Source organism: Coturnix japonica, chromosome 4 (assembly GCF_054131305.1).
Source record: "Coturnix japonica strain WE chromosome 4, WE-NBRP24, whole genome shotgun sequence".
Classification (NCBI taxonomy): domain Eukaryota; kingdom Metazoa; phylum Chordata; class Aves; order Galliformes; family Phasianidae; genus Coturnix; species Coturnix japonica.
Window position 1 is genome coordinate 60,348,172 of NC_140666.1, and position 71,372 is coordinate 60,419,543.

The 71,372-nt window shown below is 45.4% G+C and overlaps 2 protein-coding genes and 2 long non-coding RNA genes across 7 annotated transcripts; 1 reads left to right on the plus strand and 3 right to left on the minus strand.

Moving 5' to 3' along the window:
• Positions 1-34,674: 34,674 nt before the first annotated feature.
• LOC146761093 (uncharacterized) lies at positions 34,675-35,082 on the minus strand. The gene is made up of 2 exons (XR_014945940.1): positions 34,991-35,082; positions 34,675-34,761 (listed from the first exon to the last, which is right to left on the minus strand). It is a non-coding gene; the product is annotated as an uncharacterized LOC146761093 (long non-coding RNA).
• A 2,377-nt stretch (positions 35,083-37,459) lies between these two features.
• Positions 37,460-40,441, minus strand: LOC146761094 (uncharacterized). Its single transcript, XR_014945939.1, has 2 exons — positions 40,303-40,441; positions 37,460-37,847 (listed from the first exon to the last, which is right to left on the minus strand). It is a non-coding gene; the product is annotated as an uncharacterized LOC146761094 (long non-coding RNA).
• PITX2 (paired like homeodomain 2) lies at positions 37,499-51,558 on the plus strand. 4 transcript variants are annotated; one of them, XM_085547057.1, is made up of 4 exons: positions 37,499-37,742; positions 42,634-42,689; positions 48,718-48,923; positions 50,283-51,558. In XM_085547057.1, the coding sequence occupies exons 2-4, from the start codon at positions 42,644-42,646 to the stop codon at positions 50,844-50,846; spliced, it is 816 nt and encodes a 271-aa protein (XP_085403183.1). In that variant the 5' UTR covers positions 37,499-37,742; positions 42,634-42,643; the 3' UTR covers positions 50,847-51,558. The 4 variants fall into 4 exon arrangements, with proteins under 4 accessions (XP_085403183.1, XP_085403182.1, XP_085403184.1 ...); XM_085547056.1 differs by lacking the exon at positions 37,499-37,742 and adding an exon at positions 40,512-40,596; XM_085547058.1 differs by lacking the exon at positions 37,499-37,742 and adding an exon at positions 42,245-42,381.
• LOC146761095 (uncharacterized) lies at positions 51,089-52,897 on the minus strand. The gene is made up of 2 exons (XM_085547059.1): positions 51,970-52,897; positions 51,089-51,862 (listed from the first exon to the last, which is right to left on the minus strand). Exons 1-2 carry the CDS (start codon positions 52,172-52,174, stop codon positions 51,501-51,503), a joined length of 567 nt encoding a protein of 188 aa, XP_085403185.1. The 5' UTR covers positions 52,175-52,897; the 3' UTR covers positions 51,089-51,500.
• Between the last annotated feature and the right edge of the window lie 18,475 nt (positions 52,898-71,372).

The window sequence follows — 71,372 nt, forward strand, 5'->3', positions numbered from 1 at the left end:
TAGACAATCTTTCATCACAAGAAGATAGAGACTGTAATTGTTCCCTGCCTTGGATTTTTTTGTTTGTTTTGTTTTAAACTGTGAAGCCATCTTACTTATAATACTCTTGAAGGACTTGAGCAAGAGGAAAGCAGGCATACAATAAAATTAGAGAAAGAATTTGCGCCAAATCTATCACACTTCATGCAATGGTTTCCAAAATTCATTGGCATAAGAAAATCACTAGTATCCAAAGGCAGATAAAATCTAGACTCAATATTTAATAGTCACCAACCTAGGAGGTCTGCTGAAAAGGATAAAACCTCCTGCTTCAGTTTTAGCTCAATTTCTCATTAGAAGGGATTAGAATGAAATTTTCATAGAAGCCTCTAATTCCTGTGGGGTCTACCATCCTCATCTCAAGCATCTGGTGTGGTCATCAGAGAACTGGGAGTACATTTGAAAGACCACAAGCACAATCCAATATGGCAATTACTACATAGGATTTTTCTGCTTGATAAAAAGTTAAACAGCCCATCTGATGCTGCGGTCAAGATGCAATTCAGGAACAAAGCACCAAATAAACATTTGTGCATGGACAAGAGAAAAAACGGACATGCTCAATAACAGCAAAAATTAGTATTCAATTCAGAAAGAGATGCAAGATTACATATCCAGGCCACAGTCTACCCAACCAACACCCCTCCCCCCCCCCCCCCTCCCCCACTGGGAATTGTCTTTGGAGGATTTCCTTTTTCTTTTTCCCCTCCTCCCTTAGTAAAGACTGCAGTGAATACAAGTATCTTCAATGGGCTACAAAGTCAGGTTAGGGAAAGGCAGAGTTCACTTATTTTTTTAGCTCAGTGTGAACATTCTGCTGCTCAGTAACTGAGGGCAAAGGAACAACAATACGTTTTTCTTCTGAACACCATTTCTTTGCAAATGTCTTAAAACCAAATGAAAGGGAGAACAAGGAATATTTAAAGTAACAAGAAGTATAGTTGAAACTCTCATAAGAGAGAAAGCAGGAGAATACTGTTATTGTTCACTGTTTTCTCAAAAAAAAAAAAAAAAAAAAAAAGCAATACACAGTAAAAAAGTAACACAGCAATAGCCCCATGATTTCTAACAATTTCTTTCTCTTTCTGGCAACACAACTATCATATTTATATAACCCCTACAAAGAGCAAACTAAAACATTCAGCAAAATATAATTGCTCCAAACTAAAAGTGGGGAGATTTAGACTGGATATAGGAAGAAGATCTTCAAACTAAGGGTGGTGAGGCACTGGAACTGGTTGCCTAGAGATGTGGTGGATGCCCTGTTCCTTGAGATATCCAACGTCAGTCAGGACAGGGCTCTGGGCACATGATGGAGCTGTAGATGTTCCTATTCACTGCAGGAATAGGTTGGACTAGATGGCCTTTCAAGGTTTCTTCCAACTCAAACAAATCTGTGACTTTATGTTCAGCTTTCTTAAAATCTGAGTACTAAGTACCCCAGTCATGGTAGACCCACAGTGTCAGTGACGGAACTAGTCTCAAGTATTTCTATAGGCGAAATTCATGCCATCTGCTAATCAGTATTTAGTAAAGCAGGAGTGATTAACTAATTTTACAAAACCTAACTAAAAGCACAGCCTCTAAACTTATCCATGTTAAGTCATTCCTGCCCCTGTATTTAGTGGAAATTAAAAGGAAAGCACTCAAGGAAGTGGTGTAAAATCTTGAGGTGCCTTGGACAAAAAAAAATTAAGAAAGTTTTCTAGCTCCTTTTTGTCCTGAATGTGTTAGGTTATGAAAACTAGTGGTAGAAGGAACAAGGGGAAGGCACTACTTTTCAAGAGGAAAAAAAACTTTATGTACTTGCTCAACTGTACAGCTCAACACCCAAAACAAAGCCTCACTCGCTTTTGATGCCTGTGGAACACAGGAAGCCATGCAAGAAAACACATTTGTAAAGATGCTTAGTAATTCAATCAGTAAGAAGCAAACAAAATAGAAAAAAAAACATTTCATAGATCTTCTATATCCTATAATCAGACACAAGAGTATAAGACTCTGTAATAAGAGCTCTGGAAAGGTCACTTCCTTTATAACTTCATAGCCTAGGCAGGAAAATGATACTTAACCCTCTTAGAATGCACCTTACAATCTACTGTTGAGAAGTGACTTTGAAATACCTTTATACAAATATCATCTTAACTGCTATGAAGCAAGGATTACTGAAACACACTGTTTTCTCTCACTTGATTGCATTAAGGGCTGATTCTTTTTATTTTTTCTTTCTACACATTCGGTGACCAACAATATTTTACACTGTTTTGCCTGCATATCTTATTTTCTGATGGCTGCCAAGACAAAAGCCTTGCCTCTACTCATGGCTCTTACCCTTTGATCCTTTCCAGGATAATATTCAGAGTTCAGTCCCCACTTGTCTTAGAGACTGCAGCAACATGAATAACTCACCACAAACTAAAGCCAGAATATTTCCCCAAGTCTGGAGAGACTGAGAAAGCAGAACATGCTATGTTAACTACATTCATTTCAGTAGACATTAACTCTAATGCTAATGAAGACATTTAAACTCAGCAATAACATTTAGAGTTTTATTACTAAGCAAAATAAACACAAACTTGAAGATAATTTAAGGTTATGGATAACTGCTTCACTTCTTACAGCCTCAGGAACCTCTCTTCTCTTTCCTATGTTTACTGGCTAAATGTTGTGTTCTTAGCCACTACAAGGAACTAGGGAAAACTTACAAGCAGGAGGGCAACCAATTTTTTACACAGTCTGATAACCATAAGACAAAGTGGAATGACTTTGAACTTAAATAAAGTAAATTTAAGTTCAATGCTAGGAAGACATTTTTTACTCAGAGGATGGTGAGGCACTGGCTGCCCAGAAGGATGTGAATGCCCCAACCCTGGAGGTGCTCAAGTCCAGGCTGGATGGAGCCCTGAGCAGCCTGACCTGGTGGATGGCAACTTTGCCTAAAGCAGGGATTGAAACCAGATGATCTTTAGGGTTCCTTCCAAACTAAGCCGTTCTGTGATTTCCTATGAAAACTTATGCCATATTTAGCTTTATATAAAACTAAATATCCACTGTTTCTGTACATGTTTTAATTTATTCTTCCCCACAACACATTCATCACATTCAATTATGCAGCTGTCTTCAGCACACTTGAAAAAAAAAAAAAGGAAAACTCTGGACAAGTTAAAAAGAAATTCCTGCACTTCAGTAAGTGTTCAGCTCTGGGAAGGAGAGAAGAGAAGCCAGGAGAAACTAAAGATAGATAGGCTTTAGGAAGATACAGTGAAGCTGGAAGGGATATGATTAATTCCATTTCTTGAAGAAAACATTCAGCTTTCTGGCATATGAGGAGAACTAGCTTATGTGGCAGGGAGGGGAAGGAATAGAAATCAAGATTTTGCCAGTCAATAAGCTGACTCTTACTTTAAGGCTACCTTTTATGTGCGTATTCTGTGGTAATCACCTAAAACTTTCATATAACGTTGTCTTTACAAACCTAAAATATAATTTAGATCTTTTGATCTAGGATCATCCTATAGGAAAGAAAATGATGGCTAAAACTGTTACTTTTGATTCCCATTAAATACTTCAACTAAAGAAAGTAAAAAGAGATTTTGTACCCACTAAGCTGACTGAGCTCTCACTGAGAAATGTGAAATTATGCAGATGTAGAATTTGAGACCAACTTTCTTCTATTATGCACACACAAGTAGGAACAGAAGGTCACACAGTGGTTAGCTAAGCTTCACTGCAAATACAGCTTATTTGGGAACCACACAAAGGTATATAAAGACTTGACATCAGTGAGCAGCAACTATAGCAATGATGTAAATTTGTGACCTCTGAAATGACTGCTAGTCCTTAGCTGATTTAAAGAGAAATAAGCTGCTGTTTTCCTGACTTATATGAGATAGGAAATAATAGGGCACCTTGGGCAAATAGTGCTCTAAAAATGATAGTGACTATTTCCTCAGGTCAAAAACAAGCATAAATTTGGAACACCTCAATACTTAGTAGTATCCAAAGCTTTTTAGCTACATTTAAATAAAGTCACGGGTCTTTCTGTGATGAGCAGCACATTCGGGTTCAGACTCATACACATGGAAATGTTTTGTTAAGAATTTGTACACAAGACACATTAAAAGACAGTGAAGTTCTTCTAGGTCTAGTTACTGAATCTGACAAACTGGAACAAAGAAAATCCAGTTGGCATCACTCCAAAATTTGGACCTGTAGTTTAAAGCTCATGAAAAAGTAGGATTGCCATATCTTCACTTTCAGATTTCAGAAAAAAAAGATTTACAATCATATTAATATTTATTTATAAAATGTGTGACAAAAATGATTCTCCATTGATACCACTCATAAGGCAGCTAGAAAAATATCAATAGACATTAATTTCTTGAGGAATTCCCTGATAAATTCTAAGTTATTTTTAACATGGCATGTCAATTTGACATCAGCACTACAAGTATTTTGCAAGTGGTGAGTTGATTCTCCCATTTTGCAAAGCAAAACTTTTCACAATGTGTTTTACCGTGTTGTTCATTACAAGTCTTTACTCCCCATACAGTAGATATCTACAATTATGCAATTTTTTTTTTAAAAGGTTTCACAAAATTTTATATTCTTATAATTACAGATTTCATGTGCATATAAGGATACAAACAGTACCACATTAGATGTTCCAAGATCACTTTTTTATATTACCTTCAAGCACAGACACAGGTACTGGTAGCATGTCATAATGCTATAATGTGAGAGGAAAATACAGCAGTAATAGCAGGGTAGCAGAGTCCTAGGCTGCAGCAGGTGAGAATATGCTCAAATGCAGCAGCCACAGAAACAAAGGAAAAAATTCTGCTTACCCTTAGAAGGCCAAAGGTAGGTAGGGATCTTTACAGAGATGCCCTTCCCTCCACCGCCAACACTTAAATGAATACTTTGAAGGGGTGGATCCTAGCTCCATACCTTCTGGTCACTCAGGCACACTGCATGCACATAAGCTTCCCTGGGTTGGCCCTGCCTTCTCACTAAGTGTTTAATCACTGGTTCAAGCCATGACTTACATTTCTATTATATATGTTGACCTTCACAAGTACCTTGAGTCACATAGTTGTAATTAAAATACAGTAAAACTAAGATGCATTTTATTTACAAGAAATCCTGTAACTCACACTGAAGAGTAAATGTAGCATTATATTTAATAGTGAGAGTCTGGCCTTAAAACTACAATATTCCTCACATTGAAGTATTTTGGGTTATTTATTCATTCAAATAACCAGGCATGAGCATGAATATTAGACCCACATGTGCAAAAGAAGAAACTAATGAACTCCAATGGTTAGATTTTCAAATGCTCTGAGTTCTAGATCCATTAAAAAGATAAAATCATCTCCACTAAACAGAGAACTTTGGTAACAAATAAGCAACTGTTTTGTCTTCAGATGTTCTCACTTTAACCATGAGTTTTAAACTATTCTTTCAATAAACAAAGAAAAATCAAATCATATGATACAGTAGCTTTCCACATTTTTACAAAAGATACTCTTGCTAGTAAGTCATGATGTTTCTTTTACTTTCACCACAGCAATAACAAACAGAAATTAGTATGAAATATTAACATACACAGGTTGGATAGAAGGACCAAGAAGGAGATCATTGGCACAACTGGGTCAATGATCTTGTCTTACACAACAGTTTAGCTATCTTTGGGCAAAAAAATCTTTCTAAATCCACAACCAAACTTTGAGAGAACTCCAACATTATGGAGAGTGGACTACAGCTTAAGTATAGCCATAAGGCACATTAAGAGATCATCTACCGTGCCCAGTTTCCAGGACAGGAACACACTTAGATCATTCTTGACACTTAGACACTTAGATCATTCTTGACAAGTACATGCTTCACATATTCTTTATGTTCTCCAAGGAAAGAGACTATACAGTCTCCTAAAAAAGATATTCCAGCATTTCATATTTTTTCCTACAGATCAAGTCACAAAAAAACCTACTTCTAATCCATCTTCCTACCACTGAAGTCCATTGTTCTGCTCTCCACAGGAGACCATTATTTTATTTCTAGAGTAGATTTGTAAATTATTGTGTCACCCTCTAGCGTTCTTTTCCTCACCTTAAAGAATCCAGACCAATCAGTCTTTCTTCATGGATCATCTCCCTAAGTATCTAATGACTCAGTGCTTTCCTTTGTCCTCCCAGCAACTAGTCTAATTCTTTCTTGAAATATAATGCTGGAACTACAGCATTCTGGATCAAGCCTTACAGTGAGAGGAGGAAAAGCTGAGGTCAGTCTCTCTACAGTCCTATTCAAATTTTAGAAAAGCCACTACACAGTTAAATCTCTTTCAACTCACTGTAAGCACTGAATCTTTCTCTGCATAACTTAACCCTATTGCTTTCTTGTCCATTTTTGTGCAAGCAATTATCATCACCACAAAATCACTCAAAACCGTTGAATTTACCTGATACTTTTTAGATCATTTCTAATTTACCAAAACATTCTGAATTCCAATCCCACACTCAAAATTGTGGCTCACCCCATCTTTGGTTCATACCACCCTTTAAAACAAAACAGAAAAACAGACATGTCATCAAGGAAATTTTCAAACAGAAGCAGGCTCCAATCAGACTCCTGAGAAAGTTTGTGTGATAGAGCCTTCCACTGCGGCCACAAATCACTAGTAACCATTCTACGGTACAATTGCCCAACTGATTTTGTACCTACCTTACAATAGCTTCACCTACCTCACGTCTTGAATTCATTATGAAAGTGTTTTATAAGACTTTTAAAAGCCTTTCTGAAGCCAGAATACAGAAGGATTTATTGCTTTGCCTCTATCCACAGATACATTGCCCTGCTGTGGAAGGCAGTTACATTAGTTAAACATGATTTTCTCTTGAAACATTTTTGGCCCCTCTTCATCCATTATTTCCTAGATACTTCCAAAATGTATATTAATTTGTTCCAAAATCTTGCAAGAAAGTAAAATCAGTTTGATTAGTCTACAATGTCCCCTGCTCCTTTTCTTTTGCCAGACCTCTTTAAATAAGCATTGCCCCTTTACTGAGCTTTTTAGTACCTCAACCACTCTCAACAAATTTAGAGAGTAAATAACAGAATAAATCACTTCATTTTGAAGACAAGGCCAGATGATGTGAAAAGAAATCCAAGTCTTACTTTTCTACTCATGCAGAAACATCAACCGTTTTTGAGATTTCTTTTTTTGTTTTTCATCTGCATTTAACAGAGTGATTAACTGCTTTATAAAACATTAACTTCACTGCCTACAGCATGTAATTGACCTATTCAGTGTTGATGGATACGAAACAGTTAAAACATCAGCGTTCTCAGCATCCATCCTCAGAGACACAGACAAACTTTGCATATTACATCCATAATTTTACCCTCCTGAACCACAGACATAACAGTGTCTCTCAACCAGAAAAAAAATAAAGGAAGAAATCCTTCAAGTTTTCAGACTGGACTGATCACTCAAGAGACACCGTTAACTCAGATAAATGTCCAAATTCAAGGTTGCTTTTTGAATTGATGCTCCTGAGGTTTACTCATACCAATCATTAGTCACTACCATTTATTAGCTTGCAGATAAACTGAAATAGATCCTGGGAAAGAGAGAAAAACATTCTCCCAGGACCTTGGTTATTAATTTTATTTATTAAAAAAAATAAAAAATAAAAAATTGAGCTAAGGCAAAATTAATAGCTTTCTACAGATCTAGCAGAAAGTTGGAGGAGAGAAGGAAAGCTCTAAAACACTGTGAAAGCAGGTCTCTCCCATATGTACACCTCCGAAGAGGTCACCTTCTATCACAAGCCTCACAAAATCAGGACCATAAACATCAGTGAGCATTAAACACCACTACATGGGAACGAGGCACGCACGGGGTTATTTGGGAGGCATGCCGGAGGACTGCACCAGCACAGCCCTTCGAAATGACCCCTGCCACACTGATTCTTGGACCCTAAACAGGCAGGCATGCACAAACAGACACTGAATTTCTCATGTCTGACAGATGGGAAACTTGGAGCTGACTAAACACATGCCCTACCCTATGTTCTTAACACAGATAGCACTTTATTGACCCCTGGCTGATGGAAACGCCAGAAGAGTACCATCTGAATGTGACCCCTTAATGTAGTCCATGTGTGAAAACCTTAAGAAATCGTTCTTCTTCCAGTGGAGGCCAGGAAATGAATGAAAAACGCCCACAGAAGTCAAAGGATTTACATTGGCATAAATCTGACACACAGAAAAGATTAGGGATCCAAAATCTGTCCTCCAAACAGAGGCCAACGATATCCCGGGCAAAGAGTTTCTCTGTTAGTTTCCAAATACGTAGACACATCGTTCCATTTGGAAATAAAAAATAGCTAGTGCCATGAGCTGTAACACTAACAAATATAAAATACTGTTATTTCAAACAATAAAAGAAAAATCCTCTAAACACCACCAAGGTGGTATTTTTTTCCCTCCTATGTACCTAAGCACCTTTTCATGTTAACTAAATTTTCCAAAAGAGACCAGAGCATATAGGTACTGAAGCTGTATTGAAATTCAATGGAAGACTAGCCACTAAGTCTTATTTCAAGAATCCAGTTATTTGTAAACTACTAATTATTTTTAAAAAATAGATATTTGGCTGCATGTAATTCACTAAGTAGATATTCCCAATACATATGATCTTCACCAAAACAAATCTGTATTTGCTTCAACACAAATATATCTACACACCACCATTTACAGACTACAGCACTGTGATTAGTTACCAAATAAAGTCCATTTTCTATAAACTCATTTGAGTTAAAGGACATTAAAATGAATTCCAACTAACTCATTATCAAATAGCATCCTCTTATTGACATCTTTAATAAATACTCTTGGAGAAATGTTTGGCAAATAATACCGCTCTTACAGATCTTGCTATTTCAGAAATATTACTTCTCTGAGGAAACACTAGATCTAGTAACAGAAATATCTTTAAATCTTTTAGATAGCCAGTCCACAGGGAAAGGTTTAAGAAAGGATCAAAGCTTGTCCTTTCAGCTTGAATTATTCCATTACAGCTGAATGTGACATAATTACAAAAGATGTTGGATGTGGAATCTCATCAGGATTATCTGACACTCATCTTTGTTGAAAAAGTCCCCCCAGCTGTTGCTCTGATAGCACAAATGCGACAGGAGCACAGAGCTCAAAGTAGCTGCAAGTGACCGCTGCTTTGGGGCTGGTTCAGGTTCTCTGGGCCACACTGCAACTTTTCAACCACGACAAATACTAAGCTGTTTAGGATTGACTTGCAGGCAAGAGGGAACACCAAATATGTTACTTCATTTCTAAATAAGAACTAAATTTACAGCAACCAGAGTAAACTTCTAGCTATGCTGATAAGCTGATACATACATAAAATTCATCCTTTAGTATCTGAAAGTTAACAAAATTTAATGCCTACGTTATTATCCACCAAAAAAGAGTAAAATTACTGCTATATTGGGCACATTTGTTTTCATTAAGACATGAATAAACTACTGCTTATGACATTTAAAATAAAGCATTTTTTCTTTAAAATCTAAATTTCTCTTTACAAACTACATTTCTCTTTATACTTGGTGCCTTCTTAATCAGTGCATACAAGCATAAATAGCAAAGAACAGAATATTTCCCCTTTATAGTGTCACTATTTTCAGTGTGTGTGCATTTTTTCCCCCCTAATTCTGTGAAGGGAGCTCAATTGTAAACTATAACATCAAACATCAAATCTTGAATAATTACCCATTCCAGAGGATTTGGTAGCTGTAAAAATACTTTTCTCTCCTTCCTTGTCATGGATTACATTTCCTTCATACATTATTAATGAAGTTAAACTACTAGTAACATGCCAAATGTGCTGCATAGGAGATTTGTGCCTAATCCAGCACAAAACAGGCCCAGTCACATAATGATAGAAAAAAAGAACAAATGTCAACAGTTTCACACTGGGACTAGATTAAGCAGACCATACTTACTGATTTCTTACACAGGGATTACCTCACTTTAGTGCTATGAGAAGACAGGCCACACTTCTGTGTTATTAACACAAAACTGCACCTAAAAAAGGTCCCAGAATCTGCTTCCAGACAGGCACACACACAAGCTGCTGTTTATTAAACATGGAAGTCAAACTCTCCTCGAGGTGACAGATGACAAAAGGACACCAATAGTAACATACCAGAAATGCTCTTACTGCTTTAGATCCCAGTCCAACTTACAATGAAATTTGTGGATAGTCCTTAAGGGGTTACTTACAATCAGACTCCAACTGTATCCCAGTTAAACTAAACTAACTGGTGTCTATAAGGTTTACCCTACTACCACAGAAAACTTTCTTTGGCTTCAGACCCGAATCACACCAGCAGCCAACAAGTGTCAGCCTGATAACTTAAGTGCTCACTGAAGCCAGAACTGAGCTCACTCTTAAGCACTCAAAGGATCGGGTATTTGGCACAGAACCACCTGTCAACTAAGCAGTAAAAATTTCCACAACTAGAATTTGCCTTCTGTTTTTTAATCTCCTCCCTACGAGGCATATTCTCTGACCCCCGCCATGACAGAAGCAGGTGTTTGTTGAGACAGCATACTTCGAGGCACAGCTTTGTGATGTGGATAATGTTGCCCTAAGATGCTTACTGCTACATCAGGAATGCCGAGGCCATGACGCAGGCTACAGAACAGTGAAAACTCACTTTGTCATTTCAGATCTGTTCAAAGTGTTCAAGGAGTAGCTGTCCCAGCAGAGCAGGCGAGATCAGGTGTCATCTGTCTGCACCACCCTGAACTTGATGCCGGATTTGGTATCAGCCCCACTCCCACAGCTGGCACGAGCTGCTGGCGGCAGCACACTATGTGCCATGTTGGGTTCACAGCAGCACAGCCAGGCGCCTGCGCTGATCCCAGACTCATTAGTACGAGCCCTGGCCTGGCAGAGAGGACTGTTGAATCACAGACTACGTTTGCAGCTCCCAGTTGCTCCTTCTCACAGCAGAGCAGGCTGCAAGCAGCTTTGCCTCTCAGCTTTTGTACTAAGCAGTCATAGCTACCCGGCCTCTGAAAGTTCCTATCCCCTTCCTGGCACTGATTCATCCTCATGTGAGGTTTTTACTTCACACCAAACCTTTGAAGAGATGCCGGTTTTATAAACCAGAACAGTAAATGCATGCACAGGACTGTGATCACCAGCCCCTTCAGAGGTTAGGGTAACTTTCCTCAGAGATCTAGGTAGGAACCTACAAATAGCTCAACAATAACACAAGGACAAGTCATTTCTAAAAGAGAAATGCCTTAAGCTGTGTCCTCCTCCAACCAAGAGGAGAGCCACCCCATAATTGATCTACTGCCTTCTGAAGGGAAATCCTGTCCCTCACCACAGAGCAAACAAAACCAAATGAATATCACTCTGTATACTCATTCTGAGCTCAGAGGAAAAACATGAAAAAGAAGCAGTTGGAAGATTACTTTGTGCAAGGCTCTAAGTGTTGATAAATTAAAATAACAATATAGTTACATAAAAATTAATTTATTAAAAGTCTGTGCTTGCAGTGCATAAGACATTGTAGTGGGACCAGCTTTTTAGTTTCTTAGGGTTTTCTGCAAAAACCTACTCAACCTTGACTTCATTTCTTCTTGCACATTCAGCCCATGGCAGCAACAGAATGGGGAACAGCCTAAGGCAGAAGAGAAAGTAAATAACCTAAGCACACGTTTAGGAGAGATGACCAAATTGCATCAGTCTTTTCTTTAGGAAAAAAAAAAAAAACATCGACTGCTGGAAGGTGCCTCTCTGCTCCACATGGAGCATAAAGCTTCTTGCTCATTTAGGAGGTCTAGAGCATGCAGACTCCACAGAGTTGCTCTGCTGGAGCTTTCTGCAAGTACTCTGTGAAATGCAGCTGCTTCTCACTGCAGAAGGGAGCCTATGAGGAAAGCATTAGTCAGCATCAAATTCTTTCCACAGCTCATGGACTTTTTTTTTAATCTGGCCTATTTCCTCTCTCGTTCAGGGCCTTGGATTTTTCTAAGCAACATTTGGACCTCACAGGTTGCAAGAAATTGTGTTTCTGAAGAGGTTAAATAGGAATGTTAGGGAACATCCTCACACAAGTTTTTTCTGCTTTTGCAAACCTCATTGGACTGCATGACTCCATTGAACTAATGATGACACTGAAAAATAAATTTTAAGTTCAAGTTCGTGCAACTTTTCTGGCACACTTGCAGTAAGTTAAATACTGATTTTTGATCTCATAAAATGCATTAAGTATGAAGTGTCTGGCTTCAAAGAAATATAACACCATGAAGTGTATGCTCAGCTTCAGTAAATTCTAATTTATAATTGCAGCCTATGCTTTATCCAGTTTCAAAGTAGTTACCAAGTCAGAGAAGTCATTACGTTTCATTTAGTAAAAAGAGCACATCCCAAATGAGGTGTCTTTAGAGAAAAGAAACAGGACAACTTGTGCTGACATTTACCCTTTGAGCCATGCAAAGCTCTCCTGATTCATCACCTGTTCATCTGCTGCTGACACATCACTGGCCAACATCTGTTTGCATCTTAAATCACTGCCTTGCTATGAACTCTCCCTAGTTATGTTTCCCTGGTAAAAGTACAAGCCCTGTTCCTACATGGCCTACTGGGAGGAATGCTAGGGTCTGCTGGAGAGCTATGGTATGCAAACGTAACAATATTTATTATTATTATTATTATTATTATTATTATTATTGCTATTTTGCTGGTTATTGCTAATTTTTAACAAATAAAGACAGTTGTTGATTTTTTTTTAAGCACTTAAAGGCCTGAGAGCAGAGGAGAATTTAACATGGAAAAAGAAAAAAACACACACACAAAAAAAAAATAACCAGTGTTCAGTATTCACTCCAGAGGGATCTAGCAGAAGTTCAGAAGAGTGGCCCTTTTCACAACTTGTGTTCTTGAACCCCAGCTTTTATAGCCCCCTCAGCATACCTAGATCTGCTCCAGGCATCATACAGTCATCTTGTAAACAGACATACATCAGCCGTCCATGTTGTGTCAGCTACCAGGCATAACAAAGTTGGAAAATTTTAAGTGAAAGAACCTTTAGCAGCTGATGGGGAAAACAAAGAAACTGGCCAGTGACTGGAGAACATTGGCCAGCGGACCTAATAGATGTAGTGACCAATGATAGGCATGAATCACATCACATAATCCTAAATGGACCATCATGCAGGATTTGAGCCTCCAATCAGTAATTTTGGCGTGTGCAAATCACACATGAGGTATCTGACAACTTGCATGCTTTTTAAATATATAGAGTGATGTGCAAAGAGATTTTCCTGAGAAGTATAATAGGGGGCAACCTGTCTGGGATTCCTGAGGATACAGCTTATCCCAGTCCCCACCCTTTTCGCAACACAGCAAACAAGACAGCATATGCTCATTTATGCAGGTAGACCCAGAACAGGGGAAGAGCTCTTTCACTGGAGAAAGGCTTGGGATCTGTTAAGTGATGGGCAAGGAAAACCTCACAAGTCTTACAGGAAAATACAACTTATGCTTGTGCTCCAGGAAACATTTCCATACTGCAAAAGCCAATACACTAGAGGCTTGCCCCAGAATAATGTCGATTTGTAGAGTGATGTTTTATGTTATATGTTGTTCGATAAATTAAGCCAGTGAAAATTTTACAAGTGAGATGTTAGTATTCTGTAAGAGATATTTCTCCATTAGAAAATCCTGATACTTAGAATGGATTCAGAGGGACTAATAAATTGGTCCAGTAGGTGTTAATCAATAATATAAATGAATAGCCAATGAAAAGCTATCACTAGTATGCCAAAGGGGAAATCATCCAAGAATGAAATCAGTGCAATAATACAAGAGCGTTGTATCCATTAACAGATGCATGTAAAGCATACTGGATTGACATCAATTCCCAGTACAAACGCACATACTCTTTACACTGCTCAAAATAATTAATTTCATAGAGTGGTTTTCATAGTGAAATTTGGGGGTTTTTTTCCTAATTGCAAACATCAATAAACTGAGTTCAAAGATGCCCATGTATTTGTGTGCACACTGAATATTTTGCTTAAATTTTGTAGATTTTTCTTCTTAATTGTTCCCACAAACAACCTTTTGCTAGAGCTCTGCATCTTCAAGGAAAAATCCCAGGAGATTTACAAGAAAAAAAAAAACAGCATCCCCCTCTTATTTGCCTATTGAAAACACACTCAATGACTAATTATCAGGATGGGCACAGCTTGTCCTGTTTCAGCATCTGAAACATCCATCCAACATCCTCATACAGCTTCCACACATTTACAAAGCTCTGGCTTTGGTCCGGTTAACAACGTTCATTTTAACTCTCTGCAGCTTGCAGTGCAGCCCACAGCTTCTGCAAGAGCTGCCTGCTGGTTTTTTGTCGTTCAGAATTTCTATTCAGGTATGAACTACTGGTCTTCTGAGTTCATGACCCTCTGTCTGTCTATATTAGGGCTCCTGTTAAAAACACACAGAACACCCGGGACAAATCTCTTTCATCTCTGAAATTAAATCAGGTCCCAAATCTGTATATGCAGTGCATGAAGCTAGTGAGATTATTCCCTTTGATGACAGAGGAAAGATGGGCTGTATCCTTTATTCTTTAAGAGGGAGGGAACAAATTAACTACCACCTTGCATAACTGTTTCCTTTTCATTAATGCTACTTTCCTCCTTCATCAAAAACCCACCGGCTAATTTGTCCATCCACATCTCTGCATCCTTCTACTTGACAGTGCAAAAGGAGTGACTACAACAGCACCAGGTGAGGGAGATTTTCTCTCGAGATTTGAAGGTAATGTCTCATCATCAGTACTGCCAAAGACACATGAGCATGACTTAAGATAACCACAAAATGTTTTGCACCTTACAGTCCATATCCTTTGAAGGTTTTCATTTCCATTAAGTTTCCCTGGCATTCTGCTAATAATTGGGCAGCAAAATCTACATTCGGTAAACATGATCCCCTGAAGTTTCACACAGCAGCGTTGTAGCCACAGTTATCAAAACCCACATGTCAGAAGAAGCAGCTTGTCAGAAAAGGGACTGCTAGCATGTAAAGTATGAGGCAGCCTCAAATCTAAAGCCAGTGTTACTGTGAGGCACAAATAGTCCTCAGAACAGCACAGAGGTCTTCCAGGTACTGATACACAGTGCTGATCTCAGCACATCTGTAATCAGGAAGTAAAAAATAAAATGGAGAATTACAGAAGGCAGCTTCTACTTTGTGCAGATGAAGTACACAAGATAGTTAATGTAAATTCCCCCCATCCTACACCCTCCTTTTACTCTGTCACTCTTATATTACTCCCACTCACCTCCATCACATCTCGTATTATACAGAGAGGTCTCTGCTGTAGAGAGCTCACCCTTAAGTCTAAACTGCATATTTATAGTGCTTCCTCACAGGAGTTTTCTATTGTATTCACATTTACTTTCCTTTATCTGTAGGCTGATCTCAGGCTTAGTAGTTCACACTCACCTTCATATGGACCCTGAGAGCCGTTCTGGCAGCCAGGAGTTCCCAGCACATTGAGAGCTTACAGCCTAACCACTTTTGCTTAGGAAAGAATGCTTACACTGAACAGGAAAGTAGAAGCCTTTTCAGGCAGTAGTGCTATTCTGGTGACCTTCTGTCGACAGAAGAGTCTTCCAGCCATGGGTTAAGCCAACATTACATCTACTTCACACAGGGTAACTAAGCTGCAGGCCTGCCAGCCCATCTTTTCTGCAGTCTTTCAGAAGGCTCTATGAAAAAAAGTAAATAGGAGCCTGTGATGAGCAACACAAACAGAGTATGTTTTGTCAGTAACACCATGTAAATCTAGTAACTGACGTGTTTTTTCTGATATAATAATGTGCAGAAAGAACACAAGTATGTCTAGCCCTCCCATAGGTATCCAGTGAGCTTCCACTGTCAGATCTGCAGCCACTGGACACATATGGCAGGTGAAAGAGGTTTTGAGATTGTTCCTGTATCCCTGCTGCTACACAGAGATTTACTGGCTTTATTTCAGGCATTTGGCAGATTCTGCAAGCCTTTTAGGCCTGGAATTGATAACAGTTGGGTTGCAAGGAAGAAGACTTCTGTTAGAGTTAGTACTGAGAGAACTATTGGCACTTCTTGTCTTTTAAATTCATTCTTCCCTCTCTCTGAATTTAGGAAGAGGATATAAAGACATTTCTACAAGCTGCTACTACTGTACCTTCTAAACAAAGCTTACTGTAGCACATGGATGTCAAACTTTTGGATTGCGTGGGCCACAATGAACGAAAAGAAATTGTTTTGGGCCTTGAGTTCAAGGTGTTCTGATTTTTGATGAAATTTTACTCTTTCTGTATTTCATCATCCTTCAGGAATGGTTCACAAAATTACCTATCATCAAAAAGCAATAGAGTTGTTGATGGCTAATTTTAAACAAACTGGGCTACCATTGAGAATAAATATTTAGTTTTCTTAACTAGGAACTTCCCAGAGCCAGAAAGCCAGGAAGAAAAAACTGGGATATTTTGGAAACATTGCCAACTTGACAGGAAAATCCAAGGTCCATGAATCTTATGATTGTATGAAAACTGCTGACAATCATAGTGAGGAGAGCAGACTGGAAAATTACTAGTTGTGTGACAGTTGTGTTGAAAGTTGCATGGATAATTTTACAACACTGTGCTTGATCTGTGGGTAACCACCAATTACCAATGGTGTGCAATCCTGAAATAAGTTAGCTGAGTTTCTCCCAGGTGTGCAGTGACTGACTTCTTGCTCACCCAGTAATGAATCCACTTATTGGACAACATGACTAAGACTGTCTTTTTCTCTGGTAAGAGAGATCTTCTAAGAAATTGAGTAGGGAAATGTGATCAAATGTTTGTGTTGAGTACCTGACTGCAAGTCTATATCTTCCATTTGAAATTTGGCATGTACGGTATTTATATCAACTGAAAATCAAGTTACAGGTATCCAAAAAGTTGATCTGGGTTTTCTTTTTTGGGCACACTTGAAACCTATTCTCAGATTTCTTTATCACAATGGAAACACAGCTTCATGTTTTTCACTGTTCACAGGACTGCATTTAGCCAGTGTATTACAATGCATAAGTTTATTTGCCATCACTTCAGTCAGCACTCTCTCTGCTTTCCCCATGCCCCAATTTCAGCCCAGGCAGTGTCGATGGCACACACTGAGGTTCAGCTGATGCTCAGTGATAGGTTCATACTGAGGGCATGATGGCATGAGGCACACCCAGTAGGAACTGTACTGGGCCACATGTGGCCCATAGGTTGTATATATCTGCTATAACACTGACAAAATAATCACAGGACATTTCAAATAGTGGATAAAACCCTTCAGGCCAGTAAGTGATGTTCAGGTATTGTAAAATACAACTTTCCACCTATATATTCCTCTCCAGTGCGACTCTACTTAAGCTATTTGCAATTCACAGTGAATTCCCACTACTCCTATTCAAATGGAACTGACACTGTTCCCATACCGATATCTACTTTTAAAAATTTGAAGTGGCTCAATGCGATGAAGAACAAGACTCTCAGTGGATTAAAGAGGGAAGATCTAGAATATCTTTATCTACGTGTTTCTGTTGGACTAATACCTATCAACCTAAGACTAAAATAAATTGGTAAATACTTACGTACACATGAAATATTTACTGGAAGGTCCTTAATTTTTAAATAAAAATTCCTAAACATTCAATACCTTTTAAAATAACATCAAGTCACTCATAAAGATACAAAATACATCTACTGATCATCTTCAGATATCAGATTCCCATTTTTAGTTCATGTTAACGTGGGGTACAAATTCATATTCAAGTTACAATATTAACTACTTACCCATCATAAAAAAATAAAAATAAATATATAAATAAAAATTATAGTTTTTAAGCATCAATTAGACGAGTTCCCATTAAAATCCCCATTCCCACTGGGAAAACCATTCACTTCAGTCTTACTTCAACTCTGTTTTGCAGACCTTTCTCTCTAACCCCCCCACTCCACATCATCAACCCAAGTTATTTTCCTCAACCATATATAGAACATTGAAAAACCTGCAGTAGTAAATTTGATTAGCGTCAATTCCAGCATTCCTCAAAACCTCTAAGACTTCAGAGACCTGTGCTTACTCAAAAGTTTTCAGCTGTTGATAGAAAGCATATCATAGCATTATAGCTTGCAGAATGATTTCCTGCACTTATTTAGACATGTGTAAAAAAGTGACAAGAAATCATCAGTTTGTATCATTCAGGAAATGAAACAATTCGCAGTTAGAATAAAGCAGTCTCCTGAGCACCTCCAGGACAGCTGTTCTCTAGCACTGCTATTACTCATTGAGACTACAGTAGATAAATAACAGACAACGAACTGAGAAGTCTGCACAGTTCAACCCAAATCTTGTTTTGAACCACTTTATAAGTAGAATTCACACTGATTTTTTTAAGAACATTAACTTAGAGTTGCCACCTCACCGTTTAAATTTTCAGGCAATTTAACTTGCCTCCATAACATTTATGTAAAATGCAGCACGTACCTTTGCTATTCATGATCTGCTTCCACACTCTGATTTATACACATCTCTGAACAGATTATTTGACTGAAGTAACTGCTTGCATATAGGTTCTCCAAGAAGAATATCTAACTGCATCTCAATCTCACCTCTGTCACATTCATTCTTTTTTGACACTTCCACAGATTTCAGCTTCACCTGATCTTTCTACCTTTAAAAAAAAAAAAAAAAAAAAAAAAGATTTGAAAAGGGAAGCAGTTGTGAAACAACTCATACAGTCAACCTAACGTATCTTCATCCAAAGCCTAGGGGGTTGGGAAGTCACTGTGAAGGAGGATGAAGAACATCAAGGATTTGAATGCTGTAACTGCATAATTCTGCCTTAGACACTTTGAGCACAGCCTTGAACAAAAGTAGGTTGTCACCCCAATTAGGCATAAAAATGCAATAATAAAGCCTCTCCTACATCTCATCTTCTAGGAAACTTGACAGATACCAGGGAATTCAGGTTCTGCCTACAAAAAGCAATGCAACACTGAATTCAGCTGACTCTGGAGCCAGCTCCGACAGAGCAGCAAAACTCAGTATGCATTGCTGTTCACATCCCCAGAAACCTCAACATGATGCTGGGCTCAGAATTAATGAAGTGGCACACTGCTGATATGCAGAAGCATTCCTGAGGCTCAGCTAAGCTGATTCATGATCAAGGAGACCATGCTCCTTGACACAGCACAGTTACACAGTGAAACAGCAGCCTTCCAGCCATAAGAGAACACTGCCTGGCCACACAAACAACATAAATGATCTCATATCTCAGATTAACTTGAGTGTACTGCCTTGTAAAAATCAGAGAACTGCTTGGGTTGGAAGGGACCCTGAAAGGCCACCTAGTCTAAACCCCCCGCAATGAACAGAGACACCCACAGCTCCATTGGATGCTCAGAGCCCCTCTAGGCTGACCTTGGGCGCCTCCAAGGATGGGACATCCACTGCCACTCTGGGCAGCCTGTGCCTGACCACCTTCATTATGGAAAAAGCTTCCTTATATCCAGCCTAAATCTCCCCATTCTAGTTTGAAACCATTTCCCCTTGTTTTGTCATAGCAGAGTCCTCTGAATATTCTGTCCCCTTCCTTCTTACAGCCCCCCCCCTTTAGATCCTGAAAGGATGTTCTCAGGTCTCCCCAGAGCCTTCTCCTCTCCAGGCTACACAGCTCTTTCAGCCTGCCCTCATATGGAGGTGCTACATCCCTTGGAACAGTTCTGTGGTTCTCCTCCGTACTCACTCTAGCAGGTCCAATATGAGAAGGTGGTGGAATTCGTTCATTTAAAGCACATCCCATGGGACAGGTTGGAATTATTCTTTGCCAGGACAATTCTGGCATCAAAAGAACCAAGATTCCAGCTGAAGTCTTTGTAAAAGGCATTTTTATTATTAGGATGAGAACAGAGACCTCAGTGTTGTTTGACAAAAAAGATAGAAGGGAAGAACTTCAAGAAAGCAGACATAATCATGCCTAGCCCAAGCAAATGACTTTGAATTGAGATGGTAACCATTTCTTGGAAAGCTGGAAAGTTTCCTTATTTTCTAGAACTGAGCAAACAAAATTTCAAAATGTGCAAGTAAAAATATAAATAAAATATGCAGCACTCAGCCTTTAAGTAAGGGGATTTTGTTTTCTGAGCAAACAATTTGATCCGCCAGGTCTCACAAGAACTGTAACATTATTATTGATTAAAAAAGAGAGAGAAAAGGCAGAGTACTGTGGGAGTCCTCAGAAGCTATTTTGTTTATAACCCATGTAAAGAAACAGCTACACAACTTAATCAGGGTCACCAGTTTCCTCCCTTCCTCCTGCTCCCAAGCTTACCTCCCACGGATAGGTAGGTAACTCCTTCAGCCACTGCACACTTGTTTTGCTGGTTAAAAGCCAAGATCTGAGCGCTCTGGATATATTTGCTCTCTAATTTGGTAAATGATTAATCACCAACAAGAATGATGGCAATGCCTGCCTCTTCAGTGGATTATGTTATCGCTACAATACTTTACATTGGTAAATTCATGTGTGGTTCAGCTCACGCTTCACTTAAATATTTGACTAATGAGAGCTTTCCTTCAGATATTTCCTTTCTGTAGCAGAAGCCTCTCTGAGTGACAGGAAATATGAAACCTATATTAAAACACCACAATCATCTTAATAACTAATTCTTGTAGTTGTTTTTTGTTTTTGTTTTGTAATAAAAAAAAAAACAAACCTCTTGTAAGACTACACATATAACAACTAATAGCAGTTCCAAAGCAGCAGCTGAATCAAAACAATGAAAGAAGTGAAAACAAGGCAAAACAGAGCAAAAGATGAACTAGCACAGAGATCCTTGTGAGATTGTCCATATTGCTTCTCCTCCGCAGTATGTGCACACACTGTTGAAATGAACTTTTCAAAGTAAGGTGAGGCGCACATAATGGCACCAGTTGATTAAGCCCGTAGTAATCTGTAAATTAATTCCAAATGTCCCAGCACAGCCAGCAGTACTCAGTGGGTATTCTTTGTCACCCACACTGCTGGGGATGCAGTCCCATGAGATGTTACTCAGCTGATTCAATCACGGTACTCAACCTGTGCTTAGAGTCCTGTGGCAGATGATCTGTTCTCTATTCTACATCACTTACAGAATAGTAAAGAGGACATTTCAATCTCTCCCCTTCCAAATGTGTTGTATTACCAAGGAACCAGATTATTACTCAAGATCAGCAGGAATAGCACAGTTCGGAGACAAGTTATGGGATTTAAATTTATTTATTTATTTTAAACTGTCCTACATAAGAGAACTTTAGCCACTACAAGACATTCAAGCAGTATAAACTAACACCCAAAAGCCAGCATGACATTCTGACAGTGATGCATTGCTGTTCCTTATGTCAAGGGAGTGCACACCAACAGCTGGCTGTTGCAGGAATTGGACACGCGTCCTGTCACTACAGCACAACCTCCTTACAGACCTTGCCTTCATTCCAGCCAGCCAGGAGAATTTCTTCCACTGCACCCAAGCACACTGCACGTATTTTCTCCTGTGTGGTACAAGAAGGTCTCTCCATTCGATTCTTCTCCACATGCAAGAGGTAGCCCCAGCAAGTTTTCCTCACATACATAAAGCACTCCAGATAAAAAAGTATTTTAAAGCATTTGATCAAATAATAAGCAAAATTATGAGTCTGTTAACAGAGGTTATTTAAACAAACATCGTCAATGGGAAACTTTCCACCTTAAATACGTAGAATCAAGATTCCACGCTTTTTTCCCCTCTGTGAATTTAGCTCGAAAGTTGGAAATATATTGACCATGAGAACTGAATGCAAGTGAAAAAACTTTTTAGCAATAACAGTGTTGAATATTGCAATGTAAATCTCTGAGCTCCTTATCTTATGAAATAAAGTCTTTGTGTGCATAAAATGCAGTTCAGTGTTAAGTATTTACTAGAAAATGGGGGACAAATCCCAGTGTAATCTTCTGACAAAGTTATTTCAGATGCTTAATGCCTGTAAAATTATAGCTGTGCCTGGTCCTAAACTTGAGGGTCTTTTGACATTCCCCCTATAAAACCATTTTTTCAGGGGCTTACAGTTTCACCATGAAAATTTGATTCTTGATGAATCTTGGTGTATAAACCCTCAGCTTGGGTTGTACTTCTGAGTAGTGCTCACAGATGAAGGGGAGTTTATTTTCACCCAGGCACAGGAGCAGCCTCTCTTTAAATAATGCTCTTTGCATTCAAAGTTACACATTTGTATCATTCAAATATAATTGGACAAACTTGAAGAAAACAGCAGACAAGCTGCATTTCTAGCTAATGCTCTATAAGAATGCACTGGGTAAGTGAAGAACAAAAGCCCTTGCTCTGTACAGTGATGGGTACACAAAGTAAATATTACATTTTTAAACATAGTACTAAAAATGAGCACTGACAGAAGAAAAAAAAAAAAACCTGAAACCTCTTCCCAAAAGAGATTTTCCTAACCTACGTTATTTTAAGGTTATGAAAAATACAGTGTCAAAATGATTCTGTATTCTCAGAACTATTTTTTAAACTCAATACTGAAAAGAATAAGAGGGCTGGCCAACCTGGTGAAGCCTTCCTGCTGCTTTGGGTCAGAGGAATAAGGTAAATTGAGAAGCCAGATCTGATCCTAAAACTCTCTTCAACAACATGAGACGCCGGCAATAGCAAAGGGACAGACTGGCTGGTTATTTTAGCCACGTGCACGTGTGCTCCTGTCTGCCTGCAGCCCACAGCTGCTGAACTAGGCAGTGGGAGCAAACAGGCACATGGGCAGGCATTTTTAAGTAGAAAAGAATATAAGCAGCAACGTTTGGGTTCAGATTTCAAACACACCACAGTCCAGCAGCACTCATATCCAGCGTCACAGTGCTCACTGCAGCTCTACTTTCAGGGCACTCAGCTTTGTCCATGAGTTAAAACAAGCAGCAGAGGAAGGGTTCACCTATTCTGCAGTATGACACCTTAAGAGCTTGACAGCGAGACCAGGATTAAAGCCACCGTTTGCTCAGAGAGAAGAAGGGATGCTGTGGTTGGGGGGTATATAAGTGCCTGTAGACAGCTGCCCTCATTTCTGCTTACTGCTTGGATGTTTTCAGCACAACCATGAGCTCCTTCCCAGGCATCAGCCCCAAGACACCATGAGGAGGCTAATAATCTAATCCTCTTTTCACTAGCCCCTATACAGAGCTCACAATTTAACAACAAATGAAAGTGTGGGGAGGGAAAAAAAAAGTCATAATAGCAGGGATAATTATGAATACCCACGTGTAATCTGACTATAGGAACAACTCAACTAACTGAACTATATTAAAATCAGCAGGAGACAAGAAAAAATGAGGGTTCAGCTCAATGGTTTGATGCTGCCACTTCTGCTAGTTACTAGTACTGTTCACAAACACCCATCCCTCCATTCCTAGTAACAGCCTGTTTCCGTTATTTTTGTGGGTTCTGCTGAAGAGTAAAAAGAGTCTGCCAAGAAGACTCCTGGTCTCTGCTACGCACTGAGTAAGTCAGAAGCCAAGTTATCTTCTTTCACTGTTTCTAGGGTTGTCTTCTGAACTGCAGTTTTCCCCAGCTATGCCCACACACATCCACACCCCTCACAACATATAATGGTCATCTTTCTCCCCTGTCTCTACCAGGAGGCTTCTGTGCCCTGGGAGTACCTGGGCCACAGCCAGGTTGCTTTGGTCCAACCCTTTAGTTGTGCCTAAGCAAAGGTATTTTAATAAAGCATATGGGCTCTTTGCAGCACTTAGATCTCTACCTTGCTGAACTGCATATCACTGGGCAGACGCCCACCAGCTGAGGAACTCCTGGCCTTTCCCAGGAATTGGAGTGTTTTCACAGCAGGAAAAAATAAGAATCGCTATTTTAAACCTCAGATCTAAACACTGCAGTTTAGGGCAAGATGCAAATCCAAGTATAAACAGCTGCTGAACTGCCTAAGGCCAAACCATAGAAATCAGATATTTCTTATTTTTAAGGATATAATCAAAGTGCTTCTCCTAGACTTGAGAACCACTTTAAACCCAACGAGTAGACAGGACTCTACTCCTTCTCATAAGCAGCAATGTAAGCTCTGCTTTCCCTCTACATTTCCTAGGTACCTTTCAGCAAACTATTACATTTAATATGAGTATAATTTAAGACAAATAATGACACACTGGCTCTAGAAACATGTGTCCTCACTAATAAGAAAATTATGATAATTGGCAAGAATTTTACTAATTACACATTGAAGATAACATCTCTGATATTTAATACACTTGAATTCATTAATCGACATGAAAAAGCCTACTTCACTACAGAATAAAAGCATCTCGTAGCAGGCATGTGTGTCCAAAGGATCTGTTGCAGCTGTATATTGTATATGGGTCAAGCATGAAGAAAGGCTTACACGCCTACTGGCTTGCCTGTTTTCTACTCCTCCCTAAGTCAGCTTTCTAGATGGCAGAAAAGCCCTGCTTCCTTAGTATAGATGACATATCACTTCTTTTGTATTTTGAAAGCAACAGCAAGTTCACATCCATTACAGGTCAATTAAAAACTGATAATGAAAGGATTTGATGAACATTCTGATCTAATCAGTTTACGCACAAATATAAAATGCTTAGTATGAAATATATTCAGTTCAACCCAGCCATTACTTGGAGCGTGGACTCATGCAGAGCATGGCACAATGCCTGTTAGTAACCTTCAAGAAGTTAGGGAAGGATCCTGACCCTCATCTGTCATAAAAAGAGGACAGAGTTACATTCTATAGATTTGCGTTAAGAGCATGACTGGAGAAGCACACTAACACAAGGCAATGGGGGATTGCCTTCCAAGTAGGGCTGTGCTCCCTTCATACCATGACAAGAAGTCCCCTCGGTGCACACACGCAATGAAATCTGCTTAGTATGAGCTTTCCTGAGTCAGAACTACCTGCTTCTGCTATTGACATTCCAGCCAAACATCAGCAATTAACTTAAGGGCATGGTCATCTGGAGAACTGGTTGATTTTGTACAGCTTTTTGCTACTTGATCCCCAGGAACTTCACTCACAGGATCTGGGTGTGCACCCTAGGTGTGCTATTGTGCACCTCATAGGTAGGGTTGTGATGAGCCATGCTTGGAGAGCACAGAATGTGGCCAGAAACATCACACACGATACAGGTACAAATACAGATATACTTATAGGAAGCACCACAGGATAAAAGAGAATGAGATCAGAGAAAAAAGGGAGAATTGAAAGGGACTAATAAGATGCAGACTGAAGAGCACAGGGTCCTGAAAGAATTACACCAGCAAACTAACCAGAGAAGTCTAATACCCTTGGACAACTCAAAGGAATCGCGGCATTATCTTTTTGTTGAAGTCCAAGCTTAAGTTACACATACCAGGGTCAGCCTATGAAGGGCCTGCTAATTACCAAAAACAGCATAGGAAATACAAAAATAAATAATAAAATGCACACACACAAAAAAGTCCAGTACTCAGGGCTCATTCTACTTTGAGTGATACGTGACTGTTCCAAGCTGCTTTGATACAGTTACAGACTATTAAAAACACATAAGACATCCATCTGTGGTATGCAGCTCTGAGTCACTTCACAGAACGACAGAATGTCAGGGACTGGACGGGATCTCAAAAGAACTCCAGAGGAAGATATAGCTTTATAATAAATAAATCACCATAAACAGAGATACTTTGACACAGAGCATATCTGCTGGTCCCAATAACTGATTGAGGAGGACCTCAAGATGTTCCAAGACACAAAGCAGTACAAGTTGAGATTACCTGAAACACTCAATTTGGTATTTTGCAAACTGCAAAGCAGAAAGCATGTAAGGTGTTTATAATAAATAGTTGATCATGTTTGCCAATGTGAACTAATTTTTACCTTCAAAATTTAGGTGGGTTTTATATTCCACACTTCCCCTCCTGCATCCCCCTCCCCACCCAAAGGAGGTCAGACATTTTCAAGTCAAAACTACTCTCTCCAAACAGTTCAGAAAACTAACAACCCATTCGTTTCTGTACATGCTCAGCATGTGTGCATACTCCTGTTCTATATCTGTGACCCAATCAGAATTCTTCTTCCACCACAGCCCACCCTATGCAAAGGAGGAAAGCCGGATTTTAGGAAACATTTATGTAGTATATAATAAAGCCAAGTTCTCAATTTCTGATACAAGTACACAAGATTTTATGATCAACCATTTGGTTTTAAGGTGCCTTTTATACTCTCAAGAAACCCTAAATTATGTTTGCTTAACCCTTACTGCAGTCATATCAGAGTATTCCAAGAAATGTTCATCTTTATCTAAGAGCAGCAGTTTGGTAGAAGAGGTTATTAATACAGTCATTACAGTACACGCTCCCCTGAAATTTTAAGATGCATATGCAAAGCTCTATAAAACAGTGTCCAAAAACCTCCAGGAGGAAACGCACAGGTAACAAGAGGTTAAGCTTTGCTCTTTGGCCAAGGTCCATTTATAATCACAGTAAATTCTGATGATGAGAACAAATCAAAATTCAAAACCAAAAATATTTTTCAAGGAAAGCCACAGTATTATTATTATTATGTTTTAACATCCTCCTAGTATTCTTGGCCACAGAAAAAATCTTCTTGGCCAAATGACAGCCTGAAAGCAAACTATAAATGTGTTCACGTTGATACCAGATTAAAGGACTCGCACTCTTTTGGTGTGAATTACCCCTGGATAGCACGCATCCTCATCTTATGTACACCCTCAACACCTCCAGTAGTTCACATTACAATGGCTTGTTTCTTATAGAGATCTTAGCACGTTTTCAACAGATGTATCACTGAATGTTTTACATGCCAATCTGTTTATCATTAAAATGAAAAATCAATATGTCTGATTCAAGCATAAACAGAAGTTGAATGTTCAAGCTGTCATTGAAGATGACATATAATTATAGAATATGATTTGCACTTGGCAAATCGCTATTTCCTGAGAAGGGCAACAGACAGTAGCAACAAACTTCTCACAGCAACTCAGTGCAGTGCCACTTATAGCCAAAGAATTCATTTCGTGAATGCAAAAAAAACATCTATGTAGCCAGAAAGAGCAATAAGCAAACAATCACTGTTAAATTTAATCGTTATGTATGTTTAGTTGATGAGAGAACATGTCACTTCATGTTACTGGGCTGAGTCCAGATTTTTATTTAAAACAGAAGTACTGAAAATAATAACTTTAAAAAAAAAAAAATACTGCAGGGTTTCTGTTCCAGACCATTAATTTTTCAGTCAAATCAAACTATCATTTAATTGAACCCTGATGCAGGGACTTGGATTCTACATCTTAAAAAACTGGAAACTAAAGCACATAATGATAATTTGTTACGTTGAGCCATTCATCCCAATATGTAAAGAAAAAAAAACACCTCAAAATAACATTAGCCTACTTTCTATGATGACACTAAACTAATAACAAAAGGAAACAAACCTCTGTCAAAGCCAAGTAACAATGCGATTAACTATTATTCTCCAAGATGATACTTAAAAGTACATACAAAATGAAAGAGAAAGCAGCAAGAGGGGAGATTTGGATTGAACATGCGGAAAAACTTTTTACAGTACATGTGGTGAGGCAGTGGCACAGGCTGTCAAGAGAGGCAGCGGGTGCCCTGTCCTTGGAAACATCCAACATCAGTCTGAAGGGTCTCTGAGCACCAGATGGAGTTCTATTATATGGGAGCTGAACTAGATGGCCTTTCAGTGTCTCTTCCAACTAAAACAATTCTATGATCTATATATACTCATAACATTTGCATGAAAAGCCAAGTAAAACCAATTTTTAGGTACCCTCTGAGCCAATACAAATACACAGGTTTTCATAAGCAGCAGAGAATGATTTCAGAACAAAGAAAACTACCTTCAGAGTTGCATCACATCAAGTATGTAAGCACAAGTGGGAGGGAGCAAGTTATTGTTTCTCTTCAAGCCATACTTACAACTTGACATCAATAAGAATGACACTTCAGAAAAGAGGAGTCCTCCTTTTCTGATTTTAATCACTATTTACAGAAGCCCTCCTACCCCCATCCCCCCATTCCCCCCCCCCCCCTTCTTGGGGGCTTTAATTAATATTTGGTCTTTGTGTCAGAATTCTATTTTCCCCTACTTCTGTATCACTAGAGACATCATCATCCACAGAATGAGGTAAGCCCCTTGATTTTTACTTGAGGCAATCATACAGCTAACCAGCTGCGAATGTATTCAGGCAGACAAGAACACATTGAAGTATATAGCAACTTTCAGCTAAGGAGCTGTGAGTGCTCTGGTTCTGCTGCACAGCTGACAGCACATGAACCAAAAGAGCTCAGTCCTGGTGCATCAGGAGCAATCGGACTTCAAACAACAGCAATGGGAACACACTGGTTTCTCCAGGTCTTTAATATCAACAGAAACCTAGAACTCTGCACTGAGTCCTAATCATCTTGGTTAGATAGACCAGGACAAAGAGAAAGTGAGTGCATAAGGACAGTGGAAGGAGAACAGCACTCTAATTGTTATCTTGCCTCCAAGCCACTTCCTATTAAAAAAGAAGTAACTGAACTCTGTAATCAGAAAGAAAATCACTTCTACTTTGCAGACAGAAAAAAGCATTAACTTCTTCCACATGTAAAATCACCTGGGATTGCGAAGTAAAAGAAGCTGATTTGGAAGAGTAAACTTTTTAACTGCACCCTCTGCCACATCTTTATTTTATTGCCACCAATAGGAGCGTTAAAGCACTTAACAAATCTACAGATTGTACCAGCAATCTCACTGCTGTAAGTTAAGCGCCTTACTGCTTATTTGGTCTTTTCTAGAGGTGCTCCTGTTACTGCATTTCAGTTCTTCCCAGCTGCTCAATCAGGATACAGAACCAAAGGGTACACTCTGTATTACCAGGTGCTTTTAATGAAACACTCAGAGATGCAGTAGCTTTCAAATGCACAGTTAGTAGACATGCCTGCACATAGAACAGCATGTTAAATTAGCACAACCAGATTTTTGCTTTTTGGTTTGCTTTTGTTTTTGCTCAGGAAGAACATGCAAATATATTTTAGTCTCCAAAAGATACTTCTAAAGTTCTTTAAATAGAATGTATTGCATGATATCCCTACTAAATACCACAGATTAATGATTCATAACAGCAAGCTTTGCTAAAAATCATTAAAAGTTAGCCTGATAAATAAGCTTATTTTTTTTAAATACATTACAATTCAGACTTACTTCGCCTCCCATCCCAAAAAATCTACAATAAACAACATCTCCCACACCACTGCTAAAACTAAGACTGCCTAACCATTAGGTAGAGAGCAGCAAACTTGACAAGCAGAAGATAAGGGTATAAAATATAAGAATAAAGCAGATCAGTTATGTCCAGTTACTTGTTTTGTTATAAGTATAGTATACAATTCCCTTACATAGTCATTTACCATCTGTTTGAAGTATTAATAACTGCTGGATTAGAAATGCAGCAATCTGCAGGAACTCATTACAGTTTCAGAGATCCTAATAGAAAGGCAGAAGCATAGGTGTACACAGGACGTATACTTGCTTTTCTTCTCACACAAAAAAAAAAAAAAAAATCAGGAAGAACAAAGGGCTGTTATACTAAAGAGGAGTAGCAAGAGTGTCCTAAAAACACCACACATTGCTTCCCCCTAAAAGTTTATGCTAGTAAGAGAACAACAAACAATAGCCTAACAAACCAGGAAACTAGGTGTCTGAGCTGCACACAGAAATCACCAAACCCAGGAGTAAGCAAGGCCCCTTAAATTAGTGAGAAGCAGAAGTTGTAAGTACAGTAGAAATATGATTAGCTAAGAACAGCCTATAGTTTTTACCTACCTCATCATCCACAGATAAAATCTTCTGTACAGATTAACGCAGTCCATTCCATTAGCACACAGGTTGTTCTTCCTAACCGTGTGCCTGTTGCATTAGCTACTTAGAAGACACAACTGGAATCCCATAAGTAAAGATGCTTTAGTCTCCTCTAACTTATACAGTGCAGCTATTAAAAGACTTAAACTAATATGCCCATCCACACAGCAAAGTTTTTAATTAGTAAAAACAAAGCTTTCTCCAAAATGCATTTAAGCAAAATCTGCTTAAATCCTTAGCTCCCCCATGGTACTCAGACCCAAAAATAGCCCTCTTAGAGCTGGTATTTAAAGTGCCAACACCTGACTCTGATCAGCAGGTGTTAGTAGTTACAGAAACTGCGCTGTTAATTGTCTCTGGGTGTGTATTTCTCCACTACTCTGGTTTTCCTTGAACTGCTGTTGTAAGATCATTGCTTTTGGTTGTCCATAATAATGCTAAATGTTAACTGGGGGAGGAACAAAAAGCAAACACTGAGCAAGTGCATAGGTAAGTTTTGACAGAACAAGGAGAAATGGTTTCAAGCAAGAAGAGATTTAGATTGGATGTAAGGAATATTTTTTTCCTCAGTAAGCATGGTGAGGCATTGACACAGGTTGCCCAGACAGGAGGGATACCCTTCTCTCTAGGTATCCAAGGGGGGGGGCTTTAAGCATTTGCAGGAGCTGTAGGTGTCTCTGTTCACTGCAGGGAGTTGGACAAGATGGACTTGAAAATGTCCCTTTCAACTCAATTGTATGATTATCAGAAGAAGAGAAAGGCAAAATATCTTTCCTGTATTAGTAAATTATGCATAGAAAAAAAAAAAATTCTCAAATCTTAAGAACTTCTGGCATACTTATGCTTTCCAAGTAAGACCTGCCATTAAAGGCAGGTGGTGTTCTGTTTTGGGTATGTTTTCCATAGGAAAATACATCAGGCTAAATTGTAATCCTCATAGAATGTGTGTATAAACATCCCCCAAAAGGGAAGCTAGAGTGGATGTGTGAGATCTGGGCTCTGGAGTGGGAGAGCTCCAGAAGTGAGCCCTCTGGCAGGGCTGTGGGACAGGAAGATTGGAATCAGTTCTGTAGCTCATCCTTCTAAGTCAAGTACAAAAAAACACTTAAGGAATGCCTGAATGACCTAAATATGCCTTCCCTTTTATATATTCCTATCATCTGCAAATAAAGGATTACTTGCTTGTTTGTACCATAGCTCAGCAGGAGTGACAAGCAGCCCCCAAATGGAACACTTTGCATTTCATTCAGCAGATTGGGAAAACCCACAGACAGGTTTGCAAAGAAACAGGCTGTCATTTGATATGGACTGGGCAGGCACTACCTCCACAACACACAGCTGACGTTGCAAGGCCTTTTTGGGTACCAGGAAGAGCTGGGGTTTGGCATGCAGTGATGCTGCTGCCTATCAGGCTCCTTTCCCTGCCCACTCCTGTTTGCTCAGCCTGCCCAGCTGCATACCTGCCTATTTCCTGAAAAACTTCTGCTGTGCCTGCAGCTGTGGCTCCTGCTTTAGTGTCTGAAAATTCTTTCACTCACTCCCTCCCTCCTCTGTGAAGTGCCAAGAAGGAGCTCAGCTGTTCAGTGTTTCATTGCTGAGCTCTTTGGGAAGGCATGGAGAAGCCACAAGTGGGCTGCCTTCCTTTTCCAAGGGAGGAGTCTTAAGCTGAAAGAGGGAAAGAGAGAAAGGCAACTTGAGGCTGGTTTTGATTGGTTGGTTGGTTTTGTTTGTTTTTTTTTGTGTCGTCACCCTCTGTGAACTGAAGAATCTCAGTGTTTTCACCCTCACAACATTTTGAGCTTCTCCCTGCCCTCTCACATGTCTCAGAGTAGCAGAGGGAGTGCCTCCACCTATTATTCATCACCCAGCTACACTTGGGGGGGATGCCTATATTTCAGCCTTTCTGGTCTCTTTGCAGAGACAGTAGAGTCTGCTACTGAGAGTAGCCAGAGAAGATCTTATCAAGCCTTTTAAAAGGATTTTTCTCCCCAACTAAACAAAGTAGGAGTGGCCAATGTCATCTATATTCATGCCATGTTTTATAGCTCAAACATCAGATTGCTCCTGCTGTAATCCAGTTTGTAAAGCGTGTTTGGAGGGAATGAAAACAAAGCAAAAAGTTATTTTTTTTTCACTGAGTGTAGATCAAAAGGCTCATATGCTGTACTTTTACCACAAAGCAAATGTTTGTGCTATGTAAACTCCCAACAATTGAGATTATAATGAAAGCACTAACAGACATTTTTATTGACCTACAGCTCACTTATAATCACAGGTATGTTCAGTAGCTTTTAAAATCCAAGAGGACAGAAATAACTTCCTGGCTGTTCTCATTACCCAGTGTTTTCTGAGCCTCCCTGCTTTGACATGGGCCATCACTTCACTGTGAGGTTGTTGTCACAAAGCATTCACAGCCCCGGCATTCCCAGCGCTCCAAGGCAAAAAAGAAGAAAATAAATTGAAGTCAAATGGTCTGTGTGAAAATGTTTGGGGCTCAGAAATCAGGAGGGGAAACAATAACCAGAATTGGCAATAGCTGCCCAGCACCAGGCAGAAATGGGGAACTGAACTGCAGAAGGATCTCCTTACAACCCCAGTAACTTTTGCCTACCAAACTTAAAGGGCCTTTTGATTTTCTCTCTCAAGGATGCATGGGGATTTTGTTCATTTAAGGAGCACAGGAAGACGGCATGGCTCTCATCCCCAGGAATGGTGGTGTGAATAAGCCCAGCCCAGAATAAACCTGCAAAATAAGGCCAGTAGACACAGACAGAAAAAGCACAATATGCTCCCATGGAAAGAGCTCAGTTGCGAGATCGATGACTGTAGTTACTGCAAGCAAATCCATAAACATGCATTCCTCAATAATCCACAGAGCAGGGTTAGCTACAGCTGACAGATAGGGAATGGCCTCTCTGGGCAGAGCGATGCTGATCCTCATGAGGCAGTACAACCACTGCCAGGGAAGGCTGTGGACAGGAACAGGCTCCATGTTGTGTAAGACCCACTCTGTAGGCCCTACTCACATTCAGCTGGGCAGCACCTGTGGGCATCTTGCAGCTGGGAAGCCAGGCTCCTGAAAGGAGAGAAACCTGCCCACGGATCTCTTCTCCTTCCTTGTCTGTTGGAGTGGTTTGGACACAACAAACACATTTGGATTCCTTTTTTTCACTATTGCCAAAAAGAAGCACTAAGAACCTTTTACCTGTCCTCTCCAAGCCCAACTTCAAAGTCAGTGTCTTTCCGCCTGGGGGAAGCACAGACACTCCTATAGGCTGTATATAAACTTGTCTTATAGTTTAAGGCTTTGGTGTGTGTATTTTTTTTTTACCCAGAGATCTTTCCAACTCTTTGCATTTTATTATACCTATGCTCTGTTTCCAAACACTTTTTGATAAGCTGTCCAAACATGCCTAGGTATGGCTTTATGTGATTGCTGCGATGTCATCAGGAGCCATTTCATCTAGCCTACCATGTTAAGCTAACTATAAATTTGAATAACAGATCACATCATAAATTCCATCAGAACAAATATTTTTTCTAAAAGCATGTAACGTTTTCTCTGACGGGGGATGCCAGAAAAGCTTCATATAAAAGTACAAGAAAAAAAGAAAGAAAGAAAATGAAGCAAAGCTGAGCTGGTGAAGAAAATTTGCCATTACGTTTCCAAGTGAAACACTTTTTAAAAGAACTGTCTAATAAGGAGCCAGCTTTTTGACACGGTGCATTACAGCAAGTAAGCAGCTTGGCTGTGCTCCCAGGCAGAGAGCAGCTCACTGGGTGCCACCACATTGCTCCCACACGAGTGGTTTCCCCAGTTGCTGATTAATATGCTAACCTCTTCTGGGTGCTGTGAGGAGGGCAGGTTCCATCATGACCAGTGTGCAGCCTGGGGTCAGACAGTGGTATGTCTCTACCCATTTCCCTGTGGAGAGGCCCAGCAATGACAATGGCAGCAGGGTTGTGGTGGCCATGGTCCCATGGTGGTGGCAGAGCTGCCTGAGGCATCCTTGAGCCAGCCTGCTTCAAGTTGGCTCTGAAGTCCACAGAGGGGAACAGCCTCCCTGCACCACAAAACCTGACTCTTATGCCTCACAGTCTTCTGCCTTGAAATTTCATAATTGCACAAATGCACACCATACACTTTCCCAAACAATTTTACCAAGAAAAACGTGGCAGACATAGGATGAGAGACAATACTCCAGGGCCTCCATGGAGAATGGGAGCAGCCACCCTGAAGGACCACTGCCACAATGGACTGCTAAGGGCCAATGTTAACCACATCAGGGTAGGAATGCTCTGAGGGCTCATGGATGGCACACATCACCCAGAGACATACCAGGGGCCTGTGGTGATCCACATCAGGGTGGGGACACCCTCAACAGACAGCCTGAAATGTACACTTCTTCTCTTCACGGCTGGCAGAAAGTGAAACAAGGGAAGGGAACACCACCACAAACAGAGAAAAGCTCAAGTATTTTACAGCACAGGGTTTAAGCTGCAGTTGGAGCACAACTGCAATGATCTCAATGACCACTGTGCAGTCCCAGCTTTGTAGAGTGAATTATAATTCTCTTAGGAAGAAGGAAAAAATCAAATGATTTTTTTGTGATAATTTTATTTTGATGTCATTTGCTTGGGTTTGTCTGCTCCCTCAGTGAGAAGCTGTAACAGGGGAAAGAGACCTGTGCAGGGAGATGGAAGATTTCTGACATATTCTTCAGGTTTAAGATGGTTTACATACACACATGTACACAAAGAAGAAAAAAATAAATAGTTTAATAAAGGGGAAAAAAAAAAAAAAGAAAAAAAAAAAAAGGAGGTAAACCAATGACAACTTGAAGACTTCGGAAAGCAGAAAGAAGAGAAAGAGATTTCTTGTGAGGAATGACATGATATGTGTTGGATACTTACTGAATACCCTGGATACTCCACCTAGACCACCATGAACAAGCTGGAAACAAATCATCACATCAGATGTCCCAAAAACTGTGCAAGAGAAAAAAGCCTAAGTGATTGTCACTCTCTTATTTTCCTTGATTTATTAGACTCAATTTCAATTAGATTGTATTATACTGTGTTATCTTGCATTCCGATATCATAGTTAGTAAAATAAGTTTTCCTCCTTAGATCATTGCCGCTGCTCTGTTTGCTTCCTCGAGCCCAGCTCCCATCTCCTTACCCCTTTCCCTTCCCCCTTCCCATTTTTAGAGGCCAGGGGGCCCACGGGCCTACTGCCCCCCTGTCACAGACATAGATTGATCTAGATAACTCCGTAACAATGATACACATTTACCTCATCTTAAGTAAGCTTCTTCACAATTAGTTCATAACCAACAAATAAAAGAAAAGGAATAAGAGATGGCAGTCTTTTGTAGCAAAACCATGATATTCAGACATTTTGGGAGTCATTCTGGCTCTTCCCATTCAGAAGCATTCAGACCAGAGCCAAGCACCACACACAAATGCTTCAGGCTGTACATTTTACAGCTTGAGGGATGGCGTAGCACCAAAGAAAAACACAAAGTCCAGCAGAAGCAGCTATGTGACAAGCACAGCAAGGAGAGTGAGTGAGCACAAATAGAGCAAACACTCACAGCATGAGCAATGAGATCTGGCACACCACAACCGTCAGAAAGGTGTGACACCTGTGCGGTTTCCGGATGAGAGCAATAGGAAGGCGGTGAGCTGGGACACCCCAACAGTAGCAGTACTGTTGGGCTATACCTGTTTTCTGAAAAATGTGACATCCCCTTCAGCCTACACCTGCAGCGCTTAGCAGAAGGTCTAATTTCACCAAGCATGGATGAAAATGAATTAAGCAACTACATAGAGATCTTGGATTTCCATAAGCTCTGGACAAGATGCACAAAGCAATGTAGAAAGCTATGTAAAAAAAACACCACCAAGTGGCACCCCTTCTAGGGTTTCTCTGTTAAGCTCTCAAATCCCCCAAATTTGAATCCAGCTCCTGTAAGAAAACAAGGGGTGGTTTCATTCAATTGCTGAACTACAACATGACACTATTGAGAAAGAAGTCCAGTGACAGTACTGCAGAGTCAGACACATAGGGAGAAGAAAGACATGTTAAGTACACTGAGCTGGACATGGGATATGAGCAAGCTATGGGCTGAAAAGTCCTGTCACAAACGACTGAAGCCATACAATGAGGCTTGAAAACCAGTGCTAGGCTGTCTAATCCTTATTGATAAGTGTTGCCACTGCACAAACCAGACCGTGAGGAGATGAGGCTCAACAGGGAGTGTAAGGCTTAGGTCTAACCAGACAATCCTGGTTGCTGCAGCTCAGCAGCTGGCTCATGAGTGATGGGTGGCACACACTGACGACAGGGACATCATCAGCCCTGCTCGGAGGTGAGACATGAGCTGGTCGGACCGGCATGTGCTGAGAAAAGGCAGCAATCCTGCAAAACCCATAAGAGCAACCACACACTGAGCAGGAGCCCTCTGAGCATTCACAGCCTGGGTCGGGATACTGCTATGGGGTGGACAGAATCGGAGAGGCCAATATAGGTACTAACCCCATCCCTCAGCTTTCTGACTCCGAAATAAGGAGCTAACACATACAAATCGGGGGGGGGGGGGGGGGGGGAGGGGGGAAGGAGAAAGAAAAAAGAGGGAGGGGAAGATGCCTGTAAGCGACTGCTTGCTTTGTCCTGGAGAAACAGCAGCCAGAGCAGGAAGAAGAAGGAATGTGCCTGTGTGTGTGCACCATGTGGGACAAAGGCATCTCCTTTCCCTTCAGCCCTACTGAAAAGCCCCGCTGTCATCTCTCAACCTCATATGCCTGCATACGAGCAACACCATGCACAACGCACTTCTTGGTGTCTTTGATAACAGGTTTCTGGTGTTCATCTCATATGAATTTTCCTTTTGGAAAGATGTACGCATCCACTTTTGATGATATTCCGTCATCTGGCTGCAGACAAGTTGCAGACTTGCATGCCTGGTGGAGTGCAACACACACACACATATACATACACACATTCACCCCCCTCCCCCCTCGTGCTGACCTCTCTCCACTTCTCCACGCCAACCCGCTGCATCTGCCCCGTCCTCACTGCTTCCCCAGCCCTAGGGCAGCTCCTCGCCCTGCCATGGTGCTGCCGGGGGACGGGGCTGCGGAGCCGGCCTGGGGACGGGGGGGCTACGCTCTGCCTCGGCCCCGGGACCCCCGGCTCGGGTAGTGGTGTGGGGGCGAGGATAAGGCTGAGGCCACGGAGGTGGGAAGGAGAGTTTCGGAATGGTTAAAAAAGTTCTCGATAAGCAAACTCAGCTACTGTCAGAGATTCCCCCCCACACCACCACTCCCTTCTTTTTTCTTTTTTTTTTTTTTTTCCCCCTCTCCCTCCTACTCTCTCCCTTTTTATTTTTAAGGCAGTTGATGTGGTAATTAAGAATTTGGTGAGAGCCCGGTCAGGTCATCTCGTTTCTCAGATCAGAGCCCCATCAGAAATTCTTTCAAGTGTCCTTCTGCGTCGCCAAAGATGACAACAGCAAATCAATAAGAGCTTGAAATGAAAGGGGCTGCCGGCTAACCCCCGAGGCTACAGATTTGCGCACCGCCGCTCTCTTTTTCTGAACTTCTCGCGCTGGGCGCTGCCTCTCGCAGCGGAGCCGCCTTTATGCCAGTGCTCATGACGAAGGTAAGCTCTCGGCTCTCAACACTATCGCGACACGGGCTGCTGCCGCCCTCTGCTCCGCGACATCACAGAGTTGGAGGGCCAGGGCAGTGCCTCCTCTTCCCTCTCCTTCAGGAAAAAAAGAAAATAATAATAATAATAATATTAATAATAATAAAGAATTAATAGGAGAGGTCAAAGGGATCAAAGGAAAGAAAAACAAATACGGGACTTGAGGTTACTTTGTGCTAACGGAGACCGCTGCGCCCCATTCGCACTGCCGTCCTCACCCCGGCGTGCCCCGATGTACCTAACGAGCGGGCTCCGCGGGGCGCCTTAATTGGGCAATTCATTAGGCATTCTTTTAGCTCGAGTGGATAAGCACTTATTTCGAACCGATGATAAAACGGCCGGAAAACGCGAGACAGGGTGCCTGTAATTTATATGCAAATCGCTGCGTCCGTTCGAAACGCTTAATTTTGGAACAATCATTGCGTTGTAGCGCCGGGATCAGCCGTCCGAATGAGCAATTTGGGAAACCAGCTCTGAACGGGAAGAAAATATTCGAGCAGCCCAACAGATCGATAGCGTCTGAGCGTGTTAACAGAGCGGCCCTAGGTACCTCCATACGCGTCCGCTGCCAGATAAGGAGAGCGGAGAGGCGGGGGGGTGAGGGGGGACTAAGGGCAGAGGGACGGAGCGCTGCGAGCACAGTCCAACAGCGAAGGAAATCAGCGCTCGGCGCTGCGCAGCACAACTCCGCTCTCCTCCGGCCCCTCCGCGGAGGCCGATGGAAGACACCGAGGGACGCTCCGTGCCCGCACGGTGCCGCCTGGGGGGTGAGGGGGGGGTCTTAAATTTCATTTCTTCGGAGGAGAACCCTCGGCCAAACCCTTCCCGTCCGCCGCCCTCGGACTGTAACAGCGGTGGGGGCTCTTTGAGCGGCCTTTGCCGCCCCGGTTTGTGTCTTTCCGTTTCTCGCTTTGACAGAAGGGGAGAGAGAAATTGGAATCCGGGCATTCAGGCTGCTCCGCGGTTTCCAGCCACCCTGGAACCCCTCTTCCACAGCAGCATGTCTAATGTATTCCCCGGTGACTCCGGGCATTAATTAGTTGTTTAATAGGAGTATGACTAAAAATGTAAAAGAAGGATTAGGAGCGTGAAACGTATGTCCAGCTCCTTCCACACACTCGAGGAGGGAATGAAAATCACCCGCTCTCCTCTGTTCTTCCAGGAGCCATTTGCATTTCCCACCAGCTGCTCACTTGGGCTGCAGAGGGGTAATGCGGGTGAGAGCGGGGCCGGGCTGCACCCCGTGGGGCTGCGCACCCGCGCAACTCCCCTTTATACCCTGGGAAACGCCGGCTGGGAGCCGGGAGCGCTCCCTCTCCTTCCTCGGATGCGCCGGGAAAAGTGGGTTTCACCCGGCTCAGCGGTCCCGAGGGCAGAGCGGATATCCGAGGGCTCGCTCCGTCCGTGTGTTTCTCCATAGAACCCCACTTTCCTGCGAGGGGCACACGGCAACCGCAGCCACCACCCCTCTGCGCTGCGCTGCGCGGGGCCGGGAAGCAGAGAGCTCCAAAGCACCGCGGCTTAAATCTTTGCAAAACAGTCACCGGGTGCTGCCCTCGAATTGAGAAAATGTGTTAAAAATAATAATAATAAAATAAAAAAGTGTCATTTCTATTTTTGTTCTTTTCTTCTTCTTTTTTTTTTTTTTTTTTTTTTTTTGTTTGTTTGTTTGATTGATTGATTGATTGTTTTTCACGTGGTCCCTCCAGAAATAAAACTGTGGAAACGCTGAGATAAAAAGAATAATAAAAGCGTTCGGTTTGGTTTGCTCTCAGGAAATACATCCCACTTCGGTTGTTTCTCAAACGCCCGAAAACGGCTTCAAATCGAAAACCTCTCCCCTCCGCCGCCGAGTCGGGGGACGTTCGGGGCAAACGGGGCCAGGAGTTGATCCCGGCCCGAACGAGCAGCACGGGGCAGAGGGGAGTTTTGGCTGCCTCGGTTCTGCTCTTGTGGTCGGATGGGAACAATAGCAACGCGGAATTTGGAGAAAACAATGGAAAAGAAAGGAAAAATGAAAAGGAAAATAAAATTAAGGGGGGAGAGGGATGAAAGAAAGAGGGAAGAAGGAAAGGGGAGGAAAGGGGGGGGGGGGAAGGAAAAGAAAGCAAAAAGAGGGAAAGAAAAATAGAAAGAAAAGATGAGAAAAAGAAAGGCAAAAAGATGGGGAAAAAAAGAGAAAAGAGAAAAAGGAAAAAGGAAAAAAAAAAAGAAAGAGAAAAAGGTGAAAAAGAAAGAAAAAGAAAGAAAACAAAGGAGGAAAAGAAGGGGAAACAAAAAGAAAGAAAAAAAAAGAAAAAAAAGAAAGAAGGAATAAAGAAAGAAAGAAAGGACACGGGGAGGCGGGTGGAAGCAGAGACCTCTCGCCACAAGCCCGGCGCTGCGTCTCTCTGCACCTGAGCAGGGCCGGCCCGGCCTGGGAAACTTCTCCCACACCAACTCTCGCCTCCCGGGCAGGCGGGGCGAGCTCTACGCGGGCGCGGAGGTGCCTCTGCCGCCCTCTCTCTCTCACCTCGGCTCTTCTGCGGCCGCCCAGCCCTCCTGCCGCCGCCGCCGCTCCGCCGCCTGCCCCTTGCGCCCGCGCCCGGCCCCGCGCAGAGAGGCGCAGCGCCGCGGAGCCGCCGCCCGGCCCGGCCCCGGGGCGCTCGGAGGAGGCTCCGTGACGTCAGGCCCGGGGGCGGGGGCCGGGGCCGGAGGGAGGCGGTGGCGGCTCCCGCAGCCAGCGCAGGAGCCCTCCGCGGCGCCGCCGCCCCCGGCAGCAGCAGCGGCAGCAGCAGAGCGGCGGGGCGAACGACGGCCGGCCCCGGTGAGTGGTGCACGGAGAGAGCGGGGTACGGCGGGGAGGGACGGGGCTGAGGCTGGAGCTGCCCGTCCCCGGAGGCTGCCCGGGCTCGGGGGGTAGCCATCAGCCGACTACGGGGTGGCCGAGCGCTCCTTCTTTGCAGGAGCAGGCCGGCGGTTACCTGCGGACCGGGCCCCGCTCCTGCGAGAGACAATTAGGCGCGGTCGGCCCTCTCGATCCTAATTTCTAAACGGCTTCTCTCGGCCCGTCGGGCGCCGGAGTTCGTCGGGAGCGGCTGCTGCCGCTGCGTCCCGGATTCTCCCGTTGGGGCGGGCACAGCGGAGCCGGTCGCGCCTTGGCGCGGGGAGGCTGAGGCCGAGGAGCTCGAGGAACCCGAGCCGTGCGGTCGGGGTATCCCCGGGGCGGCGGTCCCGGCCATCCCCGGCCGGTGGACGGCCCCGCTCCGAGCCGCTTTCGTTGTGGAGGCGGCGGCCGTGGGCCGAAATCCCGGGCGTAAAGCCGCTCTCACAGCCCTCCGAGCTTCGGGAGTTGTTGAGATGCGTGCCGGGGGACTCGGTTTATTTCTTTTCCTGTCCCTTAAAGAATAGCAATAGGTACCAAAAATAAATAAATAAATTAAATTAAATTAAAAGTGGAGGGAGGGAGGGTGGGGTAGGGGGAAGGAGAGATAAAAATACATAAATACAATGTGTGACACTGCTTCGTTGTTCGCGTCCTTCAGGTTTCATAGTGGTAATGCTGCTAGCAGGTTGTTCCCTAGTGGAGCCGGCCCGGGAAGGGCAGGGAGAGTAAGGGGAAGGAAAGGATGGGGATGGAATGGAAGGCAGCTCTCTGGGCCTCGAGTGGGAGCCTGCAGAAATGTTTAATTGCGAATGAGGAGCGCGCAGAGAGATACGGCAACGGCACTACAGGCGAAGGGCAGAGCCGCCTGCAATTGAGGCACCGCGCTACAGACAATGGGGAAATGCTTCTCGCTTCTCTTGGACCTGCTCTGCGATGTGGTTTATCGAAAAATACGATTTAAAAAAAGAGAGAGAGAAAGAAAGAAAATATAGAGGGTGAGAAAGGGAAGAAGCAATACGGGCGAAGAGCAGAAATCCGCCCTGCAAAAGCACTTTTCTCCATCGAGACGGGTGAATACGGAAAACAAACTTCCCCTCGGTGCGGCCGCTGTCCCGTCCGTGGGTCAGTCGAGGACCCGAGGCGGTCAGGCGGCCTCTGGCTGTGCAGGACTCATCCCGGCAGTGCCGTCCCGCTTTCGGGCCGCCAGCGGACAACGAGTGCTGCGGGCCGCGTCCCGAATAGGCCGTGCCCGGCTCTAGGCCCAGCGTCCGTTCCGAGCCGCCTCGGCCTCGGGCAGAAGCGCTGTGTCACGGCGGCCCGGGATGGCCAGGCTCACACCGTGCCTCTCGATACTTTGCTTTGGGTTTTCCCGTTCCCCTTCTCGTAGCAGCCGGGGAGGACTGAGCGCTGCCCGCCGGTTCCGTTCCCATCTGCGGCATTGCCGAGACCCGGAACGGCTCGGGCGTTACAAAAGGGGCAGCGGCGAAGAGCACCGAAACGGCGGTGACATGCAAATTGCCCCCGAAATTATCATAAGTAAACACGGAAAGCCTGGACTAATAAAATCCCATCTGTGTTACTTCATATCGAGTTAGTAGAGAGCTGTGATAATGAATTTTGTAATATCTCCCGAACAGACATCTCAATCAGGCACTAATCCCAAGATTTTACTGCCCAGCCACTCGGGCTGGGGGGGCTGGGGACCTTCCTCCGCGTCCCCAAAAGGTGGTGGCAGGAGGGGGCCTGGCTGGGAGCCGCATCTGGGGCTGCGCTCTATTTTCCCCGGGTGCGACCCCACTCCGGGGAAAGGGGGGGGAAGGGGGTAGGTCACGTCAGCATCACTGCGACGGGGCTCCTTGGCTCCTGTTGTTATTGTAATCGCTATGATAAATGCTATGATTATTATACTTATTATATATGTATCTGTAGTCCTGGATTCGCCGATTTAACAACCCAACACTCTTCGTCCTTTTGCAGATAACGTGTAATGGAGTCCAACTGCCGTAAACTTGTCTCAGCCTGCGTGCAGCTAGGTAAGAGAACCCACCGCCCCGCGGCCTCCGCTGGGGGGAACCGGGAGGCGCCGGGGGGACGTAGGGACCCGCCGCCCGCTGCTCCTCCGCGGGCCTCGCCGCTCCGCGCCCGGCCGCCCGCCTGCGCGGCATTGTGGCTCCCCCTGCCGTCCATCCGCCGTCCGCGCAGCGCCTTCAGGTGCGCACTCCCCCGCGGCCGCCCGCCTCCAGCAGCGCTCGCATCGCACCTCTACGCTGCGAACGAGGTCTCTCTCTGCTGGTTTGGAGATTTTTTTATTCTTAATTGTTTTTAGCCCCTCACAAGCATCCACCCCCGCGAGAGCTGAAGGCTTTCACACAGCCTCCTGCAAGGAGCCCGAGGGGTGATAAAGAAAAACACCCAGGCAAACATATTACAAAGTAGAAAACAAGAGCTCTGTATTCCGAGAGACTGTTTAATCCAAGATAAACGCCATTTTGTTTAAATAAAATATATTAAGCTGAATTAATAATACGAGAAACTAGACGGAATTAATAATGCACGCCTTGCCGGTGTCGTAGTTAAACACTCCCCTGTAGGAACGCCGCGTTAACCCCCGCGGCTCAGTGCTGCTCCTGGAGCAGCCTCGGGCTCGGAGCACCGGGAGGCCACCGGACATCGCACCCCACCGGGCACTACGGTGAGGATCGGGGGCGGCAGCGAGCGAAATGCGGAGCGATCCCGGCCTCGCAGGCTTTAAGAACCATTAAGTTTTAATCCCGGAAACATACGCCATGTTGAATTGCGCCCAAATCGGTTTTGCCGGGTGCTGGCGCTTTTTCTTTCGGCCGGTAATAAGTGTTAAATAACGTGGAAAGGAAGGGTGACATCGCTTTATGTATGGTTGGGAAATAAGGAGGGCCTTCCTCCCTCCCTACCAACAGGTGGTCTTAATCAGCTAATGGGGAAGTGGGGACCTTTCCGATGCGAGAAATTTACGAGCCCTTCCCTGCCAGATTTATTCGGCAAAATACTTATAAAAGTAATGCCACCGTGCGCTCCCTGACGTGCTCGTTTTTACTTCTCCCGCCGAGAAACGAATGGGTATTTTCTTAACCATCAATTAGGAACGCGGGTTATTGTCGTGCATGCACAATGCTCTGCCTCGTTCCCCTGTCATCTGCTCTGCGTCCTCCCTGTCGGGTTGAGAGGGGAATCTCTACCTAAACACCTTGAATGCCATTAATTGAATAAGAACCCTGGAGCAGCGCTGGGCTGCGCTACCGCTTTGTTGTTACAGGGCAGGTGTGCGCGGGCGGCAGCTCTCGGAGCGCCCCGACGTGCGGGGCAGAGCCCGAATCGTTGCGATTCGCCTTCTAATTCCGTAGAGGTTTGAGCAGAGGTTTTATTGAGGTTTTTTCTTGCCCCCCTTCGTTTCGTTGCTCTTTGAATCCTCGGTGTCGGTCGATTGCGGGCTGTGCCTGAGCACCAGAACTTCAGATTTACGTGGTTTACGTCGAGAAAAATTTCTCGTCCTGTGCGTCAGACGTAGGGCAGCGAAATAGTGCGAGGGGTCGTACGGGACCGCTTCTGCAGGAACGCTTGTTTGGGAACGGGCAGCGCGACGCAGTGACTGGGAGCATTGAGAACTATAGGTGGGCGCACGGCGAGGAACCGCTGCCTCTAACAGCAGCGCGAATGCGAGCGTCGGGTCAGTGCAGTGCACGAAATTCGGGAGGAGATATCTCAAGCGATGCGGGCGCCGGGGCTCTGGTTTGGGAGCGGGTCCGTTGCGCTGAGGGAAATGGAAATAGCCAAGTGCGAAAATAGCGCTGCAGCCGAAAGTGGCAAAAGCGGGCGCCGTGTTTACCAGGAGAGGAGGAATAATCGCTTCTGGGCGCATGTGGTTGGAAAAGCATCCAGCAGGCGGGCTGGTTTCTGGGGGACTTATTCGACTAATTTTGATGAAGGGCGGAGGGATGCTTAAATTCTACCTGCGTGTTTTTAATTGAACGAATATAACGTATAGAATTCGTTAGCAGCCCGAATTGTGCTGTTGGAATCGCTAACTTGGGTGTCGCTGAAGCAGCAGCCGCCACCCAATATAAAGCACTGGGATTACAGTCCGCCCCGTATCAGCGGCACCAGCGCGAATCGATTGTTTCAACCCCTCGAAAGAGGAAGGGGGGGGGGGGGGGGGGGATGGAGGGTGAATAAAAAAGAACAGAAGTAGAAAACGTTCTTTAGGCTGAACACTCATTAACTTCATATCGCTCAATAATAATAATAATAATAAATAATAATAATAAATAAAGGGAAAAATAGAGCAGTGATCCCGCCTTACGCCCAGCCCTGCGGAAGGTGCCCGGTGTGTGCCGTAGCTCCGCCTCCCCCCTCTGCCGGACTGGGACAGACCCCGCACCGAAAGTTTGCTACCGCTCTTGGGCTGCCGCATCAATTGTGTTTTATTTTCTTTCCCCTCCGGTGTGTGAGAATAATATATGCAGCAGTTGTTAGCCTCACTCCAGGGAAAACGAAATGTATAAGGAAAGCTTATTCGTGAGGAGGAATATACTAATGGAACAATCTGATGTCTTCTTAATCCTATGTAAAAAGCTCTGTAGTCTTCCTAATATTGACTGAATGGGTAATTAATGGCTCTTCATCGAGGAGAATATGCGGTAATCCGAGATAGGCGGGAGACAACAAGGGAGGGGAGCAGCCGGCAAAGCGAGCGGGTCTGAGCAGCCCCGAGGTGTCCGTCGGGGAGAGGGTTACACAACGATCCTATAGGTAGATAAAGGAAAAGTGGGAAAATAAAGACCTGCGGGAGGTGAGCGGGTGGGCAGGGGCGGGGAGGGGGCAAAATAACACTCGGAATAAGATAAAAATAAACCGAATAAAATCAAGGAATTGCAAAAGGGGAAGGGAGAGTCCCCCACCCACCCCGGTCCCTATATTTAGGGGCTGTGTCCGGCGCCCCGGGCTGGGCTTTGGGGCGAGCAGTGCGGGCCCGAGAGGGGATGGGAGCTGCCAAAGGGATAGGAAAAGTTTAAAGAAAAAGACTTTTTGACGTTTTAATTGGAACCTTTAACGCTAATATATGGCTTGGGTGCCTACAATGAGCTTGTTTTTCGGTTGGCTGACAGCTTCTAAAATATTATTTCGCTTGGGAAATAAAAGCTTCATCTCAGCTTCTAGGTGGGTATTTTTGGATTTAGGTGATTTATGGTCGCCATGACAACTAACGCCTCTTGCCCGCTCCCCTCCCGGCCGGGTGCGGGGCTGGAGGTGGGGGGAAGAGCCTGTACCACCTCGCTTATAAGGATCGGCCCCCCCCGGGGTGGGAGCGAGGGACGCGGGGCCGGGACCGCACCGGGGGGGGTCCGACTGTGAGAGGCGAGGGGTGGGGAGGGAGCGAGGAGAGGGTCGGTAAACAAATTGTGCGGAGTGGAGCCGGCTTCGTATTGACTCAGTTATAGGTCATCGGCTGCCGGTGCGGAGGGAGGAAATATTTACTTTACACATATACTTTATGATCTTGGGGGAATTAGAGGAAATTCAATAAGAAAACGGCTAGAATCATTTTAAACCCCCTATTTAAGAGACTTAAGCAAATTAGAGTCTTATCAGATTAAAATCCACTACAAATGTAAGAGCGTTGTCTCCGCCGAAACGCTGTGGGGTCTGAGGAAAGAGATTCGCTGCCAAATCTCGGGGATAAAAACGCGTCATTTAAACGGCAGATAATGAGCAGAATGTAAATTAATTTAACCTTCTTTACTACCGGCCCGCGAAAGGAATATGTGCCGCTCGACAATAAGCGCCATTGCGAGGGACGGTGCAAATATCAGCGGGCGGAGGGTCCCCGGCGGGGGGAAGAGGAGAGTTGCGGGGGGGCGAGTGGGGTGAGGCCGTCCCACGGGCCAGCAGCACCTGAGCAGCGGGGCGGGGGGACGGAGCGGGCGGTGCTGCGGGGGGGGCGCGAGGCCGTAGCGGGAGGTTCCTCCAGCGGGTCCGAGCGGAGGGTGCGGAGGTTACGCGTGCTTGGGGCCGGGATTCGCGCAGCCCTCCCCGCGTCGGTGGCTGCCAAGTGTGGGCTTCCCGACCCGCACCGCACAGAGCTGCTCGCGGCCGTCGCCGCTCCGTTGCCTCCGCGCTCGTTGCGGCCGTTGGCGGCCGTCGACTCCGCTGTCAGACGCCCCGAGCCCGTCCCGCCCGCCGCACTGCCCTCGCTCTTATTGCCCACCCGGGGCCGGAGCCCGGCCTCTCCTCCCGGGGCCGCCCCGCTCCGCTCCGGCCGCCCGGTGCCGCCGTGCGGGAGGCCCGGGGGAGGCCCGGGCGGGCGGGGCGGGGCGCGGCGGGGGCGGGAGCGGCGGGCGGCGGGAGGCGGCGCGGGGGCGGAGCGGGGCGGGCGCGGGTGACGTGCCGGCGCGGGGAAGGCCGCCGCCGGTTTAAGATGTCAGGCCAAGAGGGAAGCTGCTGAGCTGATGCGGTGCGGGGCTGGCCGCGGAGCGGCGCGGGTCCATGCGCGGGCGGCGGAGCGGAGCGCCCCGCGGAGCGCCGCCGAGCCCCGCGGCGGGCCGGGGGCCGCCGGACGGGGAGCTGCGGGGTGGCCGTGACGGTTTTTGCGGGACCGGAGCCGCTCGCTCGCCTGCCGCCACCGCGCCCCCCCCGGCGGCGGGGGCTCCGGGGAGCGCCCGCCCGCCAAGCCGCTAACCGAGCCCCGGGAGGCCGTCCAGGGAGGGGGCGCCGCGACGGTCCGGGCCGCCTCCCCGGGCACACGCGCCCCTTCTCCCGTCAGCCCCCCCGGGCGCACCCGTCGGCTTCGGCGTCCTCTCGCCGATGAGTTGCATGAAGGACCCGTTAAGCCTGGAGCGCCTGGGAGCCGGGAATAATAAGCTGTGCTCCTCCTCACCTTCCTCCTCCTCCTCCTCGTCCTCTTGCCATCACCAGCAGCCCTCGCTGGCCATGGCTACGGCGCTGGCGCCGGGGCAGGCTCGCTCCTCCCTGGAGGCCGCCAAACACCGACTGGAGGTGCACACTATCTCCGACACCTCCAGCCCCGAGGCCGCAGGTAAGAGGCGACGAGCGGCGTGGAGCCCCCGGCCCGCAGCGCCTCGGTCCTGGTTCGGGGCGGGTGGTGACGGCTGTGAGAGGAGCGGGAGAGCGGATCTGGTGTAGAGGGCGAGCGATGGGGGAGTGGATGGGCTAATAACGCTGAGGGTGATGTGAGTACAGAAGGGTGAGTGTTGGGAAGCGGAGGGTAGATTATATTGATAGGGAAGGGGGAGTAATGTGGATACAGACGGGCGAATATATGGCTTTTGAAGTGGATACGGATGGCAGAATGGTACGGGTACAGAGGGCAGGTAAAATGGATACAGACGTACAAATACATGTCAAATAATGTGGGTACAGTTGGGTGAATTAAACGGATTCAGAAGACAAATGACATAGATACAGTGGGCAGGTAATGTGGGTACAGAAAGGAGATAATGTGGATACAAATAGGTGATCGTGTGACGAGCAGTGTGGATGCAGATAGGCGAGTAACGTGGATGTGTACAGGCAAAGAATACGGGCAGACGGGCGAACGGTACGGATAAAAGGATATAGGATACATAAATAATATGGATGCAGAGTGGCGGATAACACAAATACGAAACGCAAATCATATGGAGGCAGGAGGGCGAATGACACGGGTAGAAACAGAGGAGTGACATGGACCGGGCGTGAGCGGTAACGGACAGCAACGGGCGAGCGCTGCGGATAGAGACGGGTAGTCAGCGCTGGTGGGGACGGGCCGCACTTGGGCCGTTCCCCGGCCGGTAACGCTTAACGCTCGAGAGAGCGGAGTACCGTCGGCGTCGGGAGCGCATACGGACGGGAGAACGCAAACTCCCTCGGCGGGCGGCGGAAAACCCTCGGAGGAGCGCGGAGCCGGCGGGGGCCGGGCGCGGGTTAATGATTAGCGGCGCGGGGGCAGTCCGCGGGGAGCGGGGCGAGGCTTGGGAGGCTGAGGTGCCCCTGTTTTCCGCCCCGCTGTTTTCTCTTCCCCCCTCGCAGAGAAAGAGAAGAGCCAGCAAGGCAAGAGCGAGGATGCGGGGCCCGAGGACCCCTCCAAGAAGAAGCGGCAGCGGCGGCAGCGGACGCACTTCACCAGCCAGCAGCTGCAGGAACTCGAGGCCACTTTCCAGCGGAACCGCTACCCCGACATGTCCACCCGCGAAGAGATCGCCGTCTGGACCAACCTCACCGAGGCCCGGGTTCGGGTGAGTCCGGGGGAGGAGCGGGGAGAGAGGTCGGCAGCCGCTTTCGATTTCGGGTCGGCGCGGAGAGAGGCGCTCGGTTCTTCTGCCCTGGCGGGCGGCCCCGGCTCTGCTCACCGCGGAGCGCGGCACCCGAGAAGCGTTCCGCCCTCACGGTGCCGTTCCTTCCGACGGGAACCTACGGAAACCATTGGCCGGGAACAGGCTGCGACCTGCGCGGCCTCTAACGAGAAAAAGATGTACGACACACTCGGGCCGTTGCCTCTCTCCCGACGTGCCCTTCCGCGCATTTTCTTTCGCTTCGCAATTCGCCGAGCGCCTCTCCGCCCTTTCCCCTCTCTGAGATTTATGGGAGCCATCGGCGCGCTGCGGACATCCCGAGGCCGCATCCTGCGTGCGTGCGAACGCTGGGGAAATAATAATAATAATAATAATAATAGTAATAATTAAAATAGATATAATAAACTGAACCGAACCTCTCGGATTTTCGGGAAGACAAACTAAAAAAACACCTAAACCTTCCTTCCTCTTAGAGAAGGCAGAAGGCGAGCAGGCGGCGCGGTGCTGGGAGCCGTGTGTCGCTGTGCCCGGCTCTGCTCCCCGCTCCCGACCCCGCTCTGCCGCCGCCGGCTCTGCACCCCCCGGGGCTCCAATCCACACCGACCCCTCGGCATCGCCGCCGCCCGGCGCTCAGACACTCGCTTGTGGATTGGAGAGGGCGCGCTGCCCTTTGTCTGCGGGGAGGCTCCCTCAGACCTCATTTAGCACGTTGTTAAGAAGCGATTTTCTTCTTCCCCCCCCCCCCCTTTTTTTTTTTTTTTTTTTCTTTTTTCTTTTTTTTTCTCTTTTTACCAAAGAGCGGTCGAACGAGTTTGTTTAGAAGTGGTTCCCGGCTCTGGAAGCTCTCTCTCAGGGGGAACTCGGAGCTTTAACCAAGTGAAGCAACGATTTATGAGTTGCTGGCTTCCCTCTCCTTCCCCGTAATAGGAAACATTGCCTTAAAGTTCCGCCGCTTTCCAGGCTCTCTGCCCTCGGTTTTTGCACTCTTGTATTTCCCCTGGATGGCGGATCTTTGGATTGAGCCAAGAAGGGGGGGGGGGGGAGGGGGCGAATAAAAGAAAGAGAGAGAGAATCGGGGAGAAAAAGGAAGGGGGGAGGGGGAAGGGGGAGAAGGAAAGAAAAATAAAGAAGGGGGGAAAAATAATAATAATAATTTCAAAAAAGGCAGCATTCTTCCCTGTGGTGGGAATGAGAGTGTAGCCATGCACAGGAGAAGCTCTGTGTACCTATCTGGGGATGGCACACTCGGGGCAACCCCCACTAACACGCTTCTCCACCTCTCCCCCTCCCCCATTTCTAAAGGTTTGGTTCAAGAACCGCAGAGCCAAATGGAGAAAGAGAGAGAGGAACCAGCAGGCCGAGCTGTGCAAGAACGGCTTCGGGCCGCAGTTCAATGGCCTGATGCAGCCCTACGATGACATGTACCCCGGGTACTCGTACAACAACTGGGCGGCCAAGGGCCTCACCTCTGCCTCCCTCTCCACCAAGAGCTTCCCCTTCTTCAACTCCATGAATGTTAACCCGCTGTCCTCCCAGAGCATGTTCTCCCCTCCCAACTCCATCTCCTCCATGAGCATGTCCTCCAGCATGGTGCCCTCGGCGGTCACCGGCGTGCCCGGCTCCGGCCTCAACAGCCTGAACAACTTGAACAACCTGAGCAACCCCTCCCTCAACTCGGCGGTGCCCACACCAGCCTGTCCGTACGCCCCTCCGACGCCTCCATATGTTTATAGGGACACGTGTAACTCGAGCTTGGCCAGCCTGAGACTCAAAGCCAAGCAGCACTCCAGCTTTGGTTACGCCAGTGTGCAGAACCCCGCGTCCAACCTGAGCGCCTGCCAATACGCCGTGGACAGGCCAGTGTGAGCCCAACCCAACCCCGCTGCCACGGACTGAGCTGTGCTGGAGAGCGGTGGGCACCGTGGAGGAGGAGAGGGGGGAAAACAGAGAGAGAGGGGAAAGAGGAGTGATGGGAGTAAAGGAAACCACTGAAATGAGATAGTTCCTTTGTTTTCAAAGGACCTCCTATGGATCGGGAGATCTTCGCTAAGAGTATTTCAGCAGTTACAAGGACATATATATATATATATATATATACGGACAAATGGTTGACTGGATATGATATGACATTTTAATGTTCCTATAAGCTTGTTATTTTTTAAGTTTAGCGTTGTTAACATAAAAAATGACGGAAAGGATGTATATATATCGAAATGTCAAATTAATTTTATAAAAGCAGTTGTTAGTAATATCACAACAGTGTTTTTAAAAGGGTAGGCTTTAAAATAAAGCATGTTACACAGAAGCGATTAGGAGTTTTTCGCTTGCGAGCAAGGGAATGTATATACTAAATGCGACACTGTATGTTTCTAACATATAATTATTAAAAAAGAAAACCCAAACATTGTGTGAATATCGGTTTTAGAATAGTACCTCTGGTGGATGCAAAGATGTTTCTGATATTGCAATGTAAAACATGCCCTGTGTATAACATTTCGTACAATATCCTCGTTTTACTTTTCAGCCGACATGAAAAATAATGTGTTTTATTTCATGGGAGTAAAAGATGCAGCATTCACTTCTTCTGTCCGGCGCTTTATTTCTGAGCGGGGCGCGCAGCTGCAGCCGCTCCGCGGCCGCGCATGTCTTTCGCTGCGCTCCCCTTTTGGAGCTGCGCTTTTGAGCGCGGTACGAATCATCGCCGCACTTTTTCGTACGGAAAAAAATATAGAGAAAAAACTCGTTTTCCCGCTGGAGGTGCGCGGCACGGAGCGGAGCGGAGAGGATCCCTCTGTCTGTCCCCCCGCGCACCCCTGGAGAGCGGTGGTAGCGGTGCGCTCGGGAATTGACTGCCGCGGAGCCGCGGAGAGAGCCTTTATCGCCTTAAAGAAGAGGGAGGGGGAGAAAAAAGGAAAACAAAAAGAGAGAAGAAGCAAAGCCCGTCCGCACAACAACCCTCTCCCGTGCGGCAGCCGCCCCCCGCGCTCACCTTCTTCTCGGAGCGGGAGCTCCTTCGCGCAGCGCTGCGTCGCTATTTCCGAAGCCCCGCGCGGACGATACAGAAACAAAGAGCGGGCGCAGCGCGGCGCGGGGTGAGAGGTGAGCCCCCGCTTCCTGCCGCGCCGCGCCGCGCCGCGTGCTCCGAGGGAAAGGTCGTGCTCTCGCGTGTTTTGTTTTAAATACGAGTGACCCATTAATTCTAAACCTGCTTGTTCCTGAAATTATACGGGATTATAGCTCGCGAGCTCCGGACAATGAGGCAAATCAAGATGAATTGCCGCTCGACTCTCCCGGCGGTTCCCACCCGGGCGGCCGGGAGGGGCGGCGGCGGGAGAGGAGGGTCCCCATAGAGAACGGAGCGGGCTCGGCAGCGGGGAGGGCTCGCGGCAGCCGGGCCGAGACCCCCGGGCGGGCGCCCCCCGGAGTGGAACTGTCGGGGCGTACGGGGGAGGGGAAGGGGCACCTCCCGGCGGGCCGGGGGGAATGAGTGGCTGGAGTGTGGAAAGGGAGAGGGGGACCGGGGCCTGGGGAGAGATCGGGCCAACGGGGTAAGCTCCCCCCGCCCGACACCGGGATCTCGGCTCTCTGCTGCCGGCAGCCTCCTCTCTTTTCGTTTTTCCTTCTATTATTGTTTATTTCTTTCTATTTCTTTACCCTATTCCCCTCCCCCGACGCTCTCTCGGGTCGGGGGGAGGCGGCGGCCCCCCCCGTGCCCGGCTGTGCTGCCCTCCCGGCCCAGTGCCGCTGCCGTCGGTTTTCCTGCTCCGTGTCAACGCTTCGGCCGGGTGAGTGTCAGCGGCGCGACACGGGGCCCCGATCCCACTCCTCCCCCCTCGCTCCGCTCGGTGGGGCCGGGGGCGACCCAAGGAGTCCCCTCTCGGGGACAGCGCAGTGGCGGCGGGCGCCGCTTTCGACTCTCGGTGCTTCTCGGCGCGCGGTTATTTATACCGCTCTCCTTCCCTGTAGAATGTCTGCATGTGTATTTAGAGGACGTGTGTGCGGAGAAAGAATATACGTACCTAATATATGTATATATACGTTGAGGGTAATATATGGACCGTTTCCGGAGCACAGAAATATTGGATCAGAGTTTTCCACTCTACTGTGTAATGGCTCAAACGATGAAAAATCAACGTGACCGCTCGGAGCGGACATAAATCACTCCGAGTGTGATCTGAATTTCTCTCTCCCTCTAGCTGAAGCCTGGAGGGTCATCATTTTTCTGCGCCACTTGACCAAAGATATAATGTTTTGATTAGGTCGTAAATCAAAATCTTGGGCTGTGCTTTTCTTTCTTTCTTTCTTTTTTTCTTTTCTTTTCTTTTTTCTTTTCTTTTTTTTTTTTTTCCGGGGGCTTTCATTCTTATCAGCGGTGGCAGCGCGAACCTGGAACAATGGAGGCCGTGCCGAGGAGAGGGGGGCGAAAAAGAACCACAACGAAAAGGGGAATTTGCAACAGACCTCTGGCGGGCGGCGGCTGCGGGGGGGTGAACCACGGGGCGCCCACCCCCATCCCCCCCCCCCCCACCCCTCGGCACGGCCGCTCCCGGCTCCTGTTGTGCGGCCCCCGCGCCGGGCGTGCGAACGGGCAGCGCCGTCTGCTCCCAATCCACATCCCAATCCACAGCTCCGGCGGCCCGCGCAAACCCCGCGCAACCCCAGCGCAGCCCCCGCCGAGACTCGCACCCCCTCCGCCGCTGGGGCAACGCGCTGCCGCCTCGCTCTTTTGTTTTCGGCCGCCTCCTCCATGTACTTTGAACGCCGGCGGCGTGCGCAGGGCCCGCTCCGGGCCGGGCCGCAACGAGATGAGCGGCGGGGCTGCTCGTCTGGGTCAGCGCGTGGCTCCGCGCAATGCCATCGTCCCTCTCTTGTCTCTCCGCGTTATTTTCGCTCGCACGCACTCATCCGGCCCCTTATTTTCCCGGACGCGTAGATCTCCCATACCTGTCCGTTTCTACACCTCCGAAATTAAAGAACCTTTTCACTCCCCTGCGAGTCTCATCGGCATTTTGGGAGGGAAGGAACTTCCTTGGGAAAACAGCTGACATTCGAACCCTGCCGAGTTTTCGGAAAGACACTCCGCAGCGCTGTAAGCCGAGCTGGGGAGCAGCCCGCTCCCCCCAGCGCGCACTCAGCGCAGCATGAGCGCAAGATGCGCTGGTGAGGAGATGGCGGGGGTCACCCTGGGGCTCGGTGCAGTCGGGATGTGGGTTTCCCCCTGCAGGTACCCGCGCTGTAGCGGTGTCGGCGTGGGCAGTGTGCGCCCAGAGGACCGAACGGTCCTTAACCCCGAGCTGCAATGGGTTTGCACCTCCGGAGCTCCGCGCGGCGCCGGGTTAATGGATCGCTGCATCTTGGGTTTGTAAATGCAACCCGCTGCGGGATTAATTGCCGCAGATACTCATGTCTGCTCCTCGGGAGAGGAAAAAGCTAGGGGAAAAGTAAAAGAACCTCTCGCTCTTAAATGAACAGTGGCAAAAGCTTTACTTCTTTATTTTATTGTTTTTCTTTTTATTTCCAAGGTGTTGGAGGCCGCGTTTCGTGAGCTCAGCTCTCGCTTGTCCGAGGCAGAGGCTCAGGGCAGCTCCACGCCTGCAGGGAGCAAAGGGTACGACAGCCCCGTTCTCGGCCCCTGCTGCCGGGGGGCCTTTGCTCGCCTTCTCCCTTGCGGTCCCAGACACCTCCCGGCCGCCGCAAGGTGGGGGGCTGAGGTTCGGAGCCGGGTCCGTGTGGGTGGCACCGTGCGAGAGGGGCTTCGATGTGGGATGCGGAGGGAGCTGGAGGTGAACACCGGCCCTCGGCCCCGGCTCGCCCGACCCGAACCGCCGGCGGAGGAAGGACGCATCTCAGCGCCGGCACGAAACCGGGGGAAAATAATGCGAGGGGAAGTAATAGGAAGGAAAAACACCGAGAGGAACGAATAATAAAAGGGAAAATAATAATAATAATGAGGGGGAGGAAAAAATAATACAAGGGAAAAATAGTAATAAAAGGGTAAATAATAAAAGGAAAATAATAACAGGAAGACATAACAAAAGGTAAATTTAATAAGAAGAAGAAGCCGCAACTCCAGGGGCCGCGATGGCTCTGAGAAGAGCCGCAGCCCTTCGGCCTCAGCCCCCGTCCGAGCGGCGCTTGGGGCTGAGTGAGCGCGGAGCTCCGTGCGCGACCGGTCCGGGCCCGGGGATACTCCCGCGGGTGCGCCACAAAGTGCCCGATAACAGCGGCGGGGGCGGACCCCCAGCACCGCCCCTCTGCCCTCCGGCGGGGTTTGGCCCTTTCCCGGGCCGACGGGCGATGCGCGGGGAGCTGGCTCGGCTGGCAGCCGGGAAGAGTTGAACATTAACCGTCCTCACACGCCGGGGAGCAAAACGAATCATTTCGCGGATTCTAGCAAAACGTCCCGTAAAGGCTACCTATAAATCCTCGTATTCACTCAGCGCTCTCTGCTTTGTGCCTTGCCGGTGCGGTGGAGTACCTATCTGCCACCCTGCTCCCTCCCACCCTGCCCCCAGATGCTACCCGCGGCCCTAACCCCGACCCCGCACACCTCTGGGTGCCTGCACGTGGATTACGGGAGCTGACACACAGTACAGCGAGACCCTTATACTCCTCGGCCTGGCCATGCTGTGCCCAGTTGTTACGTGTTTTTCTCTGGATTAAAAAGAAAATAAAAAGAGATATATATATATTTAAATCCCAATGCACTGCGGTGCTGTGCAGCCCCATGGGCGGGAATCGATGAGCACACAAGGATCGATACCGCTGCAGCTGAGGTTTGTGCGGGGAAGAAGGGAGGGGGGAGTAGGAGGGAGAAGAACCCACTGTGCAGAGCCCCGTCCTGTGCGGTGTGTAGGGGAATGGGAAAGGCGAGAATGGGGCCGGGCCCACCACTCCGTGTGTGTATTCAGTGCGACTGCGGTGCTCGGGCTCATAGGGACTACTTCCATGCTTAAAGTTATTCGCATGCTTGAGTGATTTGCTGGATTGTGGCCGTATGTAAAGCAATAAATATAAGTGGCTACTTCTGTGCAAACAGAGATCCAGAGGTCTGGCAAGTGATTTTCCAGCAGATCTCGACCTCGTACCGTTGAGATAAAAGCCGAGAGAACTCTTGCCTTGCCTTGCCTTTCGTTCGATTAAACAAAAACCCAAGACAACAATTAAGGTCATCGGGACAACACAAGCACAAGTCGTTGCAGAGCACTGCGCAGTGCTTTGCAGCCCCACACCTGGGCTGCTGCTCTCAACCCCCCGAGCTGTGCGTGGAGCTGCGGAGCACCTCGTGCACATCGGGTGAGCGGGGACGGCCTTTTTGGTGCCCTCTGAAGCACTCGGGGCTGCTCCGGCAGCGCCGGAGGAGGAGAGCAGTTCCCAGGCAGCAGCAGCTCCTCCCGCGAGGATGGGGCGGATTCCCATCATTTCTCTGGGGAAGGTCATGCGTGCTTCCCACTCCTCAGCCGGGATGGGAAGGGCCGTGGAGGCAGAGGTGGCTCTTCTGCCCTTTATCCTCTATTCACAGAGCCAAAATCTCCGGCAATTTGCATTTTTTTTTTTTTTTCCAGTGCAAAGTAAAACAGAGTTTGATTAAAATAATAATATCCAGCTTTTGGCAATGCTTCCTATAAATTCATAGCTTTAGCCTGGTCTGTCTCATGGCCAGACTGTAAATTTTTGCATTCTAACTTGCTGTGACAAATCTCCAGCCCCAGTCATTGTTATTTCCTTCAGCTTTCACATCCTGCTGGCAAAACCTCCAACTCTGGTATTCTTCCCCCCAAACAGGAATTCCTACCATGAGGTCTATTACTCTGAGAACATTTTTTAATAAACTTGTTTGGTAAATGAAAACAAGACATACAAATATATGAATACGAGTAGCCTCAAATGAAGGCTTGGAAGTGGTATCATGTCATGTTACAGTTAGGAAATAGCTTTCCAGAGATAGAAAAGCATCCCATGTTTTGCGAATGCCAGTGCTTGGTCCACCACTGTCCCCAGCTTATTTGGGTGTTATGGGACACTGTTGCCTACTTGATGTGAGTGTAGCTGGGGGCTGATCTGGGAGATTAGGATTTAGGGGTTGCCAAAGGAGGGTGGCTAGTGGCATCATGAGTGAGTTGTGGGTGACTGTCATCCCCAAGAGCCAAAGCCATGGGAGCACGGGATGTTTTGGAGAGCAGGTCCCTTCCCAAGGTCTTGGCCCACATACCTGAGCTGCCACCCAATGCTCCGGCCCCATGTAGTGCAGAAAAAAAAGGCTCCTGCCGGCACTGCTGGTGTTCTTTGGACAAAAAGGGCCATTCATTACCCCGAGGAGCAGCCTCACGGCGGCTTAGTGACAGTCGCAGGCTCTCAGCGTCTTGATGGGTGTTTCCTTTTAATTGTCTGTGGCATAGGGAACGCTGCATTTTTCTGTCCTCATAACAAAAAGACTTCAGAAGCTGGAGCGCAGCTCTGACAGCTCTCCCTGTGACAATAGCAGACTTCGTTCTGGCGGCGGCGGACAAACACTGTCGCTGGAGATGGTTCAGATCCCCTTGGGCAGAGCTGGAAATGCCAAGGACATAAATAATGCAGTTGCAGGCCCTCAGCTAGCGCTGCTCACACATCAGTATCACCGGTCTGCCGTGCTCAGCGTGTTTCTCTCTCCTTGTTCTGGAGAGGGAAGCGGCTGCAAGGTGCTCCTCAACCCAATGGGGTGTGTATGTCTGTGTTACATCCCATTGGCTTCCAAGTTCAGGTAATGCACTGAAAGTCAGCAGGAGCTGAGCTGCATCAGGAACAAGCTCCACTGCTGGACCTGTCTGTGGGATGTGGAAGAATATTATGAGCAGAGCACACCACAGCCCCGTGCTAGAAACCTGCACTGCAAATCACAGAGCACTTCTGATGCTTTTCTTTTCTGGTGGGATAAATGAGGCCAAATGAGGAGGAAGAAGAAAAGATGAAGCAGCTTGAAAAGCAGAACTGGTTCTGGCTCTTGGGGGATTTCCACTGTGGAAGCTGTCATAAACAGCAGCCCTTGATGAATGCAATGCCACTGAAGCCAAAGTGAGGTCATATAAATAAGGCAATACCCCGTACGGAGCAGCTTTGTGGGGTGTGTTATAGGAGTGATGAGGTCTTTGGCATCCAATCAGTTGCATTTTATTTATTATTATTATTATTATTTTAAAGACAGATTTTTTCTTTCTTAATAAATACCTGGTTGAAACAAACTTGTGGAGGGAAAATGGGACAACTGAACTTGATGCAGTTTCTGTAATGGTGACGATGGTTCCCATCATTTATTCATTGTTTCTTCTTATGGCACCTGAGTAATTTCACAGCAAAATTAAGTTCATACCTACAAAAAGTAGAGTGCATGGAGATGTGGGCAGAAGGCCCACCATGAATATACAAACCCAAGACCATTATGAGGAGCATGGCATAGCCTAGAAGAGGACCTAAGAGGAAAACAGCGTGGTCAGCACTGCCACAATTTGCATTAGAGGGACATGTGGGCACTTCCCCCTGGAGGATTCCAGCCCAGGGAGCTGTTCCCAGTGGAACAAAGAAAAACCTTGCCCTGTCCATTGGGAGATATCCATCTTGGTGCTGCTGTCAAGTGAGTGAAAATCATAAAATCACCCAAAGCAGTTACTGATACTCAGGAAAGGCTTCAGGACTGTATCTGACACTGAACACCATGCTGGTTTGATGCTTGAATTTTTGGGGACGTGGTGTTGGGTGTGCTGTTCTGGCTAGGTGGTCTTTTGGTTATCATGTTGCCATGCAGGGTAGTGGTGCTACCACCTGTCTAACAACAGGGCAACCCTAAGGCTCACCCCAAATGGTGCCACAGTGGCTGTGCAGCCACAGAGCCAGCTAAACACAAGGTGCTGGAGCTGGTGCCCATTTCAGGAATCAGGACAAGGTCAGGTCAGTGACAGAAGTTTAAAGGGTCTGTAGTGCATCAGGAGTGGTATTTCTAAGCATGATTTGTATGGTGCGTGGGATTGGTTTGTGTGTAGTCTGCTGTATGCTATTGTCTTCCTAGTGATGTGAAGATAAAAGCATGTTGGCTCTTGTGAAATGCTTAGCTGACTTGGTGGGGAATAATATTTCAGTGTATGGACAGCACATTCATAATTTCCACCCAGTAAAGGGCACTTATGAGGCATAATGCACCCATTCTATTTAGTTAATGTTGCTTTATTGGCATAGGTAAGACTAGCACTAGCTACAGGCCTTTCATCCAGCTAAGAGCATAATCTTCATGAAAGGCTCTCTGGGCAAAGTGGCATGTAGGCCTGTCTGCCTGACATCGCCCGCCTGCACCCAGCACACCAAAGTGCTCCTCCATCCAAGAGGTGCAAGAGCTGCTGACTCACAGGGATGCAGCCACCTCACTACAGCATCATTAAGGAAAGACTTTAATAGGCTGGGATAGGTTTATAATAATTAATACAACTCGCTCATTATCTGAGACAAGGCATTTACAGCATACTGCATGTCTCTGCGTGAAATTTTAGACTTATTTGCACAAGTGTGGGCTGATTACATTACATGTAAGAAGCAGGGCAGAGCAGGACATTTGGTCCAAACACATGTAAATAGAGTACCTAATAGCTTAAAGAAAGCAGTGCCGGAGGTGATTTATGCCTCCCTGCTCTGTCAAATCACACAGACCATGTCAGACACTTGCATTTCTTCTCCCCTAGGAAAAGAGTGCAGCATTTCACAGACTCGTCTCCAGCAAAAGTGCCACCGTGGCGATGATGCCAGCTCCTCATGTTCCCAGTGGGTGGTCTGCTGTGAAATCCCCAAAAGGCGAAGGATCTCAAGCTAGCCAGGGCCTCCCTTAAGCTGAGGTGTTTAAGAGATTTTTATGTGTAATTTAAGATGTTTGCTGAGAAATAGAGACTCTGATTTAACTATTTGCAGCTTATGATTTTTTCCATTAAAAAATCTTAAGGAACCATCAGCACATTCCATATTTGACTGACCACAAAATCACTTTTTTTTTCCCCTCTCAAATCTAAAGCCCCACAGCAGCGTCCTTTGTTCTTCCCCTCTCATTTGGCTTCCACTTATTTGGAAACTGTTGGAGAGGACGCGGCCACTGTTATTCACACCAGGCAATACGTGTCTTTCAGACGATTGCTATCAGCTTCTTCTGGGACAGATTGCATGATAAGGGTTCTGTCTGCAAGGCTGGGCAGACCGGCATCCCTGCTTAGTGTTTAATACAGCTCCAGAAGCAATGCAAGGTTTCCCCCTGCCTAGCTGCACAGCCTGCCCTCTGCACCACAGGAGCCCTTCTCTGTGCCGCACACAGTATCCTTCCATGTATACTTCCCAAAATGCCAGAGGCGCTGAAAATACATGGCAGAAGACCACGCAACCACATCTCACTATCTCCCTTATTTCAGCGCTGTACTTTTATAGGAGATGCTCTAGTGTTGCCTGGCAGTGCAGAGGAATGGTTCTCTCTAAGCATCCAAAAGAACGTGGAGTTGTTTTCCTCTCCTGCTCCTCACGTTAATCTCTTTGCAAGGAAGTAGATGTGCAAAGGAGCAGCAGACAAGATAGACGCTGGAGCCAGATGCTTCTCCAAGAGCTGCCTCCTGACTGGGGTAGAACTCAAGCTGTTGGCTCACTTGGGAGAACTGCAGGAAGAAAGCTCTAGCATTTGCCAGAGGAAGGCACAGACATGCTCCTCTACACAGACTCCTCCAGGCTGCAGATGGAGGCGGGAGGTGAGTGCTTGGCTGGGGAAAGGATGCTGCAGCCCCCATGCTGTACTGATGGGGTAGGTGGGCATATCTCTACTGAGACCTGCAGCAAGAAATCCTGGTCTAGGTAGAAAGCTGTTGAAATCTGGGCATTTGTCTCATTTAGAGGAAGGACGCTGAGGAAACTGTTCTGCTATGGATGTGCTGCAGGCTGACAGCTTGTGCCTGGCTAGCAAAATGTATTAGATATTTCTGGGCATATTTACAAACATCTAGTTAGGCCAAAGTCAACATAAGATGCAGCACATTTTATATCCCTGAACAAAACATCATTTCCATCCAAAATTCGTGGTTTAACATCCAAAAAAATTACCCCATTCCAACCTGCACTTAATCCCATAGATCTGTGGGGAATACAGAGTTTTCCTGCAGCACTGCTCATCAGATATAGTCCCTGTCTTAGGATACAGACCCACAGACAGCACAGATTGCCTGCACAGTGATGTCTGCAAACAACATGCCATGAAGAACCAAGAAAAGCTTGTCCTTGGGGCGATTTTCACTTTATACTATTCCTAACATAAAAAATCAAGTGCCAAATATGCAAATCCTCCACTAAATGAATATTTGAGGCTATTGTGCATTGACACGGGAGTGATGCCCCATTGTCTAGAGGGCATGCATGGCAAATCTGAGTTACCCATACCTGTTCTAATTCATTAGGCATTTCACAAGAGCCCTGGGCACACTTTCACTCACAGCCAGGATTAGGAACACCTCATATTCATTGATAAACCCCAGCATGAGAGAGGATCTGACTTGTACCTAAAAGCAGCACAGACCAGCAGCCTCATTGTGGCCAGACCTGCTCTGTGCCACCTCCAAAAATCTCTCTGGAAAGTGCTGGTGATAGCACATCACAGTTCCCTGATGGGAAGAGCAGCAGAGCTGAAGCCCAGAGAACTCCCAGAAAAGAAAAAAAAACAAACAACAGCCAATTGGAATTTTATAGTGTTTCAAATTGGTAGAGAAATTCACCGGTTTTGCAGTGCAGTGATCCCAAGGAAGACATGCTCACATTCAGCTAAGGACTGCTAGGTGAGAAATTCTCTGCTCATCAGGGCTGCCATTTGAATAGATAAGGCGCACTGCAGGAGGAGAAGCAGAGTGATAGAAAAGTGAAAAGACTTGCTCAAGGTCGCATGGCAGAGCAGTGGCGAATCAACAAAACTGTCTGGCTCTCTGACCTGCCCGTCTGCTGTCCTGCCAAATCCTTGGGGGAAAAAAAAAGGGCTCTAATAGCTGCTGTTGTCCTCATGTCCATAGAGAGGCTGCTTTAAAAAATATATCACAACACCAGTTCTGGCATCTCAGAAATCAGAACTCCATATTTTATGCGCTCAGTTGATGACCCCTGTAAAGTGTCTAACTTTAAAGCATAATGGCTTGTTGGATAGGTCATATATTTATTTAGTTTTTAACTAACTTTCAGAAAGTTAATTTTGAATCTTTTGAAATTTATTTTATTCTGTGGGGAGAGAAATGCTGGTGACCATAATCATGGCTAAAATATAGGATAAGACACTCTTCCCCCCCACACCCATGTGCTATTTTAAGCTGGCATGTGTTTACAGAGATAACGTTTGATGTCATAGTTGCCACATTCGACAGAGAAAAGCCTGAGAGAACCATTAACTATAGGACGACCCAGCAATCTAAGGCATCTTTGTCCTTTGCTAAATGATTAGCTCAAAGCAATGCTGCTTCTGATGTTTCCACCCCAAGAAAATCCTGCAAACACTCTAATAGCTATTATAAAGAATCCTTTATACATAACTAAATTTTACAACTATGCAAAATCAACTCATCTTTATTCCCCACAAGAAAAAATATTTATTTTTCATTCATATCTAAACTCGTTATAGCAATGTTAACTACAGATTTGAAAGCATCAGGGAAGGAAAGAATAGGAACTAGAGACAAATGGGAGTCAGGGTGCCAGATTACTTTTTCTCCTCTACCAGTTGGTTGCTCTGTAACATTGAGTAATTCACTTAACCTCTCTACCTCAGTGCATTTGTGTGCAAAAGGGAATGATGACTTCTACTTCACACAACAATTCTTCTTTTGCCAGCGTCCCCATTCCTTGAATCTTCAGCATTCAGAAGAAAGAGATTTGCTTGTGCAAATTTTGGGAGAAGCTTTTTCTCTATGAATCCAGGTAATCTCCAATGAGCTCAGTGAATTTGAAGGGATCACATTATTCAGTGTGGATAAGATGACCTGACAAAGATTTGCATAGGAACTACATTTCTAGGAGGCTGCTAACCACTGCTGCTTCAGGAGGATGCTGGTCCACGGTGAAGCCTTTGGTCACAGGTCTTCTTTCAGGCACCTCCCAACAGCAAGGCAAGTGATGCTTTTGCCTGCAGTTCATTTGGCTTCTGGACAGTAAAATTCCTTCACCATAGCTAAGAGAAGGCGAGGATGAGAAAAGAACAAAGACAGCTTAATTTGTCTCAGTAAGGGAGGAGAAGACAGGCAGAAGGTCCTTTGGGTAATGGGATCTGAGCAGCTGGGGGCAGATCCCACCCCCAAGCATACTAACTGCTAATGGGTTAAGAAGAACGAGATTATTTTTAACTCGCTACTTGTGAAACATGCTTCCTTTTCCTTGAAGAAGTACTTTGACAAAAGGTGTGGCACAGATGCCTGTAATAGTAAAGACGGTTACTGGGAAATATAGCACTACATCTCATCCATAAGAATGTGGAGTTTCCTTTTGTAAAAGGCTATTTTAGGCAGTCAAAATTTTTCCATACTTCCCTTCATGCTAAAAACATCCCTGAAGGATGTCTATCTTTGGTTGACAATTTATTTATCTTTTGGTTAAAGATTCAGCAGAAATGGCTCAGCCATTATTTGCAGGGGTAATGAAATTAATCTGATAGTTGGCTCATTTTCCAAAGGGAGAATAACACCACTGTCCGACTGCAAAGCACTGATCTGTGTGTGCTCAGGAGCAGGTATGTGAATTTGCTGACAAGGTTATTCTGATGGCAGAAACATGCCCTTTGCTTTCCTACATAATATCATCCAAAATGTGATATTCTGGTTTGTACATACTCTGGAGAGGCTTGTTAGAGCTGGGCAGCCAATGCTCATCAGTCTTCAGTTTCTCTATGAAACATGCACTGAAGTGTTACGAACCCAGGGCTGAGAACTTTCTCCACAGAGATGGTAAGAGAGCTTGGATGGTTATGCCCAGATGGGGGCCAGCACTGAGAAAGGCACCATGGCACTGCAAAGAACTGCAATGGATTATATCTTTCCTGGAGTTTGCAAGCACTAGCAGTGGGCAAGCAGCATGGATGGAGGAGGTGACATCATGGCTTGTGGTTAGAAGAGATCTTCATCTGCACAGTGGAAAGCAGCTACACCCAACTGGTTAACTACTCAGCTGAGGAGCCTCAAAGCCTACATCCTCAGGGCTAGGAGTGCTTAGGCATTCACAGTGCAAGTGTGTGTCCCAGTGATGTCCTCAGACCACATCAGGACAGGGCCCTGATGTTCAAAATGCTCCACTTGTGGCTTGGAGCTGCAGTAGGCCCAAGAAAGATGTGACTGTGTTCTAAGTGAGTGTTGGCCTTAAGTATCTTATGTCTGCACGTAAGCAGTTTTATACTCTTGTACAGTCATTTTTACTTGTTATGATGACTAGAGGAGAAAGATGTCGAGAGCTGTTTTAGCAGCTTTCGTCTTGGCTCTTGGATCCTTGGTCCAAAAGGAAGTTCTTGTGAGATAGATTCATGCTACCCAGATCTTCAAGTGACAGAGTGGGGGGCTATCAGAAGTATTGCTTCTAAGGAACACCAAAAATTAACTACTTTGCTGCAAAATTATTTCTTCAAACTCCACTAACTGCTAGATGTGTCACTGGTAAATAAAGCCAGCAGAGTTTGTACCGTGTAGTGGAGAGTACCCGAAGAACAGTGTCAGCTCTGAGGTATCCTAGTTCTGTGCAGTCTCCTGGACTGCAGCCTTTCTGTGCTCATTTTACCATGCTAAAAACAAAGACAATACTTTTCCTTTCTTTTCTTTCCCCTGGAAAATTGTATTTGCCCTCTACCCTCAGGAAAATAAAGACAGGAACAAAAGAAAAAAAGGAAAAACAAAATAAGCAAACAGAATTAGATTTCTTTTTTTTTTTTCCTTTAAAACTCTGAACATTTTAAAAACAAAACATTTTTTTCATAAAAAAGCTCACATCTGTTATTTATAAAATTCCATTTTTATGTGTTTTTTTCTTTCTTTTTTTTTTTTTTTTTCTTTTTTCTTTTTCATCCTTTTTCTTTACTGGCTCCCATTCAGATACCAACAAAGCTAATCAGACACAAGTGTTACATGTTGTACCAGTAAGTGCTAGAGTCCCTGAAAGAATATAGCAGTGATTACTTTTTTTCCTAAAGACTTGGCAAGGGAGGTGTGTTTGGAGGAGGGATAGAAGGAAGAAAGGTAGCTTAAGAACAAAGAGAAGGGTGATTAATAGAGTACAACCCTCTTTATCTTCTTTGCCTCCAGATACCAAAAATATTCAGGTGAGTAAGGAAAAAGGCAAGTCAGCGTTACATCCCTGATGAGAGCCTGAATCAAATGAAGCAGGCTTCCAGATAAATCCATTTTCTTCTTCAAATAAATATATTCAAGAAGGCACAAGCTTGTCAACTTGGGCACTAGACTTATTTTTAAACATTTATCTAGTCAGCATGCCAAGCTCCCAGATATGCTCACCAGCAAAATTCTTAAGCCCAGAGCTTTATAGCTGCAGAAAGTGTCTCTTGTCTTTCTTGGGAAATTCACTGTTTCGGCCCTGTCTGCACACAGAAGCTGTGCTGTGCTGACTGCTCGGGCATAAGAGCAGCAGCACAAGCTTTCCTCTCTTCCCCCCCATCGTGGCTGCCATTATACTAACATAAAGACCCCATACTGGTATTATTATTCCTCGCCAGGAAAAGGAATGAATTGCAAGCACCTTCCTGACACTGTAAGTGAATTGATACCAGAAGCTGTAGACGCAGTTAAAAGACCCCCCTCGTGCTTCCCCATAAAGTCTCCCACGCAACCGACACAGTTACACTTGTACAAAATCTACCTGTAGAGCAGGCTTTCATGGACTAGGAGTCTTTACTCCTTTTTAATCCACATAGATTACCAGCAGCGCACTGCTAATTCACATGGCAAAGGGCAAAGGGCTTTCTGCAAAGCACTGCTTCTTCTTATACTAGAAATAGATGAACCCACTTTCCTCCAAAGAACTGATTACTTGATACCTTTGTGGGTTTTGTATGGCACTCTGGCCATGTGAATTGCACATAGCTTGGTGACTGTGAAAGCTTAACCTCCCTTCCTCCAACAGCGTGCAGAGAAAGCAGGAATTTAAGTTCAGGATTGCAAATAATACAACAAGCTTCTTCTTTTAATAGGTCATATTTCTGTTTTTACACATAATATCCCACATTTTAAATGAACAGATACACAGAGCTTTCTAAAGTTTTCCTGAGATGTCTGTCACATTAAGAAACACAATTTCCAGCAAAGTGGCAGAACATTTTAATGAGAAGCAAAAAAAAAAATCATAAATATGTTAAGGGCTAACTTTACTGTGTTGACACAGCTACTGATCCTTGGTCCACAAGTAAGTTCTTGTGAGATAGACAAGTAAACTTAAGGGAATTATTAAATATTAAAGGATCCCATTTACTTTACGTACAGAACTTGTGTCTTTAGGCACTCTGGATTTTCACTAACAGAAATTAAGCAATTCAGAACATAGGCTGGTGCTGTTGCTTCAGCCCACCTATGCTGCAAAAGCCATTTTAAAGCATGATATGTTCTTTAAGTACAACCAGCCATTCATTTACATCAGGATTATTTGACCACGTGCAACGAAGACAGGCACTGCAACAATTCTAAGACAACAGAACAACATATATAACATGACTGGTGATACTAGAAGTGATGGGAAGTCGGAGAGGTAACACATGAAGGCAATTTGTGACCACCTTAATCCTTTTTTTTTTTTTTTTTAACTTCCTCTGGAATTTGGAATTTTCTTTGTGGGATTTTTCTCACAGCAGTGGGAGATCTCTGAGTAATTAACTGAAGATGCTAACATTTTTTTTTAGTTTCTAATACTCTGTATACCAACTCAGTGACATTATTCAAGTAGTTAAAATTAAGCTCGAACTTCAGGATCTTGCTGAAAGAGCCAAATAGATTTTTCATTGCTTACTCAGCAAAGGAGTTACATCAGTGCTAACAAAAAGGGTTTATGCATGAACTGATTATTAGTCATGTTCTGTCAGTCTGTCAGATTTCGCTTCCTCCTTGCCTGATTCCATATCTACTAAATCTCCATTCACCTGTAGATTAAAGCAACTAGGGGGGAAAAAAAAGGCCTGGATTTTTTTGTGTGAAGTATTACCAGAAAATCTCAGTCGGGTATTAAAATGAAAAAATACTGTGGATTAGTAGAGATTAAGACTACAGAGAGTTATTTTCTCCCAATATTAATTCGTATTTAAGGGGAGCCCTAAATCTGAATTTGCTTGTGCTTGTAATTCTTATAAAAAGTTTTCAGTTAAAACTGAGATTTTATTTTCTTGACAGTAAAATGCCCATGACTGCAAAAGGAAGATTGTTTTTTTTTCAGGATGTGATGGAGATAAATATTGCACCATCCCTCTTTTCCTCTTCTCTTCCTCAAACTCTGTTTCAGCTCCTTAGGCTATGACAAATGATGCTTAGGTCCAGGATCCCTCAGTATCACAAGTGCAGTTTCCTTAAGCATAACATCGTGCTCTCTGTACCAGTACACTTCCAGTGTCTACAGTGGAGTGCATACTTCCATCCAGCCTGCGTGCAGTCTCCTGAAATGCAGCAAAGCTGTAGTTGTAAGTCAGTTGTCTACACGCATCAAATTTGAGAAGTAAAAATAGATTTCTGCTAGGATAACATGCAGAGCCAACATCATCACCAAACTTAACTGTGATGTTGATAATATCTGCTAACAATTATAACTTTGATCTAGTGCTGTATTGTACATTCCATAGGGATAGTGATGTTAATGTGCTCTCATGTGTAGACCTTTTCAGCTCCAGTTCTGTACATTTTATCACAAGGCTGCCACCCCATATACAAAAAATTCCTCTTTTGTGGACCAGATGCTAGGTTTAGGGCTTTTAAAAGCTGTATCCAAGATCCACAGAAACAAACAGATTAAGTAATTTTGCATCCAGTAACTCTTTTCTTGGGACATGAAACTAAGAGCTTTCTTCTGCACACCCACAGATGCACAAAGCTGATAATTTTGGAGATGTAGAGAGACTGCGTCCCCACACTTCACTGAAGCACAGAGGCAAGACATAGTTGAGGCCATTGCCAGGACCCAGAAGCTAACAGGTACTTGGGGTCAGGCTTCATAAACACAGTCAGTATTAAATCTGTATTGTTTGCTTACACCGCAGTGCCTCAGGTCTCTGAGAACCTTACTGTGATAGGCACTGTACAAGTCCAGAGCAAACTTACCCAGCTACGGGCAACATAGAGCTGTGACAGACTTAGAACACATCAGTAAAACATATTGTTAAAAATATTTCAAATAGCCTCCCCCAGCCCCCCTTCCCCATTTTTTTAGCAGTAACACCCCTTCTTACTCCCTTTGGAGGGGAGACCTTGACAGGAACTAAATAAATGATTACAGAAGAGTGTTTATGACACAACATTAAATAATGATTTATGTTGAGAGAGCCTGAGTGCTAGCAATACATCTAAGAATCTTGATGCACCTGAAAATTTATTTCCTGTTTCAGACTATTATATATATATATATATATATATATATATATATATATATAAAAGAGAATATATTTTTATATATTTATATGCATATATATAAGAGAAAAACTCTTAGCATGTTTTAAAGTGGAAGAAAAATTTCACATTAAGTGTTAACAAAAGTGATCTGCAATCCCTTCAAAACAGAGCCCTCTACTAGAAATGGGGACAGAAACTGCTGTAGGTGTTCTAGCACAAAAAACAGCATAAAAGAAATCATCGCCATGTGCTGTATGGATTCCTTTCCTCATTCAAAACTTATGGTTTCATAAGTCAGGATTTTTAATCAGCCCTGTCTTTTCTCCATTCCTCTGCTTTCTCTCCTTATGTTAAAGTGCCTATTTGCTTCAGAACAGCCTTCTTAATTCTGACCTACCGGTGGCCCAGCTAAGCGCTGAGCTAATATTGACTAATATTTCAAAATAAATTGCTCCCTCTAGTGAGCCTGCTGCAGCATTGATGCTGGTGGATGGTGCTCTGCACGGCTCCACAAAGCCTGGCCCGTGGTTGCTTTGGTGCTCGCTCCAGACTAGCTCCCAGGGAGCCTTGCCTGGGCAAGGAGAGACTGATAAGGCCTTCAGAGTTTAAGATAATATTATTTTAAACAGGTTATGCCTTGTACGTCGTTAAAGCCTTCCCTTAAACAGCAGACTGGTTAACTAGCAGACTTCTGGAGAGCCACATGAGTACACTGAATACGGATCTCGTAAGCATGTGGGTGCCCTTTTTCTTTTTGATGTATTGGAGCTGCTCTGGCAGCTTGATGCTGCTAGTATCTCCTGAGTGGTCCCAGGCCTGGCAGGGGGCTTCACTGTTTTGCTGTGGGGCTGCTGAGGTTGCTGTGCTGGGGCATGGGCTGGGTAGCCCCTGGCAGAGAGCTCTTCTCAAGATGTGGAGTGGCATGGAGGCCGCAGCAGGCCTTGGCACAGACAGGCCATTACAGTGCTGCCGGGGCTGTCACAGGCAGCAGGGTCAAACCCTGGTCATGCTTCCCAAAGAGGGCATTTTCTTTAAAAGAGAAAAAATGTTTTTTTGTGTGGCGCAGATGGAATAAGACAAGAATTTGGAAGAAGCTGCAGCCACTCCTGACCATACTAGGAAGTGACTGCCTCGCAGAAGTAGGTCCAGGGGTTGTGACATGTGGCAGGACTTGTGCTTCACGTTTGCATTCCTGTCAGGGCAAACTCAGCCCCCCTCTGCAAAGATGAGTCATTCAGCACAAATAATTCTCAAAACCCCTCCTTGCCACCTCACAGAGGGACAGAACCTTCTACTCAGGACCCTGCGGCATTGTGACAAGGCCCCACTGCCCTGCCCAGTGCTGCTGGGATGGGTGACTGATGGCTGGATGCTCTCCCTCATGGGCCACAGACTCCCAACCTCCCTTGTGCTCCTCAGTCTTCCCCTTTTAACACTGCAAAGGTCTCATGGAGTCACTGGGGCCTGTAGATGTGGTGTTGAGCCTGAGTCCACATCCTGATAGCAAAACTCAGCTCACCTGGATAGCTCTTCGAGGTCAAGGCAGGTGCGTGCTTGTGGGAGGACAACATCCACAGACTGAGATGGCTGACCTGTTCCTCTGTAAATGCCATAATGACTGAAAGGCGGGTGGTAAGTTTTCTTAAATCAATATTTCTTAACCTCTTTTCATTAAGGAATGAAAGAACATATCAGTCTTAAAAGCAATGGATTAAACAAGACAAACACAAACCTGTTTTGGAAATACTGAGCTCAGACTGAAAGCGCTTTGTTGAAGGCTGTTGTCAGCTGGGCAGGATCATCCTGCACAGAGATGTCCTTTTGGGCAGGACATGGCTCCTCAACCTGGGCTCTGTCATTCCACAGACTATTCTGATTGTTGCATGGCTCTTGCTGCAACTCCATCATGTTTTGCTAAGTTCAGTGCGGTTATCCAGCAAGCTCAAGGGCAACTGCTCGTTTCCACAGCTCCTTGAAACATGTTTGTGTGAATGTTTATAAAAAAGTCAAGTTTGCAAAGAGCGGTAATGTCTTTTTAAGGAATCAGGTGCATAAGTGGAAAGAGCTTACAAATATATGTTGCAGAATGGTGAGTTGATGCACATTTCTGGTTGCTGCAAATGACATATGGCTGTTTTTGGAAAAACAAAACAAATTTGAACATAAACAAACAAAAAAAAGCCTTTCTTTGGCTGCAGACAGCTCCTTGAGGTAAAACACCCATCTCTCCTGAGCTTAGTGCATCTGCTGAGTACAGGTGTGCAGTTACTGCTGTCTCACTGTAAAACAGTAAAACACTGTTTGGAGAGTTTTACTTCCTGATCCTGTATAGCAGTGCTTAGCATTTTTTGAAACATAACTTGCATTTTTAGCAGTTCCTAAGAACTCATATGGCTAAGTAATATTTTCAAAGTGACAGAGGACCTTATGGCTTTGTTTTTGTGTGTTTTTGTTTTACATGCCTACGCATTTTAGCTAAATGATAACTGTTAATTTTAGGTTAAGTAGACTTATTCAGTGTTCCTTATCAGTGCCCATATGTCCAGTAACTGGTGTTATTCCTACGATCCTTAAGACAAATTTCTTTTCTTAGATGTATTTCGAACTATTAAGGACGCTGTGTTAAAACCCAGAAAATATAATGCAACGACTACTAACTGTCACTAGAGGCCGCTCTTAATACATTGTGGAGAAACAAAAATAGGAAACTTTCCTGCACGTTCCCTCGTCTCCCCTCCCATACAGGAGACTGATTTTTCTATCTTTCACGAGAAAGCAAAAAAGTTCATTTCTGTTT

Excerpts from the sequence above, each read along its gene's own strand:
- LOC146761095 (XM_085547059.1), bottom strand. The coding sequence starts at position 52,174 with ATGGGTCACTCGTATTTAAAACAAAACACGCGAGAGCACGACCTTTCC. Across the intron at positions 51,863-51,969 it reads GCTCCCGCTCCGAGAAGAAG|GCGATAAAGGCTCTCTCCGC; the intron begins GTGAGCGCGGGG and ends CTCTTCTTTAAG.
- PITX2 (XM_015861996.3), top strand. The coding sequence starts at position 47,494 with ATGAGTTGCATGAAGGACCCGTTAAGCCTGGAGCGCCTGGGAGCCGGG. Across the intron at positions 47,726-48,717 it reads CTCCAGCCCCGAGGCCGCAG|AGAAAGAGAAGAGCCAGCAA; the intron begins GTAAGAGGCGAC and ends CCCCCCTCGCAG. Across the intron at positions 48,924-50,282 it reads TCACCGAGGCCCGGGTTCGG|GTTTGGTTCAAGAACCGCAG; the intron begins GTGAGTCCGGGG and ends CCATTTCTAAAG.